Here is a 72,089-nt window from a genome sequence, read left to right as displayed (position 1 = left end):
CGAAAAACACGCATTTTGAAAAGTTTATTTTAACATTATGCTGGTTTAATCGACTCATGACGAGTTTAAATATTTCACGACATTCCTGCTCATTCTTACCTCCGATTATAATATCATCAATGTATGATTTGACTTTGGGAATTCCCTGCAGTATCTGGTCAATGACGGATTGGAATAGACTAGGTGCACTTTTAAGCCCGAAAGGCAAACGAGTGAAGCGATATAACCCCTTAAAGGTATTGACCGTGAGATATTCTTTAGAAGACTCGCTTACTTTAAGTTGAAGATAAGCTCCTGACAAATCTAATACGCAAAAGCACGTTGAACCTGCCAGACTGGCAAATAAGTCATCGGTACGTGGTAAAGGGTAGTGCTCCGTATAAACGTATCGATTTATAGTAACTTTGCAATCCAAACACAGACGAATTTTGTTATTTGGCTTTGGGACTACTACTAAAGGGGACGCCCAACTACTATGCTTTACTGGTTCTATAACCTTGGTTTCGACTAAACGATCTAGTTCTAGACTTACGGCATCTCGTAAGCGAAATGGTACCGAATATGGACAATGGAAAATGGGCTTAGCATCTGATTTCATTAAGACTTCCGCCGTAAAACCCTCAATGCAATCGCCATTTTCGGAAACTACTCGGGGATAATTTTCCTTAATCATTTGTAAAATATCTGCATTTGAAGAGTTACTTACGAACTTGACACTTGGAACAAATGCGGACCTCCACCCTGGGACTAAGACATCGAGCCATGCCCTCCCTAGCAAGGGTCTTACATTAAATTTAGCTTCCGTCCGTATGACGATAAGCTCTAGGTTATGTACCGGACTACCGCGATTTTGACTCACTCTGACCTTGAATTTTCCCATAACTTCACACTTTTTACCTGAAAACTGATAGAAACTATTGGATACGGAAGACAATTGATAATGTGAAAAATCTGATAAGTACTTATCGTGACTAATGATTGAAGTACATGCACCGCAATCGACTTCAAAACACTGCTCTCGGCCGTCGATCTGTAGTGCCATCATCAAGGGTGGGTTGATTCCGGTGATCGGTTGGTCATTTAACGTGTTGACTCGGCTGTATTCATCGCAGGTATTCACCGGAGAGTAGCTCTGTTGTTCAACCATATTGACAAAATATTTGGCCCCCAACTGCTGTTCCTGAGTTTCGGTTTCGACGTCTTCTTCCGTTACTAGATGAACAGATTGTGGTTTACCCCTTTGTGTATTCATCCTAGATCCTCGAGATTTGCAGGTGCGCGACGTATGACCGACTTTCTGGCAAACAAAACACTTCCATTCCTTTGCCGGACATGTACTGGGATGGTGGTTTCTGCCACACCTGTAGCAGCTTTGACGTGTTACTCGTGGCGTCGACTGATGTGACCCCTTCTTCCCCTTCGACGGATGTTCCTTAACGGCGTGTATAGTACCTGGAGCCATCTCCTCTGTTTCGTGTTCGACGAGCTCAAATGTCGAAGCAATTTCGATGGCGGAAGTGAACGTAAGGTCTCGTTTACCGAGCAATTTCGATCGAAGACTATTGTTGATGATGCCCACAACGAATCGATCACATAGTGCTTCTTCCTTAAAGGCACCGAACTGACAATTCTCGGCAAGCGTTTTTAAAGTGACAACGAAATCGCCAATGGATTGACCGGATTCTTGACTGGACTTATTGAACCGGTATCGTTCGGCGATCTTATTAATTTTCTGACCATAGTGCTCCTTTAAAACTTTTACGAGTTCCTCATACGTCTTATCGCCTACTTTAGCAGGTGCAACTAACGACTTAAGTTTTTTGTAGCAGTCGTTTCCAATCATGGACACCAGACAAGACACTTTTTTGTTGTCCGTAATACCATTTAGGACGCAGAAATGGTTCAGCCTCTCCTCATACAGGGCAAAATCCTCCCCAGGAACGAAAAACTCGATTTGTCCAAGCATACCGATACGTTGAGCTTCCGATGGTTCTATTGATCTGGATGCTATCGGTGAAGACGGTTGAACTGTAGACAAAGATGGTGGTTCCAAAATCAATTTCGCGGGTTTTATTAGCTTGGCGTCCTTTTGAGACATAACAATGGCAGCTCACAGCGTCGATACGGAAGGAAACAATGGCGTCAAATTAACTCATTTCTGCATTTTATTTATGGATTTAACTAATCCGAAATACGTTTTAGGCATATTTATCGTGGTTTCAACACTTTAGATGCCACGATGACAAGACGTTACACATAAATCGCTCTCTTATGACTGGGCTGGATCCACACAATAGACGGTGTACGGTATACTGGCAATGTAAAGCGCGAATATCGCAGTAACCAGACTTTTTGCTATTATGCCATTATCTATATTTATCACTTATTGTTCCATTTTAGACGTTTAACACTGATTTTCTCGTCGCCAATTTTCTATAGTGGACGGAATGAAAGACTGCACGTACGTCTTAACAAATATATATTATTAGCTAGTGATAAAGTGTGACCGTATCAAGGTAGATCTAATAGCGACTGACTCCAAAGACGATTATAGGATTCTTCTACAGCAGTACGGGTCACTCAGAGCATCTGAGTATCTCTATAGCAAAGAGGGAAGTCTTCTAACTAACTGTTATACATAATCTAATTACAACTATATAACACTATGTAACTAGCCTAAGTCTGACTGCCAAGCGTTGTAAGCGTAAAAGATCGTGTGCTAAAATATACCAAATTACTCGTGAATTATGCAAAATTCCGCGGCGGGAATAATTGTGGTGGATAGCAAATCTCACGGTACGCGTGCAACGTTAAGCTAAGTGTATCTTATTACTATTATGTGGTGATACAAATAGAAATAAAATTCTAGTGCCGGCTATACAAGCCATTTGGGATCAAAGAAGCAATAAAACAATAGCCCAAGTGAAATGACGAGCTTTAACTGACAGCCTGTCAGTAGAAGAAACCTGTTCCAAAATTTTATGTGCCTATATTACTTTGATACTGCCATGAATTTCTTGAGTTGCATATCGCTCAAATTATTAAAAAAAAATAGTTAATATTTTAGTATTAAATAAGTGAAAGCATAACATAATCTACCAGTGGATATGTTCTAATGGTGTATATATTGAGCCCATACGTCAGAGCTTTCGCCGCCATGTCAGTGTAATCTAGTAAACAAGCTTCGACAAATAAAAGTGCATACAACGCCGCAAAATAGTGCAATAATGTTGGCTGGAAAAGAGACAACAAAGTGGTTTTAAGCGATAGAGCTGTCGGCTCTAGTTATGCTCTAGCTAAAATGCATTATACAGTCAACCAAAAAAGTATTCGGACAGCAGCGCATAAAATTTTCTTTTAGAAATTTTGCACAGTATTTTTGCAAAGAATGGTAACACATATTTTTTAAAACAATGTTTAACTAAAGCATATTTATATGCACAACAAAAATTCGGGGAAAAGCTTTCCGTTTTGAAGATAGGGTACATATAGTTTGAATTCCTCAAAAATGCAGCCAAAAAAGTATTCGGACAGTTAACTATTAGTTGAAACAAATGTCCTTTCTCGCTCAACTGCTACCTTGTAGGACCATTTACATTCTTGATGACCAATTTTTTAATCTGTTTGGGATAAAATTAACAATTTTTCAAATATCCCTCTGTGAATTGCTGACCATTTTTTTACAAGAGCTCGGTGTAAGTCCTTGTGATAAGAAATCGAATGATTTCTCATGCAGAAATGAGATTATCTAAAAAGATGTTCAAAACGGTTCAAATCTAGACTGAATGCTGATGTTTCGGTAGCTCTAGGACAATTATATGGTGCCTACCGCTTACAATTATCGACAGTATGTTTAGATTCAACATCCCGGTACAATATGTATGTACCACACAATTACAATTTTGCTTTAATTTCAGCTAAAATTATTCAGATAGTTGAGTTTACATTTAGTTCTTTCCAAAAATATATATCTTTTGTGCCTCGGAGCTTTCCAAGCACCCCAACAAGGTATGACATCAACAACCCTTATGCAAGAATAACTAAAAGAGAAGGGTTACAAGCGAAAAATCACTCGACAGCAAGTAAACAAGCAATGCGGTTAGTGTCATACCTTGTAAGGATGCTTGGAAAGCTCCGAGGTAGCAAAGATATATATTTTTGGATAGAACTAAGTGTAAACTCAATTATCTGAACAATTTTAGGTGAAATTAAAGCAAAATTGTAATTGTGCGGTACATACATATTGTACCGGGATGTTGAAACTAAACATACTGTCGATAATTGTAAGCGGTAGGAACCATACAATTGTCCTAGAGCTATCGAAACATCAGCATTCAGTCTAGATTTGAACCCTTTTGAACATCTTTTTAGATAATCTCATTTCTAAATGAGAAATCATTCGATTTCTTATCACAATGACTTAAACCGAGCTCTTGTAAAAAAATGGTCAGCAATTCACAGAGGGATATTTGAAAAATTGTTAATTTTATCCCAAACAGATTAAAACAGGTCATCAAGAATGTAAATGGTCCTACGAGGTAGTAGATGAGCGAGAAAGGACATTTGTTTCAACTAATAGTTAACTGTCCGAATTCTTTTTTGGCTGCATTTTTGAGGAATTCAAACTATATGTACCCTATCTTCAAAACGGAAAGCTTTTCCCCGAATTTTTGTTGTGCATCTAAATATGCTTTAGTTAAACATTGTTTTAAAAAATATGTCTTTAGACTTGGGTTTTATCGGCTCATCAGTCAGAAAAAACAAACGAAATTTAGCTTTGCCCTAACGTTTCAACATTGTATTATGTCTTTTTCAAAGAGCTGTAAGGGAAAGGGGTACACAAAATATATATGGTTTTACATTAATCGGAAACATTTCTTACAAACAAATTTTTCTCAGTGTACTTACATAGCTATTCGTTTTGTCGTATTATTGTTTATATAGGTATCGTCATTGTGCGTCAAATGTATCGTCCTGTTATATAAATTGTCAAAGGTTTCTTAATACATAAACGTATAGTGTAGACGAAAAAACTCACATGCATATAAGTAAAAACAAAAATAAAAACAGAAACGTACACTAACATCACACACTAAACAATTCTGCTCATACCGCCATCACATCATTCACATGCAGCGGTTTGTCCTGCGTTCTGTTTGCTATTGTTGACAATGGTATGAAAGATGCCGGCGTATGTTGTACTAAGGCCTGCGATGTCACTTCTCTTGTTGACTGTGTTGGTGTTTGTCGCTATGTGGCACATCTCGAGAATCGGCAGTGCTGCCATATTCTGGTGTTGGTCGAGTATTGTTGTGTCGTGAAGATTGAAAGTGTGTTTTGTTTTTATGCAATGTGCCAACAATGCTGTTTTTTCACTGAGTGTTGTAAATTGTGAATCATCGAAACTAGTATCTGTGCTAATCAATATTTGTAACGCATTTATGTTTGATTTGTGTCCACTAATTCTAGTTTTTAATTTGTTCGTTGTCATACCTATATACTGTGACTTACAATCATTACAGGGGATGCCATAAATTACATTGCAGTGTTCGTCTTTTGCTATTTTATCTTTTGTTTGTGTATAATATTGTTTAGCTAAGTTTGTGTTTCGTGTGGCTAATTTTGCGCTAGAGTAGTCTTTTTTCAGGTATTTGCCTATTTTGTCAGTGAGGTAGGGAATGTATAATATTGACCGGTAAGTAGTATCTGCGTTGTTTTGGTTCGGTTGGTTGACAATATTTTGTCGGGTGTTTCTTCTGTTGATGAGGCGGTTGTGTAGTTTTTTCGGATAATCATTCAGCTCCAAATGTCGGTGCATTATCTCCAATTTCGACGCTTCTGACAGACCGGGAGACAGTTTGTCGACTCTGTTGATGAAGTTGATGGCCATATTTAATTTTTGATGTGGGGGATGCGCTGACAGATAATTTAGGAAACGGCCACTCGCAATGGGTTTCTGATACCATTCGGTGGAGATGTGCTGGTCATCGTGCCTCACTAACAGCATGTCCAGAAAGGGTAACCGGTTGTTCTCCTCAATCTCACAAGTGAATTGGATATTGGGATTGTAACTGTTGAAAGTGTCGACTACATGATCCAGTTTGTCCAGTGGAATGGCTGTAACCAAATCGTCCACATACTTTTTGATGAACGGTAGTTTTACATTCAGTCGTTTTAAAACGCAGTCTAATAGAGTTTCTGTGACAAGGTCCGCTATTGTAGGTGATAGCGGGTTGCCCATAGCTGTACCAAAAGTCTGTTTGTAAAACCGACCGTCGAACTTGAAGAAACTGGCGTCAATGCAGAATTCTACTAGCTCAAGAAACAAATCTAAACAAATGTTTTTGGCGTGTGGTTTAATTTGTTCCCAACCACATATCACGTCATGGCATACTAGGTCTTTCGGAATACCGGTGAACAATGACACTACATCTAGTGAAATCAACGAGTATCCAGGCGGTAGTGTAACACTATTGATAAAATCACAAAATTCGAAGGAATCCTTGATATTGTACGAACTGTCGATTGAATTTTGAATCATTTTTCCCACAAACTTTGAAAGTTCGTAAGACGGGGCAGTCATATTAGGTACCACTGGTCTCAAAGGCAAGCCGGGTTTATGTGCTTTCGGAAGTCCGTAGATTCTTGGGCATGATGCATTTTGTGATTTTAAAGTAGAGGCTGTTTTTCGGTCTATAAGTTTCAGATTGTGTAGCCGCTCGATAAGAGAGTTGGTGTTACGCTGAAAACCTGATGTGGGGTCTCGTGTCAACCCAAAAGCTGTCCACAATGGAACCACAAAAATACTACCACCAGAAACAGAATTCTTGCTAAATCTTGGCCCCGAATTTGCTTTACCCCAAACCATTTCGAACACAATCCCATATTTTCATCTGATTGCGGACATAGAATGTATCTTGAAGGCAAATTCCGACATAGATGTGCAGAATAGAAACCGCTGTGGATTAGCAAACATTATACAAAATCATCTTTACCAGTCATCCAATCGCAGCAAACAGTGGGAACCGCTTGCTCTAACATGTGAACGGGCGGAAAGAGTAACCAAAACATTCTTGAAGTCCAATCCAGACATTATTGTGGTACAATCAGACAAAGGCAACAAAACCGTAGTTATGTGTGCGTCAGACTATAAGCAAAAGATGTCAACGCTTCTTGAGGATTCCAAGACATACAAACTGTTGACACGAGACCCCACATCAGGTTTTCAGCGTAACACCAACTCTCTTATCGAGCGGCTACACAATCTGAAACTTATAGACCGAAAAACAGCCTCTACTTTAAAATCACAAAATGCATCATGCCCAAGAATCTACGGACTTCCGAAAGCACATAAACCCGGCTTGCCTTTGAGACCAGTGGTACCTAATATGACTGCCCCGTCTTACGAACTTTCAAAGTTTGTGGGAAAAATGATTCAAAATTCAATCGACAGTTCGTACAATATCAAGGATTCCTTCGAATTTTGTGATTTTATCAATAGTGTTACACTACCGCCTGGATACTCGTTGATTTCACTAGATGTAGTGTCATTGTTCACCTGTATTCCGAAAGACCTAGTATGCCATGACGTGATATGTGGTTGGGAACAAATTAAACCACACGCCAAAAACATTTGTTTAGATTTGTTTCTTGAGCTAGTAGAATTCTGCATTGACGCCAGTTTCTTCAAGTTCGACGGTCGGTTTTACAAACAGACTTTTGGTACAGCTATGGGCAACCCGCTATCACCTACAATAGCGGACCTTGTCACAGAAACTCTATTAGACTGCGTTTTAAAACGACTGAATGTAAAACTACCGTTCATCAAAAAGTATGTGGACGATTTGGTTACAGCCATTCCACTGGACAAACTGGATCATGTAGTCGACACTTTCAACAGTTACAATCCCAATATCCAATTCACTTGTGAGATTGAGGAGAACAACCGGTTACCCTTTCTGGACATGCTGTTAGTGAGGCACGATGACCAGCACATCTCCACCGAATGGTATCAGAAACCCATTGCGAGTGGCCGTTTCCTAAATTATCTGTCAGCGCATCCCCCACATCAAAAAATAAATATGGCCATCAACTTCATCAACAGAGTCGACAAACTGTCTCCCGGTCTGTCAGAAGCGTCGAAATTGGAGATAATGCACCGACATTTGGAGCTGAATGATTATCCGAAAAAACTACACAACCGCCTCATCAACAGAAGAAACACCCGACAAAATATTGTCAACCAACCGGACCAAAACAACGCAGATACTACTTACCGGTCAATATTATACATTCCCTACCTCACTGACAAAATAGGCAAATACCTGAAAAAAGACTACTCTAGCGCAAAATTAGCCACACGAAACACAAACTTAGCTAAACAATATTATACACAAACAAAAGATAAAATAGCAAAAGACGAACACTGCAATGTAATTTATGGCATCCCCTGTAATGATTGTAAGTCACAGTATATAGGTATGACAACGAACAAATTAAAAACTAGAATTAGTGGACACAAATCAAACATAAATGCGTTACAAATATTGATTAGCACAGATACTAGTTTCGATGATTCACAATTTACAACACTCAGTGAAAAAACAGCATTGTTGGCACATTGCATAAAAACAAAACACACTTTCAATCTTCACGACACAACAATACTCGACCAACACCAGAATATGGCAGCACTGCCGATTCTCGAGATGTGCCACATAGCGACAAACACCAACACAGTCAACAAGAGAAGTGACATCGCAGGCCTTAGTACAACATACGCCGGCATCTTTCATACCATTGTCAACAATAGCAAACAGAACGCAGGACAAACCGCTGCATGTGAATGATGTGATGGCGGTATGAGCAGAATTGTTTAGTGTGTGATGTTAGTGTACGTTTCTGTTTTTATTTTTGTTTTTACTTATATGCATGTGAGTTTTTTCGTCTACACTATACGTTTATGTATTAAGAAACCTTTGACAATTTATATAACAGGACGATACATTCGACGCACAATGACGATACCTATATAAACAATAATACGACAAAACGAATAGCTATGTAAGTACACTGAGAAAAATTTGTTTGTAAGAAATGTTTCCGATTAATGTAAAACCATATATATTTTGTGTACCCCTTTCCCTTACAGCTCTTTGAAAAAGACAATACAATGTTGAAGCGTTAGGGCAAAGCTAAATTTCGTTTGTTTTTTCTGACTGATGAGCCGATAAAACCCAAGTCTAAAGAATTATTGAATACAGTCGATAACCACGTCAAATATTAAAAAATATGTGTTACCATTCTTTGCAAAAATACTGTGCAAAATTACTAAAAGAAAATTTTATGCGCTGCTGTCCGAATACTTTTTTGGTTGACTGTAAGTCGTCTGTAGTTTTTGAGAAGAAAAATATTTTCAGTTGAAAAAGTCGTAGTCGTTCAGCGAAAGCCGTAGTGTGATAAGCGAATCCGTTGAAAACTTTCATACAAGAAGCTTTTAATATATACTTCTACCCTTCAGCAAATACATAAACCCCAAAACTTGTATATCTTTCCAGTTACCGTAATGATGGATAAACCGGAAAGTATGGATTTTATGATTGATGGTGATGAAAACGAGCAGCTGCAAAGTGGTTCACTTGAGAGTGTGGCATCGTGTTCGTCATCAATATTAGATTCCCCGAATCGGAATAAATCTGGTGAGGATGGAATAAGGAATAATGAGGGATTAATTGCCGGAGCTAATAAAGCAGAGGTAAAAACCCTACCCGCCGATAGCAAATTGGAAACGAGAGACAACGAAGAGGTAAATAGAGCCCTTCTTAGGGAACAAAGAAGGGAGAATTACCTTAGCGGAGCAGCGAGAAAAAGATACAAAAAGCTACTCGACCTAGGAGTCGATAAGGAGAATGCTCGAAAAATAGCAAAAAAGTCTCCCCATGGTCAAGGAAAACTTGAAAACACCAAAAGACCAAGACACCTTGATATGTCCAATCGTAGCGAAGGCAATGCTGAACCCAAAAGGAAGAGGGAGGGTAATAATCCTACAGTTGGTCAGAGGGAGTCGGTCAATAAAAGGTTGGATCTTATTAGAGCCAACAATACCGGGAATGAAAATAGCCCGGACAAGCGAGGTAGAGCTGCGAGTTCCTACAGCGATGTAGTTAAAACTATTAGGGTAGGTATACTCCCTAGAGACTACCCTAATATCGAATTCACAGCGGCCAATTTGGAACTTATCGAAGAGTCCATTTTGGCGAAAGTTGTTGAGCAAAGGCGGGAACCTGTGAAGCCCAAATTTGCCAACTGTAGCCTAAAAAATGGGTTTATGGTTATTTCCTGTCAGGACGAATACACAGCGGACTGGCTGAAAAGCACAACCCCAAACTTACGGCCCTGGGACACAGCCGAAATAATAGCGGTGGATGAAAATCGCATCCCAAAGCCGGACGTGGTTGTTGTATTTTTTCCAAAAAGTGCAGGAAATAACAACGAAACAATTCTGGCCTTGGTAGAAAGCCAGAACGATGTGAAAACTGATGCTTGGAGGATTCTGAAAAGAAAAAAAATCCGTCAACATGCTCATTTGGTACTTTCAGTAGATGAAGGTTCCATGCGAAAATCATAAATTGGGAGTACAGACTGAACTATAAGTTTGGGCTGGTCTACCCACGAAAGATCGGCCCAAACCATATGCTTAGGAAATCAGAGCCTGAGGAACGAAGAGCTACAGCACTGATCACAGCTGTACCAAAGCAAACCCCAATAGAACAGACTGACGAAAGCCCAAGATCAGAACACGAAATTGTGGGATTGAAAAGAGCCCAACCTTCTCGTGATTCTCCGATTAGGGAAATTGAAGTCATGAAGTACAATCTGGAGGATGCATGCAGCAGTAGACAGCTGCCAAAAAGGATTGAAAAGTCCTCAAATGTCCCTCCTGAAAGAAAGCAAAAATACAATAACGCTGATAAACAGACTACTCAGAGGGAACGTAAGGAGCCCCGAGAAACTATAAACCCCAAAAATGCGTAAAACTATTAAATTTATACAGGTGAATCTGCACCACGTGAGAGGAGCTACTGGAATCCTCTGTCGCAGATTCACAAAAGAAGATTTTAACGTGGCTTTTATTCAAGAACCATGGGCGTACAATAATAAGATTTTAGGAGTAACATCCAGCACTGGTAAGCTTCTATTTGACGACTCGGTGGCAACACCGCGCGCAGCTATTCTGATAAGCACAGCCATCAGTTATACTCCAATTACAGAATTCATTAAGGGAGATATAGTAGCAGCTAAAATGGAAATACCAACAACAAGAGGAAAAACAGAAATTGTCATTGCCTCTGCCTATTTTCCCGGGGAACTAGAGGAAGCCCCACCCAAAGAAGTAACCGAACTTGTGGAATACTGTAAAAGAAGAAACAAACAGTTCATTCTGGGGTGTGATGCGAACGCCCACCATACAATATGGGGAAGCAGTGATATCAACAGAAGAGGTGAGTGTCTGCTAGATTTTATATTAACAAACCAAATCGATATATGTAATCGGGGCAGCAGCCCCACTTTTGTAAATGCAATTCGAGAAGAAGTACTGGATCTAACAATGACTAGTACAAAATTTTCTGACAACGTAATCAACTGGCATGTTTCTGACGAAACTTCGCTTTCGGATCATAGACACATATGCTTCGAATATACAGCTGGATAAATGCTGACAACAAGATATAGAAATCCCAAAAATACCAACTGGGATCTATACCTTTCTAATTTGCTAAATGAAGCAGTATTCTTTGAAGCAAAAATCCAAAACAGGACAGAGCTAGAACTTGCCTCAAAGAATACTATTTCCAAACTCTTGGAAGCATACAATAAAAGCTGTCCAATTAAAACGCGAACATCTAACAAAGAAGCGCCTTGGTGGAACAAGGCTCTTGAGGAACTTCGTAAGTCCTCAAGAAAACTGTTCAATAAGGCAAAACTAACGGGAAATTGGGATGAATATAAAAGAGCCCTATCTAAATATAACATAGAACTTAGGAAATCACGTAGGAAGAGCTGGAGGATGATGTGTGAACAGGTTGAAAGCACTCCTGCAGTTGCTAGACTACAAAAAGCGCTTTCGAAAGACCATAATAATGGACTGGGTAACTTAAAAACCCGAATTAATCCACCTAGCGGCGTGACCTAGCCTTTCTACTGCCACAATAATCATTATTTAATTTCTCAGGAACATCTATGTATAATTAACTTGACTATATTTTTAAATATCCGTTCCGTATTCCTCAAAATCCTTATTTGCCAGTAAAATTCCCAACGTATTGCGTAGAATAATTAAATTTTCTTTCCTTGGGTGCGTAAATACTTGTAACACCTTATTTAGTTTTATAATCGGTCAGCCTTAACTTTCGGGCTTCAGAGCCACATACGAAACTTGTTTTGAATTGACAATATGAAATATGTGTTCAGAACAGATTTTTTGATAATTAATTAATACCATGTGTTCAAAAGTTAGCATCTTTGAAAAACAAGAGTTCAGAAAAATTATTATTATACTTCGCCTTTGAAGACAAAGGATATCGACAACAAAATGATTAATCTCAAAATTTTACTATTAGTTTGCTTGGCTTCAATTTTGCAATATATCTGAATTAGAAAAAATAACTGAATAGAGCATTAGATATGAAAAAGAGAAATTGAACTTTTTCTTAGCTGGCACTCCTTCAGATAATTATTTTTGCATGAAAATCAAAACTTATGCTTCTTTTGAATGTACTTTCATGAAAAGATAGTCATTAGCTTGATCGCATCGTTTTTACAATGTTGGAGGGTTAGGAAAACAAGAGGGTTGCAAAAGCTGCGCCTTAAACATGCTTGAGAATGGGAAATATGATCGATATGATTTTCAGTGCTTGTCATTTTTGATTTATTTGTTGAAACATGATACATGACATAAGACATCTGTCCTTTAAAATATCACTAACGAAAACTTCAAAAATTTCAGACTATTGATTCAGAAAAGTGAGAAACATCTTTTCTTGAATTTCAATGCAAATTTAAAAATTACAAATTGTCATCCCAAGTAACAATTTGAGTTTTATTACACTCTTATGATGGCATTCAAGACCAAAATTGGTCATGAAAACCACCATAAGAGTACAATCAAACTCACATTGTTGTTTGGGATCACATACATACACATACATACATACATACATACATACATATATACATACATATATACATACATATATACATACATACATACATACATACATACATGCATATATACATACATATATACATACATACATACATACATACATACATACATACATACATACATACATACATACATACTACATACATACATACATACATACATACATACATACATACATACATACATACATACATACATACATACATACATACATACATACATACATACATACATACATACATACATACATACATACATACATACATACATACATACATACATACATACATACATACATACATACATACATACATACATACATACATACATACATACATACATACATACATACATACATACATACATACATACATACATACATACATACATACATACATACATACATACATACATACATACATACATACATACATACATACATACATACATACATACATACATACATACATACATACATACATACATACATACATACATACATACATACATACATACATACATACATACATACATACATACATACATACATACATACATACATACATACATACATACATACATACATACATACATACATACATACATACATACATACATACATACATACATACACACATACATCACACACATTGAATACAATCAACATTTGTTTTGAATTCACACGTTTTAACGGTTTAATACACGGTGCTTAAGTGTTAAAGTTTAAATAACTTTTGAATGAACCGTCCGATTTTCAATAACTCGGTTTCCTTTGATAGATCTCAGCAGTAATTTTCAAATAATAGTAAAATGTGTGATGTTTTTCATTGAATTAATGCTTATATGTTACAAAAATATGTTTTTAATACTGTTTTTTCACATTTCTTTATGTAACTTTCAAACTACAAGCCCAATCGTCATGAAATTTGGAAGTTAAGGGTTTGCAAGGCTCCTCTTTCATATGCAATCAATTTTGTTCAAATCGATTAAGGGACCTATGAGATAATGAAGTCCCATGTTTTTCATATTTTTATACATAACTTTTGAACTAAAAGTCCGATCAGTATGAAATTCAAAGCGACCAATGGGACACCTTGAGCTTTCATTTGACACTAAGAACATTAAAATCGGTCCAGCCATCTCCGAGAAAAGTGAGTGAGATTAAAAGCGTCACATACACACACACATACACACACACACACACACACACACACACACACACACACACACACACACACACACACACACACACACACACACACACACACACACACACACACACACACACACACACACACACACACACACACACACACACACACACACACACACACACACACACACACACACACACACACACACACACACACACACACACACACACACACACACACACACACACACACACACACACACACACACACACACACACACACACACACACACACACACACACACACACACACACACACACACACACACACACACACACACACACACACACACACACACACACACACACACACACACACACACACACACACACACACACACACACACACACACACACACACACACACACACACACACACACACACACACACACACACACACACACACACACACACACACACACACACACACACACACACAGAAAATGCTCAATTTTCGAAACTGAGTCGAATGGTATATGATATTCGGCCCGCAGGACCTTCTTTCCATTTCCGGTTTTCCAAGTGATTTCTATACCTTTATACTACACATTTATATAGTAGAAAGGCAAAAAGAAGACGGTACCTTTACTAGTGATTCCAAAGAAACATTGAGCCTGATGATGGAAAAACACTTCCCAGGATCTTTTCCCATCAACAACAATCAAATGCTAAATCTAGACGAGTCAGAGCCAGGAACGAATGAAGCTGAACTAGAAGCTCATGAAATAGCCAAGGCCATTTTTACTGAGTCCAAAATAGAATGGGCAATCGACTCCTTCGAACCGTTCAAAGCACCTGGTACTGATGGGATATTGCCAGTAATGTCTGTCCTCAAGGTGGAGTTCTTTCTCCTCTATTGTGGTCACTAGTTGTGGACGATTTACTGAAAACATTAACCGAAAAAGGCTTTGAGGTAGTGGGATTTGCTGATGACATTGCGATTCTCGTGAGAGGTAAATACGACGATGTCATTTCAAATCGAATGCAATCAGCATTAAATCACACACTGACATGGTGTAAAAAAGAGGGGCTAAACGTAAATCCCTCAAAGACAATTATAGTTCCGTTCACCCGTAAGAGGAAATATACTATTCAGAAACTCTTGCTGGATGGAATCGAAATACAATTATCCAATGAAATGAAATATTTAGGTGTCATACTAGATAAAAAGCTAAGGTGGAACGCCCACGTAGAACAAGTTATAAATAAAGCCACATGTGCTATCTAGTTGTGCAATAAAGCAATCGGCAAAACTTGGGGGCTTAGACCTAGTATGGTCCACTGGGTTTACTTAAGGGGGCATAGTACTTTTTCAACTTAAAAAAATCGAAATTTTTTTTAATGATTATTTCAAAAGATTAACATTTTGACCATATGTGTTTCAAGTCATTTCAATGAAATCCAAAAATTGACAAAGTTACAGCTATTTGTACCGCGCATGTCTGGAGCGATTACACGGCGAATAAAAAGTTCAACGTCGTTTTTCTCGAAACCAGGTTTTGAAAGTCGGTACCATAGATATCTCAAGAACGGCTCAAGCAATTCTCATGATTCTTTTTTTTTGTTTTAAAGCCAACAAAATTATCTAGTGTTTGACCCATCCTTTTTTTGATATTACTATTTTTGTATTTTTTAGAAATGTTTAAAGTCAATTTTTTCGACTAAAAACCTTACTTTTATGTTTGAATGTCCGCCATTTTGTTATGCGTTCAAATTTTAAAAAAAGGATGGGTCAAACACGAGATAATTTAATATACGTTCATGTCGTTTTGGAATTTTGCAATTCGGATAAGACCCCCAGCGCCAATCCATGGTACCGCAAATCATGTTTTTTTCGAACGATCATATTCAAGGAGCCGTAGGGGAGAGGGGAAGGGGTTCACATATGCAAACAAAATTGTAAATATTAGTATAAAGTACAATGTTTAGAATGCAAAAAACCCGAATCGATTCGCTTTTCGCGTTATCGAGAATAAAATATTTGAAATTAGGCAAAAAATATGGTGTAAAAAGTACTATGCCCCCTTAACAATAGTGAAGCCGAGGATAACTTATGCCTCGCTTATTTGGTGGTCTAAAACGAGAGAGACATCAACCCAAAAAAAAGCTAAACAAATTGCAAAGACTTGCGTGTGGATCAATAACAGGAGCCATGCGAAGCACCCCATTAAAAGCTTTGGAGGCTATGTTACACCTCCTCCCTCTCCATCAAGTGATACGGTTCGAAGCAAAGAAAACAGCATTGCGATTAAACCGCAACAAATCCTTGCTGGAGGGAAACTTAACAGGACATCTTTCGATCTTGAAGGAAGTCCGTATAAATGAAATAACTACCGGAATAGAAGACTGGATGAGCACGACGCCAAACTTCGAAATTCCTTATAAAATCATCTTGCCCGAACGCTCAACCTGGGAACACGGTGGCCCTCCTGTGCGTCCAGGCTCAGTAATTTTCTATACCGACGGCTCAAAAATGGACCGGTGTACTGGAGCCGGTATTACTGGACCAGGAATAAACAGATCAATAGCTATGGGTCACTGGCCGACAGTGTTCCAAGCGGAAATATATGCGATTTTAGAGTGCTCATACATCTGTCTACGTAGGCAATATAGGTATGCAAATATCTGCATTTTCTCAGATAGTCAGGCAGCATTGAATGCTCTAAGTTCACCCACATGTCGTTCCAAATTAGTATGGGAATGTGCCCGTTCTCTTCGACAGCTGGCTGAAATGAACCAAATAAATTTGTACTGGGTTCCAGAACACTGCGGGGTAGAAGGAAACGAGAAAGCTGACATATTAGCAAGACAAGGTTCATCCACTAACTTTATTGGTCCAGAACCATTTTGCGGGGACTCACCAAGTGCCCTGAAAATGGAATTCAAACAGTGGGAAAACATTACTAAAAAAAGAGAACTGGATTGCCTCAACTGGACTGCGGCAGTCGAAGATGTTTATTATACCTAGTGGTAAGAAAAGCCTAGAGCTGCTTAGCTTAAATAAAAAAGAACTAGGCATAATGACAGGTTTGCTTACAGGACACTGCCCGAGTAAATACCATCTCACGAAGATGGGCATTCTCAGTGAAGATTCATGCCGCTTTTGCGGATACGACACTGAAACATCAGCACATCTACTGTGCGAGTGTGGTGCGTTAATACAACACAGATTAAGAGTCCTCGGTAAAGGAACATTGGAGCCTCTGAATATTTGGACTGAAAGTCCCAACAAGGTAATCAACTTCATAAGAAGTGCTGTGCCTAATTGGGACAACTGTGCATACTGAGTACTGACAACTGCTCGGATTACTGGTGGTATGTCAGGCAGTGCACATAGATTAAGGATGGAGCATACCACAATAGATCTAAATGCTGGTCGCAGTGGTCTAGTCTCCTATAAACAAAAAAAAAAGTCTGACTGCACATTCCAAAACACTCGTGGACAGTACTACGGGACGCAAAACTATTTTTTGGTGTCGGGGATTGTAACGAGGTTACAAAATAAATAAGGTAACAAACCCTATTGTCCAATCCCACACACAACAGTCACTAAAAGCCTGTTCGCGTTACCTGCGGTTATCCCCGAAAAAAGGTTAGGGTACCGCGACAGTAAACAAACCCTGCTAATGCCCACCGGATGGAACCTGGCGAAACTAGCCGAAGCTGAATCTTCGGTCCCGTCGTAAAGTCCTGTGCTTGATAGGACAGGCAAATCAGTCTGGGAAATGAGCGATTTTAAAGATAACCACCTAAGAGACGACACGCAAGATTGGAAAGGGATACATGAGAAGACGAAAAGCGAAGTAAACTAGTATTCGGAAAAGATACAATAAGTAGAAGTAAAGTGGAAAAAAAACACGGGTAGAAAATATAGGTACTAAAGCGAGGTTAGATTACCTAGTCGAACGAAGCAAAAGACCACCAGCACCTTCCTTCAAACGGAGGTCTTCCCTTAGATCTTGGGAGCGCGACCGTCGTCAGTCGGCCTCAACACGTGTCGACCATGAGTGCGTGATCCGATTCTCCGAGCAACACACCGAGCGAGCAGGCAGTTGCTACCATCCGTGGCCCTATACATCATCGATCGTAGGAATCGATCGCCGAAGAGCCAACCGTATGCTATACCCACCACATAACCAATTGTTACTGTCCGTGGATTCATCACCGTTCGTACCGGCTACCGGATGTCGGACCCGGTTGAACTAAAACATTCGATTCACCATTTGCCACCCCCCACGTATTTGGTACGGGCTATCTGTAAGCGGTCTACGAAACCGCTAGTCTAGCACAGTCACCTGTTCATCGGAACATCAGAGACCCTTCGTCGACAAGAAGCAGCAGGCCGTAAGAAAAACTGAAGAAAACTAACTACTAGATTAAGCGAAACGTGTAAATAAAGATCTGTTAACCCTCGAAATGGTGTTTGCTGATATGTGTCCTCGGAAAGTGTGAGTCCCCGAATGTGCCCCCCCCCCCCAGATCGGTTCGCGAGCTAGCCTCCGGTAGGTTAGTGTAGGATGCCTAGGGGACACTGCACTAGCCGATGGTTGCTCTTGTCCCCCTGTTGAGTCGGCCGAACGGATTCAACCGATGTTAGGTTAGTCGGCATTTCGTTCGTAAGTTTATAGTTGAGCGTTTGATGGGCCTGCCCTGAGGTATTCTAGCCGGACCGGGATTGTATCACAAAACACGCTCCTTCACGGCAAGTTAATCCTTGCCTGGCGCTTAAGTGAAGGTTGTCACTGCTCCCTGCCCCAAAACCCATCCCACCCCGTTACAGGACGTAAAGGTTATAACCAATCGATTATTTCGATTAACTGAAAAAATCGGACATCACTAGGCACATCTTCGTCACTTGCTGCACCAATGTGGTCACTTCCTCCGCTATCATGGTCTTCCGCCTGCACGCCATTCAGGTGTTCATCGTAGTGCTGCTTCCACCTTTCGATCACCGCACGGTCGTCCGTCAAGATACCTCCATCTTTATCTCTGCACATTTCGGCCCGTGGAACGAAGCCTTTGCGAGATCCGTTGAGTCTCTGATAGAACTTCCGTGTGTCGTGAAAGCGGTACAGCTGTTCGAGTTCTTCGCACTCCTTCTCCTCTTGGTGGCGCTTCTTCTCCTTGAAGAGTCGGGTTTGCTGCCTCCGCTTCTCTTTGTATCGCTCCACATTCTGACGGGTGGCTCTACGCAGCATTTATACTCGCGCTGCGTTCTTCTCAGCCAATATCTGCTGGCATTCCTCGTCAAACCATTCGTTACGTCGATTCGGTGCCTCACGGCCTAGGACGTTCTCCGCTACGCTGTTAATGGCTGTTTTCACGGCATTCCAACAGTCCTCAAGAGGGGCTTCATCCAGCTCACCCACTTCCGGCATCGCGGTTTCGAGAGATAACGCGTAGTTTTCGGCGACCTCCGATTGCTTCAGTCGTGCTAGATTATACCGTGGGGGGCGGCGGTATCGTATGTTGCTCACAACAGATAGTTTTTGACGTATCCTTACCATCACTAGGTAGTGATCCGAATCAATGTTAGCGCCCGGATAGGTTCTGACGTCGATAATGTCTGAAAAGTGCCGACCACCTATCAGAACGTGGTCGATTTGTGATTCTGTCTGGTTGGGTGATCTCCAGGTGTACCGATGGTAGAGGTTATGCTGGAAGAAGGTACTACGTATGGCCATGTTCTTGGAGGCGGCGAAGTCGACAAGTCTTAGGCCGTTTTCGTTCGTTTGCGGGTGGGCGCTGAACCGTCCAATCACCGGTTTGAATTCCTCCTCCTGACCAACCTGAGCATTACAGTCCCCGATGATAATTTTAACATCATGCCTTGGGCAGCGGTCGTATTCACGCTCCAACTGCGCGTAGAATTCGTCTTTGTCATCATCGGTACTTCCGAGGTGAGGGCTGTGCACGTTAATTTGCTTATATTGAAGAATCGGCCCTTGACTTGCACATTCGGGGGTTGATCGGCCACCACCCGATCACCCGCTTCTGCATCTCGCCCATCACTATAAAAGCTGTGCCTAGCTCGTGTATATTGCCGCAGCTCTGGTAGATGGTATGACCATCTCTATACGTACGTACCATCGTTCCTTTCCAGCATACCTCCTGCATACCTCCTCCTTTCGAATGGAAAAATTTCTAAATTTAAATGAGGGATCGAATACGGGTGCTACTAGTGGCAAAGATGATATCTTTGCCAAAAGTAGTAAGTTGGCAAGGTCACCAACAGCAAAGACAGGTAGCCCCCCGTTATCGGGGGCGCGACGCAAGAAGGGAAGCCCGCCGAAATCAGGGGCACAGCCCATACAGGGAAGCCCCCCGAAAACGGGGGCGATACCGAAGAGGAAGTTGACTCCACCAAAGTCTAACACCCCAGTTAGAACGCAGGTGGCCACCGCTGCTAGCTCAGCCAAGAGGGCGAGCGACAGCGGTAGGCAAATGTCAACGGAGGGCGTGGTGCACCCTCTTGAGGGCGAAGTTGGGCTTCCTCCAGCCAGTAGCAAGCTGGAGCCAAAAGGTTGGTGGACGAGTTGTACTCGTTCATCAACTCTAGGTCAAATGTCCACCTCGACATTAAAAAGCTGGCGGTGAGCCTCCGCTCTACCGTCATAGCTGCCGAGGTGGAGAGGCAAGAGCTTCTGCAGCGATGCGAAATCGCCGAAGCTCTGGTCATAGCCGCTAAGCCTGTGGCCATGTCTAGTCAGGCGCGTACGCCGCTTGCCAAGCGCAAGGCGGCTACGCCCGACCATGGACCAACGCTGGTAGCCAAGAGGCAGCGGACTTCGGCTCGCGCCTCTACCAGCGAACGCGCGGAGGCGGTCCCGGATGGTGCTGCCGGGACCGGGGAGGAGGAATGGCAGGTGGTTAGGCGTAAACCGCCTAAACCGCCGAGGCCGAAACCGAGCGAGGCTGCAGCTGCAAAGCCAAAGCCAAGGCGCGTCCATAAGGGCGACGCTTTAGTAGTGAAGCTGACAGGTAAGCTGTCGTACGCTGAACTACTGTGAAAGGTTCGGGTGGACCCCAAGTTGCAGGAGCTTGGGGCCAACGTAGTAAAGACCCGCCCAACCCATTCAGGGGATATGCTCTTCGAGCTTAAAAACGGTCCAGAGTTCGAATTACCAGAAACTGGTTGAGCAGTCCCTGGGCGAAGCGGGCCAGGTAAAGGCGCTGTCGCAGCGTGTTCTGGTCGAGTGTAAAAACTTCGACGAGATTACGACGACAGTTGACCTGAGTGATGCTCTGCGGGATCAGCTTAAGATTGATGTGGCACCCGCAGACATCCGCTTGCGGAAGGCATATGTAGTAGAGATGGTCGGGTATGAAAATTTGAATACCCGAACCCGACCCGTACCCGATTAAGAAAAAAATTAAAAGCCCGTACCCTACCCGAACCCGCAAGTTTATTATTTTTGATACCCGAACCCGACCGCAACCCGTCGGGTACGGGACGGGCCCGGGTACCCGACCATCTTTAGTGTTAAATGTGGTCAATAGCGATACCCGACCCGACCCGTACCCGGTTTCAAAAACAAAAATTAAAAACCCGTACCCGACCCGAACCCGCAAATTATTTTTTCTCAATACCCGAACCCGACCCGAACCCGGCGGGTACGGGTACGGGTGCGGGTTTCGGGTAAATTTTCCGCTACCCGACCATCTCTAATATGTAGATATGCAAACCGCAACCTTAAACGTGCCGGAGGAAATCGCCAACAAGATGTTGGCGTCCGGCAAAATTAAGGTAGGGTGGTCAGTGTGTACACTGGTGTCGAAACGGCGTATCGAACGCTGTTTCAGGTGTATGGGCTTTGGCCATCGGGCAGCCAAGTGTAAGGCCCCCGATCGGTCTAAGCTGTGCAGACGGTGCGGCGAAGATGGCCACTTCGCCAGGGGATGTAGCAAACCCCCCAGGTGCTTGCTCTGCACAGTCGAAGCGGGAAATAAGCATGCCACAGGTGGCCCATTGCGTGCGGCTTATAAGCGGGCATTGCAACGATAATGGTGCAGGTTATACAGATTAACCTAAACCACTGTGAAACGGCACAGGAGTTGCTTTGGCAAACGGCAGCCGAAACGGGGTGCGATATTGCCATTATCGCGGATCCCTACCGGGTCCCCCGTGGCGGCACTAACTGGGTAATCGACAAGGGTCGGATGGCAGCGATCACCGTGATGGGTAGATACCCGATCCAGGAGGTGGTGTCGTCCGACCAAGAGGGGTTCGTGTTTGCGGTGGTCAATGGCGTCTGCATCTGTAGCTGTTACGCTCCACCTAGGTGGTCGCCGGAGCAGTTTGACCGGATGCTAGACGTGCTCACCGACGAACTCACGGGCCGCAAGCCCGTTGTCATTGGAGGAGACTTCAATGCTTGGGCTGTCGAATGGGGTAGCAGGTGCACTACTCCGAGGGGACAAAGCTTGCTGGAAGCTCTGTCCAAGCTGGATGTAAGTCTGGCTAACGTGGGATCCGTCAGTACCTTTTGTAGGGGGGTACAGCAATCGATCATCGACATCACCGTCTGCAGCCCAACGTTGCTTGCCAACATGGGCTGGAGGGTGTCAGATGAGTACACGCATAGCGATCACCAAGCTATACGGTACACGATTGAACGACGGGCGCTACGGCCACGCGGGTTGAAGTCGACAGGGAGGAGGTGGAAAGTGAAGTCCTTCGACAAAGACCTGTTCGTTGAAGCACTCAGTGCAGAGAGCACCCGCTCGAACCTGAGTGCTCGTGAGCTGACCAACGTCCTAGTACGGGCATGTGATACCACTATGCCTAGGACGGGGCAGCCAATGAACGGTCGTCGCTCGGTATACTGGTGGAGTGATACCATGTTCCAGGTGCCACAGAGCGAGAAGGCTAGCGCAGAGGGCCCGGACCGATGCAGATGCTGAAGCTCGGGGAGTCGAACTTAGAGCGGCAAGGTCGGCGCTTAAGAAGGAGGTTAGGCGTACCAAGAAATCCTGTTTCCAGGAGCTATGTCGCGATGCGGACTCAAACCCCTGGGGAGCTGCATACCAGGTGGTAATGAAAAAGATGAAGGGTACATCTGCGCCGCAGGAAACCTGCCCCCAAAAGCTGAAAGTCATCGTGGAAGGGCTCTTTCCGCAACACGATACAGTTTGGTGGCCTCCGACCCCGTACGGTCAATCGAATGATGTCCTCACTCCGGTCACGAATGAGGAACTCATCGTAATTGCCAGGGGTTTGAAAACGAAGAAAGCGCCCGGTCCTGACGGTATTCCGAACGAGGCACGAGTAATCCTAAACAGGCTAACGCCTGTGACGGAAAGTGATGTCGGACTGGCAAACACGCAGTTTGGCTTCCGTAAGAGGAAGTCCACTGTAGATGCCATAAAGTCCGTGGTGGAGAGGGCCGAGAAGCCTATGAAACGGAAAAGGCGAGGCGACAGGTATTGTGCCATAGTCACAATCGATTTCAAAAACGCCTTTAACAGCGCTAACTGGGGTGCAATTGCGTTAGCGCTGCATAGGATAAGGGTACCGGATCATCTATGCAGGTTGCTTAAGAGTTACTTCGAGAACCGGACGCTAGTGTACGACACGGCGGACGGGGCGAAGAGGTACAAAGTGACAGCGGGTGTTCCACAGAGTTCTATTCTCGGCCCCACGCTTTGGAATGCCATGTACAATGGGGTGCCGAGGCTCGAACTACCCACTGGGGTCGATATCACTGGCTTCGCCGATGATATCGTCCTTACAGTGGTAGGCGAGTTTCTGGAGGAGGTGGAAATGCTGGCATCAGACGCCATAAGCATAATAGAGGGTTGTATGGCGAGCGTCAATCTGCGATTGGCCCACCATAAGACGGAAGCGGTGATGGTCAGCAACCACAAGTCGGCCCTAGAGGCAAAAATATTCGTTGGGGGACAGGTGATTGTCTCCAAACGAAGTGTGAAGTATCTGGGTGTCATGACAGACAACAGGCTGAACTTCACCAGCCATGTGGATTATGCTTGTGGTAAAGCGTCAACGGCGGTTACTGCGCTGTCTAAGATCATGCCGAACGGCTACGGTCCTAGCAGCAGTAAGAGACGCCTGATGGCCAGCGTTGCCATGTCGGTGCTACGATACGGTGCACCGGCGTGGGCCCCGGCTTTGGAGAGTAAGCGCAATCAGGCATGTCTGAACAGAGTATTCAGGCTGTTAGCATTGCGCGTTGCGTGCGGCTACCGTACCATATCGTTGGATGCGATTGGGGTTATTGCAGCCATGATTCCAATATACATACTCCTAGGTGAGGATATCGAGTGCCATAGGCAGAGGAACGTCAGGGGCGCTAGGGACAGAGTTAGGCTGGACTCTATTAGGCGTTGGCAGGGGGATGGGATCGCACCGACCATGGTAGGTGGACCCATAGGCTGATCCAGAACATATCGTCCTGGATCGGCAGAGGACATGGTGCGGTAAACTTTTTCCTTACCCAGTTTCTGTCAGGCCATGGATGCTTTAAGAAGTATCTACATACACGCGGGCGGGTAGATTCACCCTTTTGCCCCGTTTGCACGGTAGCCGAGGAAACGGCGGAGCATGTGATTTTTCACTGCCCGCGGTTTACGTCCACTCGGCGGGTGATGCTTGTGGTCGTTGCGGAAGACACCAACGCCGACAACATTGTGCAGAGAATGTGCGCTGAGCAGCGCGCATGGGGTGCCGTCGATAGGACGGCAACGTCGGTGATAACGGAGTTGCAACGGCTAGAACGTTTGCAACGACAGGGCCTGACATAGCCTGCTAGGGTCAGTAATGGGCTGATTGGGCAGCCCAGGCCCTAAGTGAAGGGTAGTGGCGGTACGAAATGGCAAGGGTGTTGTGTGAACCCACACACGCAACGGACAAGTCGGAGTGATTCGGCACGTCTTCCCTCCTGAAGTAAAACCTAACGGTAGTTCCGGGAGGGGTTCAGGAATGGGCAGCAGGATAGTTTTTAGTAGGTAGGCGCATGTTGGCACCATGTGAATCCTATTCGGCACCGTGAAGGTGCTGTCTATGAAGATTTTCTCCCTGCATAAACAATACAAAAAAAAGCATACCTCCTGCAGCGCAACGATATCGAACTTGCGGCTCTTCACTTCTATAGTAAGCACGTGGGTACTTCCGAGGAAATTTAGAGACTGACAATTCCATGTTTCTAATTTCCAATCGTTGGTCCGTTTTCGTCGCCAGGGGTCTTTGCCGATTGTTCCGATTAGAGTTATTATTATTACTTACGGAGTCCATTGCTTTGGTTTTTTTAGTGGTTCAGGCTTGCAAAGCCCGCAACCAACCCCACAGTATCGCCGGAGGGCCAACGTAGCTCGAAGGAGCCCTCCTCTCCTGTCAGCATACGACCTTGGTTTCCACCGGGGTTGGTTACCCGATCTCCACCGAGGTTGCTCGTATCCCGGCTGGTACCACGAGGAGGTAGGGGTGGGAGTTGCTAGGTAAGAGGCTGTGAACCACTGTGGGGTCTATTTTATGCCCAGTGCACAAGGCACCGATGGTACGCATTACCAAGCCGTTTACCAGTGGTAAATCTTATGGTGTCCGTCAATTAAGAAACAGTTTCCGGTTACTATCGTCAGTAATCCAGGATTTCTGGTGATATCATGTACCACGATATTGTTAAGATGTGAATCGGTCCTCGAACAGATCAGTAGAATGATCGTTGACATCCCCAGCACTCGCATTTCCATCTGTGAATGTAATGTGGTAGATGTTATTAGACTCTTTTTAAATTTTCTCTGTGTAGTCTGCGATTCGAGTCATCAACAAAATTTTTAACTCTGTCTTCGCTGACTTGAACCCCAGAATACTTTTCGTCAGTTTTATTTCTAACTCCTTATTTCTATGATAAACCCGCTGATCCGGCTGTAAAACAGGTTTATCTTCTCGATGTTCATTTCGTTGATCGCAATGTTGTTTTTACGTTTTCTGTAACTGAAGTTCAGTTACAGTTCAGTTACTACATGTTCATGGTACATGTTCAGTTACTGAACAACGACCTCGTCATAGAATTTATTTCGTTTTTCAATTATTTCCTCCATGTCCAGAGGTCGTTCTTCGTTATCTCTGATCGCGAAAAAAACTTCTCTAGGTTTTAATTTTATCGAGAAATGAATTGTTTCATTATAAAGCATGCAGGAAATCATATAGACCTCTTTTGACGAGATGTCCTCGTATCTTGGCCTGATACATCGATAAATCTCGGCAAGCGTAGAGTGAAATCTTTCTACGATACCATTATTCGTGTTGTGATTTACCGGTGTGAAATATGTCTGAATTCCAAGATCATCGAGAAGCCCTCTGCTTTCAATCGATTTTAGAGCAGGCTCGTTATCACTTACTATCAAGCTAGGCTTACCGTGCGTGCTGAACATCTTTAACAAACCTTTTCGCACATCGTGAATACTCCTTGATTTTATGGGAATTATTATTGCGAACCTGGAAAACTTATCCACTATGGAAAGAAATATATCTGGCTGAGATAGAAAAATATCTGTATGAATTATCTCTAATGATTTTTTTTGGTATTGGCGTCTCTGGAATGGTTAATTTATATGGATGACGCTCATATTTGTTTTTGTTACAAACTTCGCACAACTTTATGAACTTTCTAATTTTTTGTTTCATTTTGGGAAAATAATATTTTCGAGACATTAGTTGATTATTCTCCCAAATACCGCGGTGAGAAGATGAATCTGTTATGAATCTGTTCTATTTTTTCTTTTTGTTCTTCCGGTGTTGTTAAGTCTGTAAGGATAACTTGTGAGATTTTTAATTTAAGAATTTTGTTACGGCTAAAGTAATTTTTGTACACCAATTGAATAGTTGGAATCAAACTTTCCGGGCGATGAATACAATTTGTCTTCCTCAAGTCCATGTATTCTTTAAAAATTCTCAACATGGCTGGAACTCTAAAGGTAAATTTAATTATTGTTCTTCTAAGAACACGAGGCAAGACCTCCTCCAAAACGTTGCTATCAGCTTCAACGATTCTAAGAACTATCTGGTTAGAAAACACGTTTAGTGGTCTCAGAGTCATTTCCACGAATTCGCTGTCGTCTATGTCAGCAGAATGTACTGTCGCGTCGTCTCCTCCGTGTGCGATATAGTTCCGCCTTTTCTCAGAGCTTTCGTCAAGGGTTTCGCAATTCTAGCAAAATCACAAATGAATTTTCGGTAATATCCTAACACACCAAGAAATCCTTTTAACTCTTTTTCATTCTTGGGCACAGGCCAATTTTTGATAATCTCGATCTTGCCTGGATTGGGTTTAACGCCTTCAGGTGTCACTATATGACCCAAAAAGGCAACCTCCTTCGACAGAAACTCACTTTTATCCAATTGAACCTTCATATTAAATTTTCGTAAAGAAGCAAAAATCTTGGTAAGATTCTCCAGGTGTTCTTGCAAACTAGTCGAAAACATAATAATGTCGTCCATGTATACAAGACATATGACGCCAATGTGTTCTCGTAAAATTGTATCCATCACGCGTTGGAAAGTAGATGGGGCATTCTTCAGTCCAAACGGCATGCGTAAGAACTCATAATGCCCGAGTTCCACGCTAAACGCTGTTTTGGGGATATCCCTTTCATCGACCTCTATCTGGAGAAATCCAGACGTGAGGTCTAAAGTGGAGAAGTACTGACATCTTCCTAATTTGTCTAGGATGTCATTCACGTTTGGGATAGGATATCGGTCCTCAACTGTCTTTTCGATGAGTTTCCGATAATCAATCACTATAGTCTCCATTTTTGTTTTCCCGAAGCGTCAAGCTTTTTCGGTACTACCCACACTGGAAACGACCAGGGACTGTCCGAAGGACGGATAATGCCCTGATCAAGCATTTCAAAGATTTGTTTCTGGACTTCCTGCTTATGGCAGAAAGGATATCTATAGGATTTTGAGTGTATGGGTGTATCATCTTTTGTCTTAATTTTGTGTCTTATGGCGTTGGTGAAGGTCAGCGTCTGTCCTTCTAAAGAAAAAATGTCTCTAAATTTGATCACTGTGTCTGTAAGTTTTTGTCTCTCTTCACTATTCAAATGTTCTAGTCGTAACTGTTGTAAAAGTTTACTCTTGTAAAAGTCATCCTTTTTATTGGATTTGATTGTTAATGAAGGAGATCAAAATTGTTAACTTCTGCGAAAATTGGTCGGTTATTAGGGTAGAGGATCCATATTTCGCCAGGAGCCATATTTCGCCAGATTGGTGAATCCAAAGCTTTTTTGCATATTTTTGGTCGACTTAAAAGAAATTATTTGACGAAATGGTAATATTAAGGGCATGTACTACCAAAAATAATCAATACCTTTGGCTTGTTATTAATTTATCATGCATTACTTACAATTTGAAAATACCATCTCATACTAAGTATATATTTTTTACAAAGTCTAAACGAGAGGCAAAAATGCTATTGGGGAAAAATGTAAGCAAACTTTTTCATTATTCAATTATTCTTAACTAATATGATTCTATGTACAATATTTCAACTAATTTGAAACCGATTTCACTTTAAACTTTGGATAATTTTGAAAAATTCATTCAAAATTAAAGTGGCGAAATATGGTATCCATTTTTTGTCATGGATCCAAATTTCGCCACTTGAAAAAAATGATAAAAATATTTGGAAAGAATGGTGCAATAGTACTTAAACAGTTTCTTGTTTTTGAGGAATCGCTGGTGTCCGGGCATAGAGGCCTATCCGGTCATACAGAACTTCCCTCTAATACAATTTGACAGAAAATATTAGGAGAAAGTTATGCTTAAGTAGATTCAAGGTTTACATCATTTTTAGCATCGCAAAATTCACTAGAATGGTCGGAACTTTTATAACTTTCAATATTTTTTCGCCAAATTTGGGGGATTTTCCGAAAATCTTTTCTATTTTTATAATATCTATAGATAATGGCCATATGTCTATGACCCCGGAGTTATTCCGGAGTTCCCTGGAGTACCGTGACATAACTTTTTCAGATAAAGCTGCCAAATATTTAAAATTTTTTGAAATCTATTGATTTTTGTAATGTAACATATCAGTTACTTTGCCGCAGTTACGAGCCATGGTGCGCACCATCCGAAACCGGGGGACTCTGTGAATCCGGAACCGGTTCCTATAAAGGGAATTTTCAGCATCAGTAATATATGTCGTATGTGTCACATATCAAAAAACATCAGCTCTCGACAAAATAGCGTTTGGCAATCATCTCATGTCTCTCAGAAGCCATATGGTCGATTCCAGGTCCCGGACAAGTTCCTTCGAAATCCGTTCCGTGCTTGAATCAGAAAAGAACCCCTCCCCGAGGCCGGAACCGGTCATATGGCTTCTGAGAGACATGAGACGACCACCAACCGCTATTTTGTCGAATACACGGCTCGTAACTGCGGCAAAGTAATTGATATGTCCAAATTTAAAATATTTGACAACTTTATTTAAAAAAGCCATGTCACGGTATCCCAGGGAATCCCGGAATAACGTCGGGGTTAAAAAATATATGGTCATTATCTATAGATATTATGAAAATATAAAAGATTTTCGGTAAATCCCCCAAATTAGGTGAAAAAATATTGAAAGATTAAAAATTTACGACCTTTTTAGTGGATTTTGCGATGCTGTAAATGATGTAAACCTTAGAAGGGTTAATACCGAAGAAAATATTTTGTATTCTTTTTAATGGCTTGAATAAAATGCCGTCGTTTTGCTTAGAGTTTCCTAAGGCCTATATGATACAATTGGTATTTGACCGGAATTTCGATTCGCATATATTTACTGGAGGTAGACACTATGCGCCCAATGTTCCAATATTATGCCTTGTCGCACAGAGCGATTCGGCAACACACCTCTACAGCTAATATGCACACAGCGTACGAGCGAAAGCGGAGTGGGAGCGAACGACAGCACTCGGTGAAAATCGCCCAGTGAGTGACAAACAGCACTTGGTGCTGCCCTTTGCCACACTCCGTGCGGAATTGCGCAAAAAAATTGTTTTGTATTTACAAATTTTCTGCCCTTTTAAAAGTGAAAATACACGCTGTACTGAACAACTAATATGGTCTATGTTAAGTTAGTACGGATCAGGCACCGCAACAGTAAAAATGTTTTTTTCAATCACACGACTTCAACTGACCCAGCGCAGGGTGTACAATCCAGCCGCGCAGAGTGCGGCTCTTGGTGTGGTAAAGCACGCAGCAAATTTATCACTCTGCGTTTGCGACTGCCTTTTGTTGGTGCGCGTAAAACACGAAAGAGCGTGTTTAGCAAAAGAGACACTGAAGGGAATTTGTGGGCGAACACACACCGCTTGGCGAGTGTTGTGTTGTTTAAGAATGTGTGTCTTTTGGTCTGCGCTGCGGTTTATGCCACCTCTGGAGGTAAAGAAAATTAAATTACTTTATGAGTGAATTTTAATCAATATGTAAACATATTTCTCCGATTTTTGTGCTTTTCATTGGTTTATTTGTGATTTTATTGGTATTTTTATTGGTTTTCAAGAACGTTTCATGAACAATCACTTGAAAACGAAGCAAAATATATTTAATAGCTGGATTTATTAAGAATATAGAGAATTCATTTATAAATTTAACATTATAATCTATTAAAATCAGATTTTTCTAAAGTGGCGAAATTTGGGTCCAGGGGCTGGCGAAATTTGGTAACTGGGTGGCGAAATTGGGGCACAGAATACACATTTAAATAATCAATATAACGAGAAAAATACACAATTTAGTATGAATATGATGATTGAATCAGTAAAAGAAATGTCCGAAGTATAATATTTTCACGCTATCAAATATCTGAACTTATAGTACCTTGCCCAAGTAACAATTCCAAGTTTTATTACGTTCGTATAGCGGTTTTCATGACCAATTTCATAAAACCGCTAATAAAACTATGAGCTGCACCAGAACTTTCTGATGACCGCTATAAAACTGCTTTCTGACCAAGTGGCCCACTCCTCAGAATGTTTTCATAACCGTTATAAGAATCAGGTTATAAACTCAAGTAGTCGTATCATGCTCTGCTAAAAGCAGCAATAAAACCGATTAAGCTTTCGCTGCTTGACAGCCATCGCCATAATTTAAAAAAGCTTTTCGCTTTTTGCTTTTAGCTTTTCGCTTTTCTAGCAAAAACCAGATGAAGTTCGCTAGCTTTGTCAACTTGAAAATATATCCGTGAGCAGAAAAGTTTTAGTTTTACTGACAGATCATTCTGAACGATTTGGTTTATAGCGACCAGAATAAAATATCCCATAGAATATTTATTAAATTTTAAGCAATTTCTTTGATTTGCACTATGTGCGCATTTAATTTCACCGTGAATTTTGATATGATAGGTCGATAAAATCAGCGCGCTACTGAAATTTTTCAATTTTCGAAAACTGGTTGTTTTAACAAACTGAAAATATTCAGTTAGTCAATCTCAATTTCTAACAAAATCATTTTAAATGCTTCCTCTGACAGGAAAACCGATGGATAATGACCTCCTTTCTGCAAAATACTTTGCTTTGATGAATTGTTGTTTGCGAGCTAAAACAAAATACTAGAATATGGCAATATGGCTTCGCATAAAAAAATGATTTTGGTGTTGAACTTTGGTATTCTTCATAATAGCAGCAAAAAAACTGTTTGGTTAGGGTGTTACCATTTTAATAGCTCTATAAAACTAACAGATTTATTGCGGTTTGACAAGTAACCGCGACAAGATCAACTTTGATAGGTGCGCCATTTTGTGTTGCTACGCCACATTTATGGTAATTTTATAGGAGACGTGGTGCAGCCAACAGGTTTTAATGTGGTAATATAAGCAACCACAATAAATTCGCTTTATTAACAGTTTTATTATGGTTTTCTAGCTAGCTATAAGTGTGTTTGGACTCGTATCCTCTTGGTATTGTGCAATACCACAATAAATCCAGTAATAATGATTCATACCGCAATAAAACCTTTATAAAATTCAAGTAAAACCAAGTGGCTTCGAATTGTTACTTGGGTTGATCTGTTTCGTTTCATGTAAATTTTTTTGGATAAAGGAGGCGAAATATGGATCCGTCACCCTATTAATTTGTACTGAGCAACTTCCAATGTTCTTTACCATTACCGTTGTTTTGTTGGAATGGGCCTAAATAAAGTCCCTCCAATATCACGATATCATTGGTTAAATTCATTTGTTTACTGATGTAAAATTCTCCTTCGTCAATATTACTTGGAAATTCCAGTGAAATGCATTGATTGCTGTTAAGGCTAGTTGTGTACGTGTCTGGATATTTCCTCAACATTTTAATCTGTTCATCTGGTAACTTCAAAATATTGGATGCGGTGATTATCTCCGCTTTAAGAATTTTTAATGATTCATATCCAATTAGACAATCGAAATATGGGTGGAATTTAAAATTATAAAAGATAAGAGGTGGTTTTCCCACAAAGGGTGCGAATTCAACAAACTCGTCAATCTGATGAATTCCATTAACATTCCTGACGGTCTGAGAACTCTGTATTTTGGTACATTTTAAATTTAGTTTCCTGCAATCAATATAATTTTTGTTAGCACCCGTGTCCACAAGTAATTTAATATCGTTTATCATTATGTAAGGCAAAAAATTATTCTCTTCTAAGTGTCGGTGTTTTCTGCGGAATTCCGCGAAAAATTTAGGTCATATTGGTATCTCTCTTTTCTTGCGATACCACAGGCCTGGTATTAACATTTGTGTTTACACAAATAGGTTTAACGTCTTCTGCTGTACCATAATTGTCTTCGCTCTCGAAAAAGCACGGCTGTGTCGATGGAAAATATTCACTTTGGTAATAAGGTTTGTAATAATTTGGATATGGATTGTAGAGTTATTCCATATTGTACATTCTCTCGCGGTAATGAGGGAAATTTTGTGTTGGAAAATTTTGCGATGGACCCTGTGCAAAACGTGGTTGAAAAAATGGTGGAAACCTCGGTTGATTGAATGCTTGATATTGTGGTTTTGGTAGTGTTTTTTGATACGAAAAAGGATTTGGATTACCGAATGGTCGCACATTTGGTCTGTTCATGTAATTTACTTGCTTGCTCCGGGTGGAAGGGTCCACTTCCCTCGGAGTTGGTTTCGGTTGAAGCAAAGCAAATGGTTTAGGAGCGAAAACATTATCACTCGCAATTGGTTTTCTCGGTACTATGAACGAATTTGGTTGATAACCATGTTGAAAGCCAGGAAAATTAAATCTCGGGAGTGGTCTCGGTGGAGGAAACGGCATTCTAAATGCTGGTGTAAAAGGATTCTTCGGAGGACGTGGTGGTGTCTCTACTCTTGTATTGGTTCTATTCTTAATAAAATTTCGTTCCTCAATACTAGCATCGAAAGCTGCCTTTAGCGTGTCAGGCATTCTTGCTCTTACGTGCCCTCCAATGTGTCTGAAAACCCACCAAGGAAGGTTTGTAAAGCATTTTCTTGATATGTCGTAATACGGTCTCTTCGAATTTCACGATCGGAAATTGTAATATTCGCATGGTTGATCATTAATGATAAAACGTGTTGAACTCGACCGAAAAATTCTTCCACGCTAGAGGTTTGTTCCAACCCAAACAATTCACGCGTCAATGTCACTGAATCTCTTTTGTCACTATAATAGGGGTTTTTCTAATTCTCGTCGTAATAAATAAAGCCATTCTAATGTTCATCATTTGTTGGATGGATTTAATGAATACTCCAAAAGTTCTTGTGCTGATTTGACTAAAACACACTCTCCTTCCGATCCGTGAACTTAGAAATCACTGAAAAGTGACTATTAAAGCATATTTTTGAAATTACGCAACTGACTTCATTTCTAAAATTCGTCGTACCGTTTTAAAATCCGTCCATCAAAATTTTTCATCGTCCGAACTAAAAATCACAACAATGTATACGAAGCTAACGCGCATGTATTTGTGTAGGACGGCATGACAAATGTTATTCTACAATATTTCTGCAGGTCAGGCAAGTTTTCCTGGCTGTAGAATAACGACAATGCCTTGCGTGAGTTATTTTCATTTATGAACGACGGAAATTAAAACGATTAGTCAACATTGTCTTCTTCGTCGCACGGAAAAACGCAGGAAATTTGGCTAGTAGGACTTCTTTAATGATAAAAAGCATTTAAATAGATCTCAGCTTACTTTGATTGATCGCGTATGATAGACAACTAACTAAAATATTAGGGAATAACTAGTTTTGCATTGTGTGTCATATAAATGCTGATATTTTTAATAATTTGTGTTGGATAGTACGGAAATAGGCAAATACGACGATGTAGCAACATACCCTATGTTATTAAATTTTCCTTAATTTCATCCCAGTCGAGCTGGGTGCCGTAAATTATCAAAACGACATCAGCGTCGCCAGTTATCTTGCCATGAATTGATTGCAACCAAACATTGTAAACCAAACATCCAAAATATGAAAACTACATACTCAATAAAAATGTCTATAGCACATTTTTATCGACAAATAGATGACCCTATAACACTTTGGCTTTTACGTAAGTTGTTCTAAAAGAGTCTTGTATGATTGGCATAGCAAAACAAGGACACATTTTATTCCAATAAATATAAAATTACTCCCTCTAGGGGTCCAAATTCGGTTGGTTACCCTATCAGCTCTCACGCAACGCTCTAAAAAGTTAATTTTTGCCCTAACTTTTCTGAGAGTTTGAATTTATTGGTTGTCCAAGCGTTCGTCCACACACACGTGTGTTTACCTTCTATTTTTATTTCCCATTTTTCGGTTTCGGTCCACAGTTTCATACAGAGTAGTATCATAACTGGGATTAAATTAACCTCTTATAACGGACAGTTCCAACAATAGTTCAATACGGGCACATAGTTACTTCAGGATTATTGATAACATACTGGAAAAGCGCAAACTCAGATTGAATTTTAAATGCAAAAGAAGGAACTAAAAATCAGCGCGAACATTATCAAAACGTAGTCAGACTACGAAAAAACAAAAGTAAACTAGTGAACCGACTATTTTAAACTTACTGAAAGGAACTAATTATTATTTCATGAAGATCTTACTACATATTTCTTTTAATTAGAACTTCTAAATACATAAAAATGTGTATCCTATATCCTGGAATGCATCTTACGCCTTTGTATTTATCATTTTCAATGATTTTTAGGACTACTCAGAAAAGTTAATATTTCGGAAAAGTTAATCGACCCATTCCCCAATCGATTAACTTTTCTGAGAGTCCACTGTATACATACTAGAATTAAATTGGATAAGTTTTCTTTTTATTAATTTCCACGTGTAATGTACCAACGAAGCGAACGAGGCTTTGATAAAAGGGCAAAAATCTACCAATTGTAAAGAACGTGCTGATCGAGGTAAGTACTCAATTTTAGAACCGAGACAAAATTTAAATTCGGTGTAGGTAAAAGCATGATTGCAGAAAATATTGATTACATTATACCGGGCAGACATTCGCTGTCTAATCCGCTGCCACTCGTTGTATCACAAACTACAAAAACATTCTTCGTTTTAGTAAATCGGGCAAACTCTCAGATTAGTTATTTGTTTGAAATCGAATCAATGCAATACAAAATCTTTGGATATTGGATATTTCGACGACTGTTTTGCAACTCAGTCCCTTGAAAAATTAGAATACTTTTGAAATACTTTCCAGAAAATATCTAAAGCTACTTCTACTAAATTTTTAAAGAACCTAAATGTGTGGAGTTCAATATTTATGTTACTTTATATTGAGGTCGCGTTCGTAAATCAACTTAACGTCAAAATCATGGAACAACAAATTCCAGATATACCATATTTTAATTAATTCTGACCGTCTTTTTATCATCAAACTTTGAATGTGTTCTTGATAAAACATTAGACTGTTTAAGAAAACACATTACATTACTTCTGTGTGGTTCAGATATCATCCCACACCTGACTCGGTAAGGGTTTTAGCTACCATTCTCGTAAGAAACTCTGGAAGATCCCAAGTAACATTTTTGTTGTATAATAGGTTATTAAATTATTGTACAGCTAATTCCCGTGGAACAAGTGCTTGATAAGCTGTTATACAACAAAAATGTTACTTAGGATGTAAATGTAGGAATAAAAATACTCCACGGGATATGCGTTTTCGCGCTTTATATTGAGTAGGGTGATTTATCTATTTTGGACAAGCGTTACGTCTAATTTGTTTTGGACATTTTCCATTTAATTTTGCCGTAAAAGTCCAAAATAGAGTACGCGTAACGCCTGTCTAAAATATATATAAATCACCCTATGTGCTACTTTAGCAGCAATCAATTATGACTCATAGGCTATCCTTCGCCTCTATTCTACATACCGATCGAACTCGGATCCGATCAGAAATTTCGTTTCGGTCAGAATACAACGTATGCTATAACACGCGTCGATCGGGATGTTTCTGACTGGAACTGGCCTGATCTGAATGTAAAATCGAGGCGCTTATTACCACGTGCCTAATCACACGTTAAGAATACTTCATCAATCTCAAACTCTGTTTATTTTATTCAAACAATTTTGGCAACCAGTCAGAATTGGATCAATCTTCCTATAATCAGCAGTAAGTTGCGTGAATCGCGAGGTATGTTCCGTGAAACTTCGCGAATTACGACGCATATTTTGCAAATTGAACAAGCCAATTGAATTTTTTTAAAGCATTATGTGATATATTGAGGGTAACTAGGGTAACCAACCTATTTTGGACCCCTTCAGCAGCTGTACATAATTTGGACACTTGCATTTGATTTTGCTGTAAGTGTCCAAATTATGTACAGCTGCTGAGGGGGTCCAAAATACGTTGGTTACCGTAATTCATATATTGTTAGTAAATCAATAGTTTAAGTTTTAACATTTCAGATATATTACAAAACTTAGTCTTCCCTGCCTATGCGAAACACAAGTTTGTTTACTTTGCTTTGTTAGAATCAAAAAAATATCTGGGTTAGCCTTCAGCCACAGAACGGAAGATCAACTTCAAGTAAAAGCGAATTCAAAAACTGACCACAAAAGGAATGCAAAAATCAGCAACGATTTTTTCTTACTTCGAGTAAGTTTCTCAGACCGTGCACATTTATGCCACTTTGACTGTGGTATAAAGTGGTATACACTCAAGTCGCTTTTTACGCGCACGATACGTCCCGCGTAAATCAAAACCGCGTAAATCAAAACCGCGTAAATTCCGAAAACCGCGTAAAAATAGTCCCGTAAAAAAACCGCGTATAAAAAAAACCGCGTAAAAAGCAACTTCAGTGTAATATTTTTCTATCCAGCTTTTTACGCGCTATAATGGTGGCCGCTATAAATTGTGTTCGTAATATGCGAACAATCTTTTTGACAACTCTGCATACATCAAATCTGGCACTCTTCTCTTGCAACACTGCCGTGCTCTTTCTTTCGTTTACGCTAAAGAAGGAAAGCAAAAATGTGCGAAATGTAAACAAAATTATTGCTCTCCTTCTTTTGCGTAAACGAAAGAAGGAGCAACACTGCTGTACAGGAGAAGAGTGCCCAGTTTTGATGGATGCAGAGTTGTCAAAAAGATTGTTTGCATATTACGAACACAATTTATAGCGTCCGCCATTATAGCGCGTAAAAAGCTGGATGCTTTGAATTGACCGTTAGCTCTACAGTTCTACCTGGTTAATAAGGATTGTTGTTATTAATGACAACTTAAAGAAGATAATATTGAAAAGTTATAATCGGAGTAGAAAAGTGATGCAGTATAATAAAGATTTTACTGTTTTGAAATCTAAAATAAAATATCGGCTTCTAAATAAATATCTAAAAATAAATATCTAAAATAACATATCAGTAATTAAAACTGAAATTAAGATTTCAGTTCTTTAGAACGAAGATGATTTGGAACTTGGAAGCCGTTAATAGATTAAAATATTTTAGTGGAAGGACTTTCGAATACAGGTTGTTCCTCTACCTGCTACCTGTCAAAATTGCACAACTTAGACGTTTAGCAAAATGGAACCTGCTTGTTTTTTCCTTAAGTTCAATAGATCAGTTAGTTTCATTTTTGGCACCGATCGTTTTTGGTTTATCACTTCATGTGTCAGCATCTATATTAACGCACACGTGTATGAAATTTGACACCAATAGAGCCTCTTTGTTCGAAGTACAATTCTCCGATAAGAATGCTAAGACGGATCGCTTTAACAGCTGGTAGTGGCTGTAACGCTCTGCGGCTGGTTCGCCGTAGCCTATTAAATGGACATAATTTGACCCCCGGTACATAGCCATTTTTCTGTGGTTGAAATCTAGACGTCAAAAGCACTGGGCGGGAAATCATTTCATAGAAATTCTATGGAGCGGCAATTGTTGTTTCGGGGCCAGCATCGATGTGCCCATCAGTATGGGGCTATTGAAAATATTTACATGCTTATGGTAACTTTGCTCACCGCAATTTGACACTTTGACTCATTAACAAATCATTGCGTACTACTGTAACTTTAAATGTAACATTTATGAACGTTATTTTCACAGTTTAAAATTATGCGAGGGACCGTCGCTCATAACGATTTGTATCGGATCGATGTTAAGTGCGAACACAAGGTATATTCATTGTGCTTATGGTAGGATTGAAGTAGTTGTGTGAAAAAAATTATAAACATCTACAAAAAAAAATTCACACAAAACACAAGCCGCTTTACAAGGGTGAACCTCTCACATCGTTAATTTACACCAGAATATTTGACAGGTCTATTGAAAGTGGTATAATTTTTTCCGTGTAAAAAGCGTTCCTGTTACCACTAGATGGCAGTCAAAAATGAACTGAGTTGTATCCAGTTTTCAAATCGAAGATGATATTCCTTTCTTTGGTGCTAGACAAGCATAATATATACTTATAATAGAGAGCCTTACCCAGGTAACCAATAAGCATTTCCAATGCAATTTAAAAGCAAGCCAATAAGCATTTAAGTTGCCTTAAATGCTACTTAAATGCTATTTTGGCAAAATATGCGGCTACTTTACTGCTAGCCCTATTATAGCGCTGACAATGCTTATTTGCAGCTAGTTACCAACAAGAAGAATTTAAATAGAATTATGGATGCCAATTTACAACAGTTATGCAGTCATAAAGCTGATAAACAACAACCTGCAGTATAAAACGCCAGGGATGCTATTAAACGACTGATTTACTGCTTATTTTAATGCTTATTGGTTACCTGGGTAGAGAGTCGCCATCGTAAACCGAAAATTCCAATCGAACAGAATCAGTTGTCAAAAGTAAGTCCAATCGAACAAGAGACTTGTCAAAACACCGATTAGAGAGTCCTAAAAAGAGTAACGACTAGAGAGCCTGTTAAAGATAGAGAGACGCAATCTTAAATCAAGAACGTTGTTTGAGCAGATTTTTTTGAATTTTTAGCAGCTTTTTATGTATTATTCAAAATAAAAGCTTCAGAGAAAGATTCCTCTAGTATGTTGTTCTTATATATAGCATCGAGAAACTCGAAATCTTTAATTTAAATTGCTGGTTCTCAAAAGAATTAGCAATAACAGACAACAGCAGCATAACTATTTACGGTACGACCAATAACTGTGGTAAAATTATTATGAAAAGGAATTACATATCCAGATTTTATAAAAGTAATTTATTTCAAATGTCTGTTGATCACAGAATAATCTGTGCGTGCGGCAACACTGACAGACACAGCTGCATTGTTGCTAGATAATTTGTTTCAGATGGTGACTCTCTGAGGCTCTCTAACTTATTACTTACATACAGCCAAGCAAATTCTCTCTGCGACGATTTCAAGCTATCAAAAAAGTGAGCAGCGCGTTTTGTTACCAAAGAAACGGACAATAGTACATAGATAGGCCACTCTGCACGATTTTGCGTGGTGGTAAAGAGACATCTGTGGCGGCTGGGTGAACCACAGTTTGATGGTATTTGTAAACACATACACGCTAAACGTCAGCTGCTTATATTTTGGTAAATTTTAACATAAATTGATTTTTGAGTCAGGGATTGTTCAAAGCAGATGGCTAACAATTTTTAGGGTTCAAAAAAATACTCACGACGCGTAGGATAAGTGCGAGTCGTTTCGTTATCTCATAAGCTATTTTTGCAATATAATGTTTGCTTTCTACTACCATCTACGTTAAAAGTTTTGACACAATCATTAAAATTACAGTAATGATTGTTAATGACAATATTTTATGCTACAAGTTCATGACGGAGCGTAATACTTAAGGCCCCTATACACGTACAAACATGTTGGACAAATATGTTGGTGAACTCAGATCCAGGTCAAGAAGATGTTGGGTTCGGCGCTCGACCGGAATAACCTGCCAACATTTTGTTCATTTCAAACCCAACATGCGTACCAGTATAAGGTTTTGCAAGGTGACGTCACGAATGAACGCAATTCATCCGTTTGACATCCACTCGTGGTTTGTTTACTATTTGTTAGGCAAACACGATATGCATAAATTGAAGTTAAACGTTTTAAAAGCTATTGCCCAGCAGTGTCGCCCTCCAAACTACTCGGAATGGCAGTTTTTGTGCTTTTCTGACTTGCCGTTAAGGCCTTAAGCAATATTCACTTTCAACATGTTAACCCACGATCCAAGTCCATGTAAACAAACCACTAATAGATGTCAAAAAAGCTAGGTTATGCTCGGCCATGCAAAACCTTATAGGGGCCTTCCCGCATCAATTGGAACGGTATTCTAACCATAATTATTATCATATTTCTTCCAAACTAGAATCATTTGTGAAATGGTTGGGTACCATATCCAAACTATTCCCTAGAGTGACTATATATAGAGTATAGTTACTACCCAGGTAACCAATAAGCATTTCCAATGCAATTTAAAAGCAAGCCAATAAGCATTTAAGTTGCCTAAAATGCTACTTAAATGCTATTTTGGCAAAATATGCGGCTACTTTACTGCTAGCCCTATTATAGTGCTGACAATGCTTATTTGCAGCTAGTTACCAACAGTTACCAATTTAAATAGAATTATGGATGCCAATTTACAACAGTTATGCAGTCATAAAGCTGATAAACAACAACCTGCAGTATAAAACGCCAGGGATGCTAATAAACGACTGATTTACTGCTTATTTTAATGCTTATTGGTTACCTGGGTATATATATAGTTCGGCGGATAGAAAACCAGGCGAATTGACAACGCTGATTTTTTAAATTAAATTTGAAATTATGGAGAAATGTGCAGGATTTTACGGAAAATAATCGCTAGTGGGTGTTGAAAATGACTAGTTCTATGAAAATAAAGTGTGTTTATTAACATTAGTCCCACAATTCGAATTTTGAAAAACGTTTGGCTCCGCTTTTGACGTTTATTTGGCTCCCGATTTTTGTATCCGCCGAACTATATCCAGCTTTTTACGCGCTATAATGGCGGACGCTATAAATTGTGTTCGTAATATGTGAACAATCTTTTTGACAACTCTGCATACATCAAAACTGGGCACTCTTCTCCTGTACGGCAGTGTTGCTCTTTCTTTCGTTTACGCAAAAGAAGGAAGGCAATAGTTTTGTTTACATTTCGCACAGTTTTGCTTTCCTTCTTTGACGTAAACGAAAGAGAGCACGGTAGTGTTGCAAGAGAAGAGTGCCAGATTTGATGTATGCAGAGTTGTCAAAAAGACTGTTCGCATATTACGAACACAATTTATAGCGGCCACCATTATAGCGCGTAAAAAGCTGGATACATAGTAACTATAATATAGAGTGGCGACAATGTCAAAATTGGAATGATAATTATCTGTCAGTGTCATTTCAATCGAGCAGACGACCAATCCAACGCGTATGCAAGAAAGAGAAAGAAAATAAGCTTTGCTAGAGCATTGCATACTTTTGGGATGACATGTCGCCACTCTGTATATAGTCACTCTACTGTCCCCTAATAGCGATGTGGTTATGAATATTTTTACTATTGTTTTCATTCATGCGGGCTTAAGACCAACCATAATTCTGGCTTCAGTTTTCAGAAGGTCGCATTGTCCACAATTTTGCATGCATTATGTAACCTTTTGAAAACTAATGCCAGAGTTGATACATATGCGTTTGTGCCGCACAAATTTAACAGTAAATATTGAGAAAACGCGCTTTTTACGCGCTATAATGGTGGCCGCTATAAATTGTGTTCGTAATATGCGAACAATCTTTTTGACAACTCTGCATACATCAAATCTGGCACTCTTCTCTTGCAACACTACCGTGCTCTTTCTTTCGTTTACGTCAAAGAAGGAAAGCAAAACTGTGCGAAATATAAACAAAACTATTGCCTTCCTTCTTTTGCGTAAACGAAAGAAAGAGCAACACTGACGTACAGGAGAAGAGTGCCCAGTTTTGATCTATGCAGAGTTGTCAAAAAGATTGTTCACATATTACGAACCCTATTTATAGCGTCCGCCATTATAGCGCGTAAAAAGCTGGATAGGGCCAAGCGTGTCTGTTGTTAATACACGGGGTAGCAGCGATGACAGCTGCACTTTTTCATATAGGTTTTGACACGAATTACTGTAACCCGTGCTGTTGCGAATGACACCGTCCTTTAGTTGTGTACTTCCCAGGTAACCAATAAGCATTAAAATAAGCAGTAAATCAGTCGTTTATTAGCATCCCTGGCGTTTTATACTGCAGGTTGTTGTTTATCAGCTTTTTGACTGCATAACTGTTGTAAATTGGCATCCACAATTCTATTTAAATTCTTCTTGTTGGTAACTGCAAATAAGCATTGTCAGCACTATAAGAGGGCTAGCAGTAAAGTAGCCGCATATTTTGCCAAAATAGTGATATGTACGACAGAAAAGGCTTAGCTAAGGCTAATGCCAATGCACTCTCTAATCATCTCTCTCTGAGATCCTTTCCAGTGTTGTTAACCAACACATTTCTAAATGATACCTAATAAATAGCGCTGAGCGGGACTCGGCTGTCAGAACTATTCTGATACCCATAGCTACCGGTTATTTTGTATCGCGTGTGTATTCCGAAATCCCCGTACTGTGTTATAATTGCAAAAGAAGATTATTAAAAGTGGCGACTAGGTAAAAAGTGTTCGGTATTGTGTGCAGAAATCCGGTTTTCTTAAGTCGGTTCGGTTTTCGCGAGTGAAAATTCTGTGCTAAAGGCACACAGCAACGAGTTTTCGGCTAAGGTCGTTACGCTATTAGTAGTGAAGTGATATTTCGGCGAAATTTATTGGTCATCTTTTGCAGCAGAAAAGCTACGGTAAATATTTTTTCTTGGAGTGCTACGGTGCTCAGAAAAAAAGGTTATTTGAAAAGGAAATTACTGTGGTTCATTTTTTTTCTTTTGGGGTGCTACGGTGCTCAAGAAAAAAAAGGTAATTTTGCGGAGAAGACCATAATAATTTTTCTTTTGAGGTGCAACGGCGCACGGGGGGAAAAAGTGATTTTGTGAATAAAACTACGGTAATTTTTTTTTGGGGTGCTACGATGTCCAGGGGGATAAATTATCAAGAAAAATTATAAAAATCTATTAGTGAGAAAAATTTGAAAAGCGGTGTGAAGAATTTATAGTTAAATTATAAAGCCAACAATTGCAGAGAAGCTTAATAATACATAAGACAAAGGTCTTATTGTGATCATACAAAAGAAGAAAGCCGCCATTGTGTTGGAAAGTTTGAAGAATCGATGAAATAAAGGCTGTGGTGTGGCTTTTCTTTTACATAAAGGGTTTTGTGTTAGTATAAACGGAGAAAAAGTGTATTAAGCTGAATTTTGTGATAATTTTATTGTTGGAGCATAACGGACGACATTTTGTTTTAGAATTGAGGGTCGGAAAGCTTCGTACGTTGCGCACGAGAGCGGAGAGAGTTTCTGGATTCTGGATTGGTGAGAGGTTTATACAACTGGGCCTTTTTTTTGCTTACAGGAAAGATCGGCAAGTTTTCTTTTCGTCGTTAGCGAGAGTGCTGAGAGGTTTCTTTCGTTGAAAGCTTTCGCTTGGTAGTATACGACAGACTTGGTGAGTGACTTTTTTATTTTTCTCTGCTCTTGGTGATTGCAATTATTTTATTAGCTTCCAATTCGCAAGATGGCATCTAGTTCATCTAACATCGTAGGTTCAATTGAACCGTATGTCCCTGGAGCATCTTTCAGCAATTATATTGAACGCCTCGGTTATATTTTTCAATATAACAATGTACCAGAAAATTCTCAAAAAGCTCTGTTTATCACGCTCAGTGGTCCAGCAGTTTTTGATGAATTGAAGCTACTATACCCTGCAAGGGACCTTTCATCTATTTTATACGCTGATTTAATTAAAAAGCTGAAAGAAAGGTTTGACAAGAGTGAGTCAGATCTAATTCAGCGTTTTAAATTTTATAATCGTGTTCAGGGGGCCGACGAGTCCGCTGAAAACTTTGTTTTAGCCGTTAAGTTGCAAGCTGAGTTTTGCGAATTCGGGGAATTCAAGGACACGGCTATTAGAGACAAGCTTTTAATGGGAGTTTTTGATAAAAACTTACAACAGAAGATGTTAGGGGAAGAAAATTTAACTTTGGCTTCGGCTGAAAGAATGCTGGTAAACTGGGAACTGGCTGCATCGAGAGCTGTGATGATTGGTGGTCGAGCAGACCAGATAGCCTCTGTTAAAGCTAGGTTGGGTAGAAGACATAGGTATGAGAATAATATACATAACAGGAATCGAAGCAGAAGTAGGAGTAGGAGTAGTAGTAAATCAGGCTTGCGATACGATATGCGGAAAGTTAATATGAATGGTAGCATGGATAGAAGTAGAAGTGGTTCGCGGTATGGTTCAAAGAAAAACGTTACTTGTTACTTCTGTGGTAAAACGGGCCATATTTTAAAAAAATGTTTCCAATACATTAACAGCAAGCGAAAACCATCGGTCAGATTTGCGGACGAGCCTCGACAAAGTTCTAGTACGGGTACTAATCTAGAACTGCTGTTTAATAGACTGAAGCCTGCTGGTCTGGATGAGTCATCGGACGATTCAGATTGCTGTTGGAAGCGTGGTGGTGCGTGCGCACCGCGCGCAATTGAAGGTACCAGCGACGCGTAGTGCACGTCAGAACCTTTCGGCTCCATGCAGGATTAACTGCAAAAGAAGTCGAACAAACTTTGAAGCTGAGTCGGAGGAAGAATTTTTGGGGTTCCCCGACGGATTGGCGGAGTCAAAAAGTAAGAAAAAGTTTTCAGGCGTTGATTCAACAGCTACAAATAAACGTCCAGAGTTGAGACGTTCGGAAAGGCTAAAAGGGAAGACGAAGTGCTTTAAACAATACAAATGATAAAGTGATGAATTCTATTAATGAACATTGGTGTCAACGAACGCATGCAGTTTTTACCTTTTGTTTTTTATAATTAATATCAGGGCATCAACGAATGCATTACGAAAGTTTTATAGCGTCAATGAGCGCTTTCAGTGTTTATCTATTATTATTAAGGCGTCAATGAACGCATTCAGAATGTTTTTAAATACCATTGTTGAAAAATTAGTTTATTCTTGTTTATTGGCGTTATAAGGCGTCAATGAACGCATTCACATTTTTTGAATAAGATTTGGCGTTAAACGCACTCAAATAAGTTTATATTGGTATAGTTAAGGAAAAGTGCATTATAAACAATGTGACTAGCTTATGTATTTTTTTTAATTGATTATGCATACTTTTTCAAAGGAAGAAGAATTGATATGTACGACAGAAAAGGCTTAGCTAAGGCTAATGCCAATGCACTCTCTAATCATCTCTCTCTGAGATCCTTTCCAGTGTTGTTAACCAACACATTTCTAAATGATACCTAATAAATAGCGCTGAGCGGGACTCGGCTGTCAGAACTATTCTGATACCCATAGCTACCGGTTATTTTGTATCGCGTGTGTATTCCGAAATCCCCGTACTGTGTTATAATTACAAAAGAAGATTATTAAAAATAGCATTTAAGGCAACTTAAATGCTTGTTGGCTTGCTTTTAAATTGCATTGGAAATGCTTATTGGTTACCTGGGTTGGCAGCTTTAAAGCTGTAATTTTATTTAATATTTTAGTTATTAATATAATACGATAGGTAAGTATAATCAATTACATATTCAGTGTTCTTTCCGTAATTCTCCAGGTTCTACGTCTGCAGCCAACGGATTCAGCGAGGATTTTCTACAGGTAAGTATGGTAAGTATCGTTTTAGGTTACAAACTCAATGCAACTTTATGCAGTATTACAATCACTTAACGTACCAGATGTTTTCTGCTCACTAGCTATTTACAGCTTACTTTATTCGACAGCTTGGCAAATTAACTATGATTCTAAATCAATGATTGCTTCAATAAGTTTAATTATATTTTCGAACGGCTCACTAACAAACGACGATCAATTTTGCTGACTAATGAACTACTTTTGTAAACAAACTAACCCGTCAATCCGTCAATGTACTTGGTCGTGATGAAAGGTAAGTTGTTCACTTCTTCTCCGTGACGAGGGGCTCGTCGACATCCCCCGACCCGTGAACCACTTCCTAACGATTAAGAGAGAAATCCGATCGGAAAATGCAATATTCGCACTTGCAACTGCCAACTAAAACAAACCACCAAAACAATAACAAAGATCAGGACGGCCAGTTCACACAGGTTTCAGCATATTTCGGGTTACCAGTTGTTCAAATTAAAAAGTAACCCCGTTAGTTTGCATGAGGAATCGTTCAAACGAACGGGGGTCCACTGTATTCGCGGTATCGTGTTGGTTCGAAAGGTTTCGAAAAATATCGCCCTTGTATCGAAAATATCGTTGATTTTGATCACTAAAAATAACGTACTTAAACGTTATATTGCAAGTGCTAGTAGTACGCAATAATTGTATTGTGAAACTGAATTGTTAATTATGCAACTTTTTACAAGTTAAATGCAATAACAAAAGCACAACTTATAAAAAATCGTTTGTTATCGATATTAGCTGCATATGCGTTATAAACGAATAAAACACATGGTGACGTTTTATTTCAATAACACGCATATTCGCAGTGAGTCAGGTAAAACAGTAGTCATACCAGTCACTGGTTGTTTGATACCGATCGATCCGTACAGCAGGAAGTGATTCGGCGTGAGAGCTTCATCGTCTGCTGGCTCCAGAGGAACGTAAGTCAGTGGTAGCGAGTTTACAATCGCTTCAGCCGTCCAACATGATCGTTTCTAGTACCTCATCGCTGAGAAGTCGCGGGCTCTCCGACACAGCCTTCATCGCCGCCTTCACGGACTTAACCATTCGCTCCCATGGTCCTCCCATGTGGGAGCTGCCGGAACGTTGAAATGCCACTGGGTATATGCATTGGTAAATGTAGCTGCACAGTCCTCGACTATTCGCTGGATCTTCTGCTTTTCTTCTGACAATTGGCGGTTGGCGCCCACAAAGTTTGTGCCATTGTCCGAGAATACTTGCAACGGCGCCCCCCGCCTGGCATTAAATCTTCTGAATGCTATGACGCAAGCTTTCGACGAAAGACTGTGAGCCAGCTCGAGATGTATGGCCCGTATCGTTAGACATGTGAACAGACAAATCCACCTCTTCGTCACGCTGCACTTGACTTTTACTTCGAAGGGTCTCATGTAGTCTACTCCGACGTACGTGAACGGTCGCGAACGGTGTTAGGCGAACTTTCGGTAAGGATCCCATCAATGGTGGGGCAGGGGCTGCTTTCTTGACCTTACAATGCTGACAGCTTCTTCCCACTTTCCGCACGAGTACCCGAAGTTTGGGTATGTAAAGTTCCTGCCGTAGCTCATTGCAGACAGTTTCGCCGTTGGCGTGCAAAAACCGTCGGTGGAACGACTGTACTAACAGAAACGTGATACGATTATCCTTGGGAAGAACTACAGGATATTTCGTTGCATATGGAATGTGCTGTGCACTTCCAATCCGACTTCCTACCCGAACGACACCACATTCGTCGAGGAATGGTACTAACGAATGCAGCGAACTGCTTCTCCCAGCACTGCGACCATGTTTCAACTCATCAACCTCTGCCGAATACATCTGCCCTTAAGCCTGGCGCCATAAAGTCACCTCCACTTTCATGAAGTCGTACTGATCCAGATTGTGCCGCCGACAATCTCCGCCCAAAGCTCGCTTCCAGACTCTGACTGCTCGGTGCACGTAAGCCATCGCACGCACTAGACGATTCCAGTTCGAGAAACGTTCGACGTTAACTATTGGTTCTACCGGCTGGTGTACGGCCACCATGCGAAGTTCTTCCCATGCAGCATTTTCTTCATCAACCGCTACTGATTGTTTAGGCCACTGCTCTTTCGATTCTCGTAGAAACGTCGGTCCTTGGAACCAACGATTTTCCGGGTCGAACGACGGTCCGGTGTTCCACTTTGTGGCATCATCAGCCACATTGAGCTTCGATGGTACATAATGCCATTCATCCACGCTGGTAAGCGAGAGAATTTCACCGACTCGAAATAAAACGAACTGATGATAACGGCGGTTATCCGAACGAAGCCACGCCAAGACTGTAGCTGAGTAGGTCCACAAATACCGCTTCTGAATGTTGATGGTGAGCGCCGAACGAATATTTTGTATCAAGCGCGCTCCCATCATGGCAGCCTGCAGCTTCAATCGAGGAATTGAAAGCGTCCGCAGCAGCGCTACTTTTGTTTTTGCCGCGACCAATGAGGACCAGGCACCTTCATTACCCGACATCCTTAAGTAAGCTACACAAGAACAAGCGGCTATGCTTGCATCCGTGAACAACTTCTTGATGATATGGTGAACATGGTAGCTTGCGTATCATTTGTGTCTAGTTTAAAAGTATATTTTTTGTGTGAAATCAAGTGCTATTGGTGATCTATTGCTAGTGATCCGACGGCATATTTAGTGACATCGACAGATAAGTAAAAGTTTCATTGCATGCTTTTCATTTATCTTGTTTTTTAAACGATTTATTTCTAAACCAGCGCCGCACATAGCGCCTATGCAAGTAGACGCTACGGCCGGCGGCTGCTTGAAATTTCATTGTTGCGTTTTTTTTCATTGTTCACTGCCTTGAGTGCCTGCCGTTGCTGCTGGACGAGTCCAGCCGGCGTCCGTGTGTATGGAAGTCGGCATGGAGTGTGCAAAATGTGGTAATGTTATTCGGGCCAGCGATGATCCTGTTGCTTGTGTTGGTAAATGCAAATCTGTATTTTGCAGAGCTTGTACACCACTAACCAAGATAGCAGCAAAAATTGTGAATGATAACGAAAATATTGTATTTAAATGTGGATCGTGTTTATCAGCCCGAGATGACGGTGGTAAAGATGACGCTTTTCGTGGTAAGTTGACTGCGATGATGGATACATTATCATCTGTCTCTCAGTCGCTTGCACACAACGAAAGTGGAATTGAAAACCAGATAAACAACGCAATTTCTAACGGTATTGATAGTATTTTGAAATCTATCAGTAACTCGCTTCGTGAGAGTATGGCAAGCATTGAATCCAGTGTGGCCAAAAAACTTGATGATTTCAAAAAAGCTATATTTGATAATATCGATCGGGATAGAAATGTTGCTTCAATGAATAGAAAAAGGTCGCGAAATGAGAGAACGGTTCACTCTGAATCGGACTCAAATCCCAGCAAGAAAATGTTGTTTAGTCGAGATAAAGCGATTGTTGATAATTATGACGAGGTTTTTTCGAGCAATAATAAAACTTACGCAAGTGTTTTAGCGGGATCAGCTGGAAATAAATCGAATAATGTACAGAAAAAAGAGAACCGTAAAGCTCGACCAGTCATTGTGATCAAACCGGTCGAGTCTTCTCAATCTAGTGAAGAAACGAGATGTTTTGTGAAAAGTAATTTAGATCCGAAAAAACATAAGATTAGTAATTTTAGAAACGGGAAAAACGGTTCGATTATTGCTGAGTGTGCAATAGGGGATGACATTGAAGTCGTGAAAAATAACATTCAAAGCAATTTGGGTGAAAAGTTTAACGCTGTTATTCCTACAATTGCTAAACCGAAGGTTAAAATTGTAGGAATGAGTGATCAACATTCCTCCGATGTCTTCGTAGACTTGCTTAAAAGTCAAAACGATGACATCGGCATCAACGAGGTCAAAGTTATTGCACAATATGAAAATCCACGCTTTAAATATAACAAATTTAACATGGTAATCGAAGTTGACAAGGACACTTATAACCGCCTGATGAATGCTGGTAAAGTAAGCATCGGGTGGGATAAGTGTCCTGTTAAAGAGGCCGTCAATGTTTTGCGTTGCTTTAAATGTGGAGAATTTGGTCATAAAAGCACAGAGTGTGTAAATACTGAAGCATGCTCTAAATGCAGTGGAAATCACAAAACATCCGATTGCTCTTCAACTGAATTTAATTGCGTGAATTGTACAAAATCAAATAAAGTACTTAAAATGAATTTGGACGTAAAACATCCAGCATCTAGCTCACAGTGTCCGGTTTATCGGAGACTGTATGAAAAAAGAAAAAGCAACATATTGTCAAGTAAATAGCAACAAAAGAAATCACAATGCGATAGGAAGTTAGAAATAGTCTATCTGAATATTGCTGGTTTATCTACAAATTATGTTGCGTTGCGACATCTTGTAGAAATAAAACGTCCAATGTTAGTAGCTCTAGCCGAAACTCATATAGTGGACGCTGATGCCTACAATCAATATAGTATACCGGGTTATAAAGTTGCTTTTTGCCTTTCGCATTCCAGACATACTGGTGGTGTTGCTATTTACGCGAAGGAATCAGTTAAATTCAACGTTCGTACAAACGAATCCGTTGAGAACAATTGGTTTCTAGGTATTTCAGTTGAAAGAGGCATGACGATTGGAAATGTTGGAGTAATATATCATTCCCCTAGTTCAAATGATCAGCGCTTTTTGGAAATTTTAGACAACTGGTGGGATAATTTTGTTGACTTAAATAAATTAAATATTATTGCGGGTGACTTTAATATTGATTGGCTTAATGGAACAAATTCGAACCAATTAAAGCAATTAGCAGATTTTTACAATTTAAGGCAAACGGTTAGCCAATTTACTAGAATTTCCAGACACAGTCGAACACTAATTGATCACGTGTTTTCAAACTTTGACAAGGTCCATTCTGTTACAGAGGCCAATTGTAAAATTTCTGACCATGAGACAATTTTTATTTTAATCGAGAAGGACCAAACCTGTGATGATAAAGTAAAGATAAAGTGCTGGAATAGATATTCGAAGCAGGCAGTGTCTCAGCTTGTTTCGAGAAGCTTGGATTTTCTCCCAATAACTGGTGTTTTGGACCATAAGGCAGCTGTGCTTACCAACACGCTGAAAGAGTGTACCAATAAGCTTGTTTTTGATAAGTATGTGAAACTACGTAACACAAACAACTGGTACTCTTTAGATCTAGTACGTTTAAAACGTGAAAGAGATAAAAAGTACAAGAAGTTTCGTAGAAGTAATAATAGTGATGATTGGGCTAGGTACACAGCCGCTCGTAACATATATTCACGCACCTTGAAAAAGGCTCGATGTGATTATATTCAACGGAAGATTGATCACCATCAAAATAACAGCAAGGAGTTATGGAAAATTTTAAAACAGTTGATACAAAGTAAAAATAATTCTCCGCGGTCCATAACTTTCAATGGAACACAAGAACAATCGAGTCAAGTAATAGCGAATAAATTCAACAGTTATTTTGTTGATAGTGTTCAGCTGATCAATCAAAGTATTGATTTGGTTAGTGAACCTCACGAAATAATACAGCCGATTTCTAATAATATAAGATTTGATGGATTTCGCCCTATTACTTTTGCAGAGTTGAAGGATATTTATTTTTCTTTAGAGAAATCGACTGGTATCGACAATGTCAACGCAAAAGTAATACAAGATTGCTTTCATGTCATTGAACACGACTTGCTGGACCTTGTTAATGAATCGTTGCAAACTGGGCACGTGCCTAAAGTTTGGAAAGAGTCACTTGTGATTCCTATTCCCAAAGTTAATGAAACGGATAAAGCCGAAGAGTACCGTCCTATTAACATATTGCACACATTAGAAAAAATTTTAGAACTTGTTATCAAAGGCCAGCTTATGAATTACTTAAATTATAATCATTTGCTAATTCCAGAGCAATCAGGCTATCGAGAGGGACACTCTTGTGAAACTGCATTAAACCTGGTGCTAACAAAATGGAAAGAAAAAATCGAAGCTAAAGAAACTATTCTTGCTGTATTTTTGGATCTAAAACGCGCGTTTGAAACAATCTCTAGGCCCTTATTGTTACAAACCTTGAAGCGATTTGGTATTGTAGGAATGGCATATAAATGGTTTGAAAGCTATTTATGTGACAGAACTCAGAAAACTCGCTGACTTCTGTGGCGGCGAAACAGCTGTTGCATTCGTTTCAACAGCAGACACAGCTGTTGAGACCAATTTTACCTCGTCCAGAATTTCGCGAAGGGTTGACTCGCAATTATATTGAGGTAATGATGTGTCGGCTCTTTCCATCGATAGAGCCATGTCGGTTGTCAGGCTTGATAGCCGTTCGTCCAAATATTTTTTTATTTTTTGTGACATCATTGAGTTTGCTTCGTTGATGCCAGTTATGGTCGTGTGCGCTTGTGAGTCACACGACTGAATGTGCTGACTGACCGCGTTGCACATTTTGTTGTTATTTGTGTTTATTGCTGCCAATGTTACTTTAACGTCGCTGAGCAGGTGTTCGATGCTATCGAAAAGTTCCGATACCAGGCAGAATTTCTTTAAGTCAGCAGCAACACGATGGTTAGCGTCGGTCTGTGAGGTAATGGCTTCTATGAGTTGTTCCTGTTGATGAAGCATCTTCCTCACGTCGGCTTCCTTCCGTAGTATTTCCTGGCAATCGGCGCACATAGGCACCATGAAAGCCGTGATAAAATGCTCACGCTGCCGTTGCACTCCGATGCATGCTGCATGATATTGTTTGTTACAATATTCGCACTCCCATAGGAAGCGGTCGTCACTGATAGCACACGACTTAACTCCGCACGGCATGATTGATGATAAAAACGCGCGATTAAAACACAAAATTATTCACTATGTTATTGTTAAAAACGCTTACGCGACGGTTTAAGCGGTAAAATAAAAATTTAAAATTATGAAGAGCGCGCGCAGCAGCGATTCGAAAACGCGTGCGTCCGGTGTGACTGCCACTTGGCGAACCAATCCGTCCAATTCCGTCCCTTTGAACGTCTTTGGCGAGCCACTTCTCCATCCGTTCGCGTTTACTTTTTACGCTAACTTCCTACTGCACGACTCCTTTTCGTCTTCTATCAACTTGTACTTATACTGCGCCATCAACTTGTACTTTTCTTTCAAGTACTCCTGCTCCTCCTCTATCTCCTTCAACTTAGCCTCCTCTTCCAGCTTCCGCGCACGCAGCTCTTCTTCCGCGCGCTTCTTCTTTAACTTCCGCTGCTCCTCTAGCAGTTGCAAGCTGAGCTGCAATTTCTGGGACACTCGGCTACTCTTGCTGACTGACGACTCGTTGAACGACACAGCCGACTTCGATCCAACCTCCGAGTTTGCTATGCAATCACTGCACTTCCAGCTTTTCTCTGGCTCCGCAATCGATTCATTCGCACCCGCGCAATGGAAGTGTACCCACGAATCGCACACATCACAACACACCATACCTTCCTGCACATTGGTACGATCGCACTTTTTACAGTACTTCGCGTTGCTCGCGGCGGTCGTCGCGTTATCGTTTCCGTCTGACATTTCGAAACGCGATTTAGTTCTCCTAACCGCTGATTGACTATAACACTGATTGATTTCTAATTTCTAGCCTTACTTAGGTAACTATTCTTAGGACTAGCAGCTTACAATGGCTGGGCAGAACGAAATGATACTGACTAGTTGTTGTAGTTCAACTCCGGTCCGCACCCAACTTCCTACTTCGAGGCTGGCAAACTTCAACAAATCATCCAACTCCGGATGAATATCTTTAAAGAATGTTGCGAATGACACCGTCTTTTAGTTGCGTACTTGGCAGCTTTAAAGCTGTAATTTTATTTAATTTTTTAGTTATTAATATAATACGATAGGTAAGTATAATCAATTACATATTCAGTGTTCTTTCCGGGGCTAGCCCCCCCCTAGAAAATTTAAGCTGGATTTTTAAATTTAAGGAAAAACTATAGTTAGATAACTTTACATAATAAAACCTAAGAGTAATTTTTATATGCATCACAACTTAAAGCTCCTATGCATCAATGTACATTTAATCTTAATATGCCAAGGAAATAAAATGGTCGAAAAAATGCCGGGGGCTATAGCCCCCCCTAGAAATGAGCGCTAGTTCCGCCAATGCTTTCCGTAATTTTCCAGGTTCTACGTCTGCGGCCAACGGATTCACCGAGGATTTTCTACAGGTAAGTATGGTAAGTATCGTTTTAGGTTACAAACTCAATGCAACTTTATGCAGTATTACAATCACTTAACGTACCATCAGATGTTTTCTGCTCACTAGCTATTTACAGCTCACTTTATTCGACAGCTTGGCAAATTAACTATGATTCTAAATGAATAAGATTGCTTTAATAAGTTTAATTATATTTTCGAACGGTGTTGCGAATTTCCAAGATGAAGCGTAAAGACAACCCGTGTGTCGAATGTCACGTCACTCCGCGTATCGAGAAGTCACTTTAGTGTCCTCCGGCTAGCTAATCACTGATTACAAAACGCGCAGGTATACGATTACTCATTTACTTTAATGGTAGAATACCGATTGTGAAAACAAAAACCCGATTAAATCCACCTAGTGGTGAAAGGAACCTTTGTTATACGGTCTTACTTGCTATTTGAGATAGAAATCGACACGTCTTCGGAACATAATTCATCTATTGGTTGTAGTTGCGTAGTGCGTTGGTTTACATAATATTTTTGAAAATTGAATAAGTTTACAAAATTTGAACAAAATAGGAACACTTTTAAATTTTGATGAAAAAAGGATCATGAAATTGCTGAGTAAGGATAAGTAAGTTGTTATTAATCTGAGTAAGTGCAAATAAAAGTAAGTTGTAAGAGGAAATCTTATCCTTTAGCATATACATTGTCTAGTAAAGGTCTAGTTTATAGGTTTTTGAACTATGCATAGTTTCCTGTAATGCCATTCTATTTGAATCAACAAACTTATTGTGAGCAAAATATCATAATTATTCAATGCATTAATAATTTTAATTGTTGGGAAAATTTATGCAGCAAAACTAATAGCAAATGTAAAATGTTTAAAATGTATCCGTCTGCTGATGGTCGAGTAATTCGGAGTCAAAATTAGGGTATTCTTTATAATCAAAGTTCATTTTACAAATTCATATACAATAAATAAGATTTTTCTATCTTCGCTGCAGAGATAGAAGGTAACTGTCTTTAGCAAAATTTCTTGTAATAATATGCTCTACAACTTTGCAGAACACATCAATGTGTTATATTGACACTGAAGAAAAATATTTTTTTTATTTCACTTTTAGGGGGATTAATCAAAATTTAAATTCCACCAGACGATAGAGCTTCCAATTTCAAGAAACTCTTCCAAAGGTTCGATAAACCTAAAACCAAGTTTTTCCAGTCAAAACTCTAGTGCACACGTTTTCTTTGGTTTGGGGCTATTGTGCGCGCGAGTAACTGTGTTACGAAAGTTGGCGCGAGTGTTCGACGGTTAATATCTTTTAACCGGTAAAACCAATTCTTATGAAATTTTGCATATATATTCGTAGTCTCAAAACCTCTCGTTTGATATTAAAATAATTGAAATTAGGTAAATTATCTTGGTTAAAACCATTATAAATTATTGTAAATTTTGGTGTGGTGTATACGGTTGCTCATAACTTTCAAATTAAACGTCCAATCAAAAAACCATTCAATAGTGATCTATTAGGATATATTATCTTTCAAATGAGACTAATAGCGCATAAATCGGTTTGGCCATCTCTAAGAAACAGGCGATAATTATTACCTTGTCAAAACAGGTTTTTTAAGCATAACTTTTAAACTACTTATTTGTTTTCAATTAAAAATTCCTAAACAATTTAGCTTTAATAAGGGCTTTCATTTGATACTAAGATCGTTGAAATCGGTCATGTAGTTTTGAAGAAACCCGTGTCACGTATTTTTCACATTTTTGCTTATAACTTTTAAACGAAACGTCGTGTCACGAAACAACTCAATAGTGATCTACTAGACAATAACACCTTTCAAACAAAAGTAATAGCGAACCATTCGGTTCGGCCATCTCTGAGAAACAGGCGATAGAAAAAATCATTACATACATACACACACACACAGACATTGCTCAAATCGTCGAACCCTATCGATTGGTATATGTGACTTGGCCCTCCGGGCCTCGGATCAATTTCGTGTTTTTCGACCAATTTTTAAACCTTTGTTATAGTATAACAAAGGTAAAAACGGACACATTATTTTCTTATGTCTACTCGGCTTAAGAACTTCACCTGCTGCTCTTCTTCTTACTCTGGGTATCACCTGGATCGCGTTGGGGGCCCCATGATGACTACTGCAATATTTCAGGTGAACGAGCTCTGCTCCGTCACCGCCGATCTATCACTGACGTCGTTCGCCTAACTAAACCACAGAGAACAGACATCCATTCAGGAACAAATTTTTCTTGAATTCTTGGATAAAATTTCAAATTAAAATCACCTAATATGCTAGCGACACCACCACTATAGTTTCCCAACTAAATGATTCTTTTGATTTGCAAACTGACAACCTTTGGCTCCTCTGGCGCTAGTATACATGGACTATATGCGTTATGCTAGCGCCAGAAGCTAGCTGTTGCGAATTTAGTGTAGAATTTTATGCGCCTTTAGCGACACCATCACTATAGTTTCCCAACTAATTGGACGTAACTTTTATCCAAGAGGGGACCTTTCGCTTGGATGTCTGTTCTCTGTGACTAAACTTCACCGAATCAGTGCACCGCGATGCTTTACTGCTCTACTTGATCAAGGCTTGATCCCTGCCAGGGATATGGCTATCTATTCAAGTCACCGTATAGCCAGTCTTGGCCTAGCCGACTAGGTACACTGAAGAAGTGTCGTTGAATGGCCGGTTAGTGCCACAATATTAAAAAGCCCTTCTTGAGTTGGGCGCCAGAAATTGCGCCAAGTAAATATATATATAAGATATAACAGGTGTCTAAACTGAATGACAATTGTTTCTTATATCTATAACATGAGTATTTTTTGCTTGAGATTGTTTATAGCATATGTTGATGATATTTGCATAATTCTGTCTGAACAACTGATCTCGAAGGGAGTGAGGTGATCAAATTGGGTAATCTTATATCTTACTGTTAGCAGTGTAGAAGTGAGCGATTTCTCTCGATTTGCGAACGGCACGCGCGGTTGCGCCTGATCGTCGGAGAATATCGAGTTTCCGTTCGTTAGTCTCCCGAGCATTGTGAGTCCTTGTAGATCTTGCTTGTGCTCTGGTGAACATTGAGTGTGCGGTAATAATTGTTGCCGATAGGGTATCGATTCTATTGTTATGGAGCCTCTAATCAGTCAACAGCATCAGGTTCAGTGGCGTAATCGCTCTTGGTCGACAGTTAACTGCGTACATAGCTGGCTAAACGGGAAACTTTCTATACTTTGAAGTTGTTCAAATAGTAAGCTGTGTTGTTCTTCTTGCTCGAGAGTCGAAGTAGCCGTGTCGTTTTCCAGTTGTGGTTCCATCCTTTCAGGCCTTGCATTGTTTTCACCGTCGTCAGTTCAAAACCAATATTCATTTAGTGTAAAGCGATCACTCGCTTAGGTTACAGTAATTATGGCAGGCCGAAGTGGGTTTTTGGATTGGGCGCCAATGTTGCGAATTTCCAAGATGAAGCGTAAAGACAACCCGTGTGTCGAATGTCACGTCACTCCGCGTATCGAGAAGTCACTTTAGTGTCCTCCGGCTAGCTAATCACTGATTACAAAACGCGCAGGTATACGATTACACATTTACTTTAATGGTAGAATACCGATTGTGAAAACAAAAAACGGACACATTATTTTCTTATGTCTACTCGGCTTAAGAACTACACCTGCTGTTCTTCTTCTTACTCTGGGTATCACCTGGATCGCGTTGGGGGCCCCATGATAACTACTGCAATATTTCAGGTGAACGAGCTCTGCTCCGTCACCGCCGATCTATCACTGACGTCGTTCGCCTAACTAAACTTCACCGAATCAGTGCACCGCGATACTTTACTGCTCTGCTTGATGAAGGCTTGATCCCTGCCAGGGATATGGCTATCTATTCAAGTCACCGTCGGCCTAGCCGACTAGGTACACTGAAGAAGTGTCGTTGAATGGCCGATTAGTGCCACAATATTAAAAAGCCCTTCTTGGAGGGCTTTTGTTTCACCTGGTGGCTCTCAACGGAGGTATCGACGATTTCGGTTGGGTGAGACGATAAGCCTTACCAATGTTCGCCCGTGGTTTTGCCAGTGGGTCGTTAATATGAGCTATGGATGTCGTCTGCTGGCTGCCTGTGATCTTGCTCGTGGGTCCTTGCTATCACCTGTCCTTGATGGAACGATGGTTATCGACTGCTGGCTGTACGTTTGTGTCCGGAAGCAAGTATAACTCGAATCTCGTCGTATTTAGCGGACAAAACGTATTCACCGCACTTGACTACCCCAGATAGACGCGACCGACCTGCACAGAGCGTCCTTTTCATGATCACTGGGCGTTTTATTTGATAAACCACGTTATCTGGCATACTAGACTTAGTGGCGACTCACCCGCTTAGAGGTTCACCGGAAACTGAGGCTTTGTCTGTAAGAGTGTGTTGGGGTGCTTAGTACGAAAAGAGCCTTCTAACGCAATTGTTGCAACGCAACGCAAATTCCAATTGAGAGCTTGTCTAATTTTTGACGCACACACGCAGAAAAAAAATTGTAAATGCAAAAAAAATTCTGTATAAATTCAACAAAAAATATTGTTGACTGAAGGCTAACCCAGATATTTTTTTGATTCTAACTGTTTGACTTTTTAGTTCAACAATAAGGTTTGTTATTTCAAATAATTGCTAGTTTCTGTCAAAGAGAAAATTGTAGCATCAAAAATAAGTACTTTTGGGTTTATAAACGATCTAGTAGAAGTAAAAGAAGTACGAATTCAGTTTAAACAATATTTTTTTGATTCAAAAATATGATACAAGTTGAACTCAACAACAGGGGATTGTTGTTTCAAACTATCACCATTTTTCTGCGTGCATACTTTACTGCAGATATTAGGCTGCGTAATGATAACACGGTGTGACAAAAAAATTTTTTTAATATACTTTGCAAGTGACCTAGTGTACGTTGTTAGTCACACCTAGTACATCATAAAAATACATATGACATCATCCTAACACCCCCAAAATTTTAAGTTATTCCAAAAAACGAGTTAAGAGTTGTAGAATTGAAATTTAATTGAAATTTTAATTGAAAAAATCTCGTCTAACCTTTATAGAACCATAATGAATGTATATATATCCTGAAAGCTTATCCTCCAAGCTTTCCAAAAATGTATAAAAAACTTAAAATTGCTTGGAAAATTATTGAGTGTTCATGATAGTATGTGTACACCTAGCCAAAAAACGTTTTTTTGCAATAACTTGAAATTTTGGGGGTGTTAGGAAGATTTCAAATGTGTTTTTATGATGTACTAGGTGTGACTAACAACGTACACTAGGTCATTTGAGAAGTATTTTTTCCGTGTAACACCGTGTAATTTGTGCACAATGATCAATTGTGCGGCATTTTGTTGATTCAATTTCGAAATGTAACAACGGCTCACTTACAAACAACGATCAATTTTGCTGACTACATAACTTCAGGGAAATGTCAGAAAAAAAAATCCCTTCAACAGTTATTTGCGCTTTTCTGTTGGTAGTACAAAAGCCATGCAACGCAAAGGCGTCACTTTGAAATATTTCACAAACACGTTACATTTTAGCTCGTTTCTTGCGCTTTTTCAGTCGGAAATTGGTTTTAAATGAGTGTGCGAAAACGGAAGGTCAGCAATTAGCTTTGTTTTAAATCTGTTATCAATTCTTATTTAAAACCAATTGTGTTACTTGGGTATTATGTCTCGTCTGCAGCCAAATGATCTCTCAATGCTGCTTGGAGACTACAATCAGTCTGGATTACGGTGGATTCGCTTAAACAACAATTCCCCTTCCATTGACTACCTCCATTCAAACATTTCTACTACCAGTTTCGATTTATTATTATTATTATTTATTTATTTATAGACCCTTTAACTTTTGGTCATTCGGGTCTAGAAAAGAAAATATACAATTTATTTACAATATGGATAAATTACCTAACAGCTAAATAAGATTATATAAGTTAATTATTTTAAAAATTTCCAGTACTTTTTCAATTCTTTCCTCACTGTCAGCTAAGGCTTCTCGAAGATTTGGGCTAAGATTTACTCTCCTTCGTTCGTCATCGTATCCTTGGCAATTTACTATGATATGTTTTTGCCTTTCTACTATATAAATATATAGTATAAAGGTATAGAAATCACTTGGAAAACCGGAAATGGAAAGAAGGTCCTGCGGGCCGAATGTTATATACCATTCGACTCAGTTTCGAAAACTGAGCATTTTCTGTGTGTGTGTGTATGTATGTGTGTGTGTGTGTGTGTGTGTGTGTGTGTGTGTGTGTGTGTGTGTGTGTGTGTGTGTGTGTGTGTGTGTGTGTGTGTGTGTGTGTGTGTGTGTGTATGTGACGCTTTTAATCTCACTCACTTTTCTCGGAGATGGCTGGACCGATTTTAATGTTCTTAGTGTCAAATGAAAGGTCTAGGTGTCCCATTGGTCGCTATTGAATTTCATACTGATCGGACTTTTAGTTCAAAAGTTATGTATAAAAATACGAAAAATATGGGACTTCATTATCTCATAGATCCCTTAACCGATTTGAACAAAATTGATTGCATATGAAAGAGGAGCCTTGCAAACCCTTAACTTCCAAATTTCATGACGATTGGACTTGTAGTTTGAAAGTTACATAAAGAAATGTGAAAAAATAGTATTTAAAACATATTTTTGTTAAAAATAAGCATTAATTTAATGAAAAACATCACACATTTTATAATTATTTGAAAATTACTGCTGAAATCTATCAAACGAAACCGAGTTATTTAAAATCGGACGCTTCATTCAAAAGTTATTCAAATTTTAACACTTAAGCACCGTATATTAAACCGTTAAAACGTGTGAAATCAAAACATATCAATCAAATGTTGATTGTATTCAATGTATGAGATGTGTGTGATGTATGTGTGTATGTATGTGTGTATGTATGTATGTATGTATGTATGTATGTATGTATGTATGTATGTATGTATGTATGTATGTATGTATGTATGTATGTATGTATGTATGTATGTATGTATGTATGTATGTATGTATGTATGTATGTATGTATGTATGTATGTATGTATGTATGTATGTATGTATGTATGTATGTCTGTATGTGTGTATGTATGTATGTATGTATGTATTTGATGAAAATTTGCAATTTTAAAATTTGCAATGAAATTCAAGAAAAGTGAGAAACATGTCAATTGTCTGAAGTTTTTGAAGCCTCTTAGTGGAATACGAACTCTGAAATTAAAGAAAAGAAAAAACTTTTACTGACTAAATTCCACTATTTAATATTCATTCGCGACAGATACGTATACGCTTTGAAATAAGACACTGATGAAGCCTGCACGTCGTAGGCAAACTACGTATCTGTTGCAAATAAATATTAAATAGTGGGATTCAATCGAAAAGTTTTTTCTTTCTTTGATTTAAGATTTCAATTGTCATTTTCTTCACTTGCTGTTACTCACAATTGTACAAGAAAAGCAAAAAGCGAAGAAAAGCAGTTTATTTAAGCATGTAGGTATAGTGGTGTATAGAATCAAAAATACTAGTGAGTTGATTTTTCCAAATAAATTTGTACAAATTCCAAACAAATTCTGCGCATCAATAGATGCTCTTTTCAATCAATAGATACTAGAGCTTAGAAATGTTATATGAAAAATAGGAAGTAAACGTTGCACGGTAGAAATTTTGTAAGATTTGTTTTCGTTAGTGATATTTTAAAGGACAGGTGTCTCATGTCATGTATCATGTTTTAATAAATAAATCAAAAAAAGACAAGCACTGGGAATCATATCGATCGTATTTCCCATTCTCAAGCATGTTTATGGCGCAGCTTTTGCACTATTTTTCGACCTCATCTTGTTTTCCTAACCCTCTAACATTGTAAAAACGATGCGATCAAGCTAATGACTATCTTTTCATGAAAGTACATTCAAAAGAAGCTTAAGTTTTGATTTTCATACAAAAATAATTATTTGAAGGAGCGCTAGCTAAGAAATAGTTCCATTTCTCGTTTTCATATCTAATCAGTTTTTTTCTAATTCAGATATATTGCAAAATTGAAGCCAAGCAAACCAATAGTAAAATTTTGAGATCAATCATTTTGTTGTAGATATCCTTTCTCTTCAAAAGCGAAATATAATAATAATTTTTCTGAACTCTTGTTTTTCAAAGATGCTAACTTTTGAATGCATGGTATTAATATCAAAATAATAAAAAATCTGCTATGAACAAATACTTCATATTGTCAATTCAAAACAAGTTTCGTATGTGGTTCTGAAGGCCGAAAGTTAAGGCCGTCTGTAGACCCGTTAGAGGGTTAATTTCTAATTTTCTATACATATTCATTCAAGTCTGTAAAAATTATCTTTTGTGTTTACATTATTTTTCTATAAATATTATAAAACTAAATAAGGTGTTCATCAAGTAACATAAATGACGCTTACATGTATTTACGCACCCAAGGAAAGAAAATATAATTATTCTACACAATACGTTGTGAATTTTACTGGCAAATAAGGATTTTAAGGAATACGGAACGGATATTTAAAAATATAGTCTAATATAACATCTATACATCTACAATTAAGTTCCTGAGAAATAAATAATGATTATTGTGGCAGTAGAAAGGCTAGGTCACGCCGCTAGGTGGATTAATTCGGGTTTTTTGACAATATATCGTTGCATTTTCTACACCTTGGCACTTCACTTCTCTCCAACAGATAACCATGAGTGAGTTGCGTATGTCCAATGCGAAGCCGAGTAAACACAACGTTATCCCTTCTAGTTTGTGCTTTATGCTTAAACTCAGTTACCACATTCTTAATTTCACGTAATTTGTTTTCTGTGACAACATTCCACTGTAATTGCCACCGGCAAGTTATTGCATATTTAATGCATCTTTTCGCTTCACTGTAATCCAGTATGATACTTTCATCGACTTCTTGTTCTAGGGCCAATTTGGCTTCACTATCTGCTCGCTCGCTGTTACTGCTTTTCGCGACTCGAAACATTGTCTATAAATCAGTGTCATTTCATCCCTCCACTTAGACCTGATTTTACGCTTTAGAAGCCCGTGAACTACGCTTAGTGAGTCGGTGCAGATGAGGTAAGCCCCTGCACCGTCTTGTTCTGCCACCCAGAGGAGAGCTGCTCTAACTGCTTGACTTTCAGCCGCAAAAATGCTAGCATTATCGCAAATTCTTTTGCGGATAATCATATCATCATTAACCACACTAAAACCACATTTATCTATTGTTTTGGATCCATCTGTAAATGTTTTGCTATATATTGAGTATTTTTCAGCTATCCTTTGTAAGAAGGATTGTCGAAGAACTGCAGCGATGTTTGATTGTTGTTTCACTGTGATCATACTAGTATCAACTGATATGGGACTTCGATTCCATGGGGCACTTTCAGGTGTACGCAAACAGTTTGTAAGGGGCAGATTTGATTCCATGTCTTCCAGGATTTTTTCACTTCTCTCGAAAGGCGATTTAGGCATATCCGGCATTGGCTTGGTGTTCCACAGTTCCCCAGAACTGTCACTGTCTACATAGGAAGAAGACGATAATTCAAAAGAGTCCTCGGTAGAAGTGCTTGGTATACTGTTCGTATTGGTTTCGGTTGATCTTTCCTGAGACACCCTCTTGGTGCAGTACATTGCTGTTCGTTGCTCAATTAACAGTTTTAGGCTGGGAATTCCTGTTGCTACTTGAAGACTGACAATAGGGCTGGTGTGGAATGCACCACTTATTGCACGGAGGCCAGCGTTGTGTATGGTTTCTAAACGTTACAGGAGAATATCACTGGCTGAGGAAAGTATTGGCGCTGCATACAGCATCTTTTCTAAGATGGTTGATTTGTAAAGCTTAGTTAGCGTTTCTTTATCTCCACCCCAATTTTTGTTTGCTAAGCATTTTAGCAGCTGCAAACGATGTAAGCAGGCTGCTCTTACTTCGTCAATATGCTGTTTGAATAGTAAATTCTGGTCAAATGTCATTCCAAGGCATTTATGTGTCTTTTTCGAAGAAATGGTTGAGTTACCCAGAATGAGTGAGTTCGAAATTTTCTTTGCTTGAATATTTTTAAAAATTACTGTAGCGCATTTATCAGGGGAAATTGTAAATCCCGTTTTTTTTTCCCATTCGCTTATTGAATCCAATGCTTTTTGGAGTTTCTCCGCCAGATCCGTCGAATTGTTTCCTTCAGCTAGAAGGACCACATCATCAGCATATGTCAAACACGTAATATTATCAGGTATAAATTGCGTAATCGTATCGATTGCTATCAGGAATAAGGTTACGCTGAGAACTGATCCCTGGCACAGTCCTGTTTGCATATCTTTTTCTTCAGAAAAAACACCATTTGCTAACACTTTGAACGTCCTTTTGCGTAAGGATTGCTGAATGAATTGGAGCATTCTTCCTCCTATATTCCAGTTACTGAGTCTATTTAAGATGAGTCTTCTCCAAGTTGTATCGTAGGCTTTTGAGATGTCTAAGAAAACAGCTTGTGCATATTTACCTTTTTGTAAAGCTTGACGCAAATACTCCTCCATTGTAATAAGATGATCAGTGGTAGATCACCCCTTTCTAAACGCATACTGGTGTTGATTGAGCAGCGTTTTTGTTTCGAGTATGTACATCAATCGGTTATTAAGCATTCTTTCGAATACTTTGCATACACAGCTATTAAGATAAATAGGCCTATAGTTTCGAGGATTCGTACGTTCGCCCTTGTTCTTAAATATTGGCACTACTATTGATTTGGTCCAGCTTTTTGGGTACAGGGACTCTTCCCATAAGCGATTGTATGCCTCTACTACTTTTTTTGCAATCTATAGAAAGATGGATAATCATCGCGTAGTGTATGTTATCATCTTCTGGTGAAGAACCTTTCAACCCTTCCAGTGCTTCTTCTAATTCATTTAGCGTAAAACGCTTATTGTAACTTTCATTTGTAGCATCGGGAATGATTAGTGGTTGGCTTTCCACTAAATTCTGATGCTGCTTAAACTGTGGAGAATACGAATCATTGCTTGATACACATTGAAAAGAGTTAGCTAGCGTTTCCGCTATCGATGCGTTATCTGTAACAGTACCATCCTGATCGTTAACAGCATAAATTCGGTTTTCAGTGACTTTTCCTTGTATTCGATGGAAGCTGGTCCACATTTCCTTGATTGGCGTCTGCATGTTGAAATTTGATACAAACTCTCTCCAGGACTTCTGCTTTGCTTTTGTTACTATATCGCGTGTACTGCTTCTGATTTCTTTGAAGGCAGCAGCTAATCGTTCTTTATCTTCGTGGTTATTCGGAGTCGATTTAAGTTTCCTCAGTGCTTTTCTTCTTGATTTTATTGCGGTTGCTATTGTAGCGTTCCACCAGGGTACCGTTTTTCGTCGTGCAGTCATCGTCGTTTTTGGTATTGAAGTTTCTGCTGCTCTGAGCATTTCACTAGTAATTGCTTGAATCTGTTCCTCTGCATTGTCTATTTGCGTAAAGCTTATGATGCTTTCATAATGCAGCCAGTCAGCCTCATCTATTTTCCATTTTCTACTATTCCTTAAAGGCCTAATAGATTCAGGGAACGTTAGAAACATGGGTACATGGTCGCTGCCATGAGTATCTTCTGCTGTACACAGTTCCATCTGTCCTGCCAGTTCATTTGAGCAGCAAGCCAAATCAATACAAGATCCTCTGCCGGTCGAGTGGCTAATATATGTGGGTTCTCCGCAATTCAGCACGATAAGGTTGGAATCGTTTAACACATCTTCTATATCGCTGCCTCTAGGTGAAGTGCAGTCTGAGCCCCAAAGAGGGTGATGTGCATTTATGTCTCCCACAAGTAATAGGGAATGGGGAATTTGAGTAATCAGCGAGCGTATTTCGTTTTTGTTTATCAAATCTCCGGGTGGTAAATACATGTTCAAAATAGTGGCGTTAAGTGGGGGACCTACCTTAACGGCTATAGCTTCTAGGACAGAATCAGTTTCCATTTCTATGCTGTCGATTCCGCTTTTAATGGCGACAATAACTCCTCCTGCAGCTCGGCCACCATGTAGTCTCGGACGATGATATACCTTATATCCAGTGATGATCGGTGGGTTACGCAGAGGGCACATGCTTTCTTGAAGACAAATGATTATTGGGCTTTTATCGCGAATGATTAAATCGAGTTCAGGTTTTCCAGTACGAAAGCCTTGAATATTCCAAGATGCCAAGGTTAACGGCTGCTCGTTTGATTGAATTGTATTGTGTGTTTTATTCATTTTGATGGTCTATAATTCCATCTCACTCGGTCCTTCTTCGACGTCAGTTCTATTCCTTGTCTCTGGCATTGGTTTCTTCCGCTGTCGTCCTCTAGTCTTCTTAGTGGTTTCTGGAACGGGTTTCTCATTAGCTGAAGCTTCTCTCACGTTGTTCTGGGTGATTGGAGTTTCATCACCGCTGATTTCTTCCTCTTGCTTTGTTCTTTTGGTTCTCGGGGAATTAGGAGGGCTGATTTCGTACAATTTGGTTGATATTTGGCTGCTGTTGACCATAGCTGATACCGAAACTTCTGGGATGTTACGTGATTCTGCTACTGTAGCAATTTGACCGCAGGTGCACTTGCATGTACAGGTTTTTTCTGCTCCAGCCAGCTTGTTAGCGTACGTTCTTTTTGATTGCTTCTGTGATTCAACGATTTTTCTAGCCTCTGTGAAACTGATATTCTGATCAATCTTCGTGCGGATGATATTCATTTCCATGGTCAAGGTCTCGCATTTCGGGTTGTTAGCTGGATGGTTTTCGTTGCAATTAACACATTTCGATGGCTTTGAACACTGTTCGTCGTGGTATTCCTCTCCGCAGTTTACACTTGTTTTTTTACCTTGACAGTCGCGGGCCAGATGACCGATTTTCCAACACTGGAAACAACGCACGGGCCTTGGGTAATATGGACGCGCCGATACACTAAGGAATCCAACTTTAACTCGCTCCGGTCGCATGGTTGATGAGATTGTCAGAATGAATGAAGGAGTTTTGACAAGTTGTCCGTTCACTTTCTTTTTCATTTGCTGCACATGAGTCACGTTTTGTCCACTGAGTTCTCGTAGGATTTCTTTCTCATCAATGTCTTTCAGATCGTGACACGTGATGACTACTTTGCATGTGTTTATCGTGGCGTGATCGGTTACATTCACATTCAGGCCCTCAATAAGTGAGGTTAGTTTTTTTAGTTGATTCGCTTGCTTTTCAGTGCGTGTCTGGATCAGGATTTTTCCTTCTCGGATACGTTTCACGCTGGCCACGTCCCCACAGCAGTTTTTGATCGCCTTATCGATCAAAAACGGTGAAACTCCTTCCAGCGTTCCACCTTCGTCCGACCGCGCAAGAAGAAAATAGCGTCCTTCTGATCGTTGAGGAATCAAACCCAACGCAGGGAAGCTCCTTCCCCCGAGAGCCGGACTATCGTTGTTGCCGCCGCCGGGCGGCATTATGCTACCGCCGGCCACTAGTTTATATAGTACACTTCTTTCTGATTTTCAAAATTAAATACCGAATTATCTGAATTGTCTCTGTTTTTCTAGTCAACTTTCTAGGTTCGAATCAACAATAGGCGATAATCAATAGTTCAACAAACTCAACTATTTGACCTTGTGGTCAGAACAAAAAAAAACTATTGTTCAAAAGAATAATTGTTATCAGTCGCACTTTATACCAAGAGCTTCGTGTAAGACGTGCGACACGGTTGATAGCTGAACTCAGACTGAGTTTCGATTTGTTGGATGGGTTCAACTTACATAGTCTTTTTCAAATTAATAGTAACGATCGTCTTCTTGACTTGATACTGACTAACAATGAGAGTATGCGCGAGTTGTTCGAAGCTGCTGAGCCACTAGTCTCACTCGACCCTAATCATCCAGCGCTGGCCATAACGGTTCACCAAAGCTTACCCGTCCAGTTCGAAGATACTCCAATGGAACCGAGTTTGAACTTTTGCAGAGCCGACTTCGATGCTTTGAGTAATGCTATATCACAAATCGATTGGCGGTTTTTAGAACGTAACCCGCCACTTGATGATGCTATCGAATATTTCAATGATGCTGTTAACAATGTACTGGCTCATTATGTCCCTTCCTGCAGACCGTTGCGTAAACCACCGTGGTCAAACTCTCGCCTACTACAACTCAAGCGTCAGCGATCCCTGGCGCTACGTAAATACTGCAGACTGCGTGATGCTTTATTGAAGCAGAATTTTAATCGTATCAGCAATCAGTATCGCAAATATAAACGCTACTTTCACAAACGACATACACATCGAATGCAGCGTAATATTAGATTGAATCCAAAGATCTTTTGGTCATTCGTTAACAGAAAGAAAAGAAGAAGAAAGGATTGCCTAAAGACATGTTCTTAGGTGATTGTCATGCACTATGGGGGATTTCCATACAAGCAGGCGGACAAAAATATTTTCGAATTTTTTCTAGGATTTTTGACGTTTTTCTAGTTGATATGATTAAAATATGTTGTTAGAGTACATTTGCAAACATTTCTCGAACATATTTTGAAAAGGGTTTAACTGTTTACCTTTGTCATATGTGAAAAACTAATATGGGTCATTCCGTCTCAAACGTTTGGATTCGACCATCAGCGATTTCAACCAAAGTTGGCATAATTGTTCATTCCGACCTCACAACCAACTTCCCGAAGTTATACGCCGATTGATCAATTCCCCTAGCAGTGGCGCTGCTTACTTTTTTACAGATTTTCAAAAAAAGTCATTTTTCGGGTCATTTTAAATATCTCTGCAACAGTTTGATGTGAAGACATGCCAATATACTTTTTCTATGGGTTTTTGACCGCGCAATCGAGTGATGTTATCAGTTTTTATCTAATTTGTCAAGATCATACATATTTTTGCAATTTAAAACCAAAAATGCGAATATCTCAAAACCCCCTGCCCCCAATTTTATTTTCAATTAAATATGCTCAAAATGTTCCCCAGACAAATTCTACATAAGAATCACTTAACTAGAAAAGACAATATTGGTAGTTCGGGAGATATGGTGTTTTGAATATCCGGGGCATGCGTTATTCTATCTGAATTATTAGTAAAAGTATGTTTAAATACGTTTACCTGGAGCTGTCAGACATTTGTATGACTAAATAATGTATTTTAATGAAAAAGATGCATTTTCAACATAGAATCAACATAATAAATTTTGAGGTTCTGGATACTTTTATATGTACTTAAATAAAAGTAATAATTTCGTACCAATTTTTATAGTTCTATTATTTAATTGTGCTATTTATTTGTGCAATATAATGCATTTCACTGATAAAATTATTATGGTATTTCACTTCTGAAATTATTCGAAATTTCGAAGTAATTTTGAAAATGGCTTTATTAGCACTACGGGAAAACCTAGCCTAAAACGAACGAAATTCAGAAACTGCTTGGCAATTGATCAAATATAACTGACCTTATGTAAAATTTTCCGGCAAATCTCATGGTGTCCACCCCTTCCTTAATTGTCATCGGAAAGTATTAAGTTTTGCTGATTTTCCCGTATTCTTAACAATATTTTAACTTAATGGAGTTTATCAGGCCAGTTAAGTTATTCATTCGTCCCATATAAGCTTTGTAAGATTTACCGATATTGGTCCATAAGTTCAGCAGATCTAGAACATAATCTTGAAATAGGCCATAGGTCTAAAAATTCAGCCTACTCACTATGGATTGCAATTAAAAAAATTTCGAAGACATTTCTTCGATGAACTTAACAGGAGGGGCGCATGTTTTCTTCATTTAGTTCCATTAACGTTGTACCGTGGACCCCCGTTCGTTTGACCATTTTTAATCTGAACACTTTTTAATTTGAACCCCGTTGGTTTGCACGACGTGCAAATTAAAAATGGTTCAAATGTCATTCTCAACATGACATCATTTGTTCGATTCGTTTGTACTGACCTAGCGTGCTTAATCGGTTTCACATTTCGTTTTCCTAACGATTAAGAGAGAAATCCGATCGGAAAATGCAATATTCGCACTTGCAACTGCCAACTAAAACAAACCACCAAAACAATAACAAAGATTAGGGCGGCCAATTCACACAGGTTTCAGCATATTTCGGGTTACCAGTTGTTCAAATTAAAAAGTAACCCCGTTAGTTTGCATGAGGAATCGTTCAAACGAACGGGGGTCCACTGTATAGAGGAAATCTCGATGGTGACTCCCTATGAATTATTTCATATTGAAATCTGTTTAACCCAGTTTCTAAATATGATTATACTAAATGCTTCTTCTGTTGACATAATTTCACGTTGATCAGTTAGCCGTGCGTGTGTGTGTGTGTGTGTGTTTTTTTTTTTTTTTTTTTTTTTTTTTTAACGAGTAGGGAAATCTGCTATCAGACACCTGAGAAGACAGCTCAGGGAGTGGGGTTTGGTATCTCGTGAAGATCGTGAAGATCCAGACCCACTAAAACCCTACTCGAGTCTCCAGCCTCAATCCCCCCTGGAACCACCTTATCGGTATTACTTCAGGGAGGGGCTATTGTGCTTCACGCACGCTCTTAGATAACTACTGGACTATGGTAGTTAGGCTGTTTATTCGCCGTTGATCGGCTTTCCAGCGGTTTTGTAGCTCAAGTACGATCTGAGTAGCAGCCGCATTGACCGCACCCCAGACGTCCGAGCTAGAACACATCCTTTGGACTAAGTTATCCGGAGTAGTGTCCTGTCCGCTAACTGCCATCATGTTGCTTCTCACACCCGCGAAACGAGGGCACATGAAGAAAGCATGTTCTGCAGTTTCCTCGACGTCCGCGCATTCCGGACACTCGGGGGACTCCGCATGCCCAAACTTGTGCAGATACTGTCTAAAACAACCATGCCCTGACAGAATCTGTGTCAGGTGGAAGTTGACTTCGCCATGGCGCCTGTTGACCCATCCGGATAGTTCCGGGATAAGTCGATGTGTCCACCGGCCTTTTGTGGAATCAGACCATGCCCGCTGCCATGTGATCATCGAGGCCGATCTCGTGGTACTCCGTATGCCTCTAGTTCCACGTTGGTTGAAGCACTCTACGTCCTCGCTGATGATGATACCAATAGGCATCATACCCGCTAAGACGCAGATTGCGTCATGTGAAACTGTGCGATACGCACTCGCCACTCTTAAGCACATGAGACGATAGGTGCTTTCCAGCTTGGCTAGATAGCTTTTGGTACCTAACGCCGATGACCACACCGGCCCGCCATACCTGAGTATG

At 39.9% G+C, this 72,089-nt stretch overlaps 3 protein-coding genes across 3 annotated transcripts in view; all 3 read right to left on the bottom strand.

Moving 5' to 3' along the window:
- LOC128742238 (pyruvate dehydrogenase E1 component subunit alpha, mitochondrial-like) overlaps positions 1-5,271 on the bottom strand; it is a 164,719-nt gene extending 159,448 nt beyond the window's left edge. Inside the window, exon 1 of the mRNA XM_053838529.1 lies at positions 5,039-5,271. The gene's annotated coding sequence lies outside the window, so the exon portion shown is untranslated. The remainder of the gene's footprint in view (positions 1-5,038) is intronic.
- Positions 5,272-53,682: 48,411 nt separating this feature from the next.
- On the bottom strand, positions 53,683-54,171 carry LOC128740035 (uncharacterized). Its single transcript, XM_053835542.1, has one exon. The coding sequence runs from the start codon at positions 54,169-54,171 to the stop codon at positions 53,683-53,685; it is 489 nt and encodes a 162-aa protein (XP_053691517.1).
- Positions 54,172-67,109: 12,938 nt separating this feature from the next.
- On the bottom strand, positions 67,110-68,309 carry LOC128740034 (uncharacterized). The gene has a single exon (XM_053835541.1). It carries the CDS (start codon positions 68,307-68,309, stop codon positions 67,110-67,112), a length of 1,200 nt encoding a protein of 399 aa, XP_053691516.1.
- Between the last annotated feature and the right edge of the window lie 3,780 nt (positions 68,310-72,089).

Source organism: Sabethes cyaneus, chromosome 3 (assembly GCF_943734655.1).
Source record: "Sabethes cyaneus chromosome 3, idSabCyanKW18_F2, whole genome shotgun sequence".
NCBI lineage: Eukaryota > Metazoa > Arthropoda > Insecta > Diptera > Culicidae > Sabethes > Sabethes cyaneus.
The sequence above is the reverse complement of the archived record's forward strand: the minus strand, read 5'-3'. Positions and strand labels throughout refer to the sequence as shown.

Excerpts from the sequence above, each read along its gene's own strand:
- LOC128740035 (XM_053835542.1), bottom strand. The coding sequence starts at position 54,171 with ATGTCAGACGGAAACGATAACGCGACGACCGCCGCGAGCAACGCGAAG.
- LOC128740034 (XM_053835541.1), bottom strand. The coding sequence starts at position 68,309 with ATGCCGCCCGGCGGCGGCAACAACGATAGTCCGGCTCTCGGGGGAAGG.